This window comes from Oryctolagus cuniculus, chromosome 19, assembly GCF_964237555.1.
Source record: "Oryctolagus cuniculus chromosome 19, mOryCun1.1, whole genome shotgun sequence".
NCBI lineage: Eukaryota > Metazoa > Chordata > Mammalia > Lagomorpha > Leporidae > Oryctolagus > Oryctolagus cuniculus.
In genome coordinates, this window is record NC_091450.1 from 4,040,333 (window position 1) to 4,112,421 (window position 72,089).

At 45.7% G+C, this 72,089-nt stretch overlaps 1 protein-coding gene and 2 pseudogenes across 1 annotated transcript; 2 read left to right on the forward strand and 1 right to left on the reverse strand.

Annotated features, from left to right (window-relative positions):
* The first annotated feature begins 28,860 nt into the window (after positions 1-28,860).
* On the forward strand, positions 28,861-33,789 carry LOC100344374 (Krueppel-like factor 4 pseudogene; annotated as a pseudogene).
* LOC100344627 (proline-rich nuclear receptor coactivator 1-like) lies at positions 33,471-40,321 on the reverse strand (annotated as a pseudogene).
* Positions 40,322-63,934: 23,613 nt separating this feature from the next.
* On the forward strand, positions 63,935-64,861 carry ORYCUNV1R1555 (vomeronasal 1 receptor oryCunV1R1555). The gene has a single exon (NM_001167242.1). The coding sequence runs from the start codon at positions 63,935-63,937 to the stop codon at positions 64,859-64,861; it is 927 nt and encodes a 308-aa protein (NP_001160714.1).
* Positions 64,862-72,089: the final 7,228 nt, after the last annotated feature.

Genomic DNA, 72,089 nt, shown 5'->3' on the forward strand with positions numbered 1-72,089 from the left:
GCATGTAGAAGTACTTTTACTCTCATAAGTTTTGTCAGTGAGTCCCTAAACTCCAGAATAAAGTCTATAACTCCTCTGACCTAGTGTTCTAAGTGTAAGCTAAGTTCTGCATATCACTGTACTTTATGAGTACTGGCTTAGGGACATTTGGATACTTTGCATGGAAACAGTATAGAGTTGACACCATTAGAAAAATGTGCTGCTGCCCTACCACTCTGGAGACTCAGCCACTGCCTCTTGAACCACAAACCAAGCCCTGCATGACAGCCTGTAGCCACAACTCCTGTGCAAGGCTGCTCAGGCTTGCTCTTTGCTTTCTGATTGGTTGGCACCTGTGGGCGGTTATCCAGTCAGAGTTGATGTACTCTGTTGGCTACCGAGTTTATATAAAGGCTGCTCAGGGGCGTTGTTGCTCTTTTGCCTACTTAAAGTCCTATGTCACACATTACTTTCTTCAGGTGGGTGCTGAGTGCTGCTGTGGATCCTTGGAACAAAGAGGTGAACTGTGAAGAAGCACACCTGCAGGAAGAGCAGTCCCGCTGGTGGAGGAGGCGTGGCAGTAGGCGTGGCAGTAGGTTCACCAGAGTCCACAGGGTCATCCTTCCTGGCCAGGTAAGTCCTGTGGAAATCTGTGCATGTTCCCTATGTGGGCACTGGCCACAGGCCCAAGAACTTGTGCCTTCAGGAGCGGGAGGCAGGAAGAATAAATTGGGTACTAGATTGTATGCTATAAATGGTAGGTTTTATTGTATATTAGGAATTGTATATTCTATTGTATATGATAAAGTATAGATTATGTTGGTGGGATCCTATACAGTTGCAGGAGGGATTTAGCCTACCTGTTTGCCTTCTGATGCCAGGTTGGGGAACTGCCAGGTGGGTAGTCTTCTGTTGAGTGAGGTATTAGATGCCCTGACACTATGTTAATTTCTACCACTTTTCATAGTTTTTTGAGTTATTGATGCCATCCCTCCAACTGAACTCTGATTCTGCTGCTGTGATGTGCAGTGTTTCCCTAATGATGTGAAAAATTCCTGAGGAACATATCTTGCTATAATTGCCTGTTTTCTATTCACTTTATGAACATGGTAATATGAAGAGAAATATCATCTAAAAGTCTATGTCTTCTTGCATATTTTTACATTTAAAGGGAATATGAGAACTCTGTTTATCATCAGAGGCAATTCTGTTAGAGAGCTCCTCCGTAATTTTAGGAAGTAATGGCTGCTGGCTGAGTACTCATTTTAGGACATTTTACTAGGTAATGGTTACTTGCTGAGTATGTTTGTTGCAGAAAGCTGTAAAATTGTAGACTCTGAATAACTCAAAATAGATTATTTTTTTCTTGTAAGCTACATTTTGGAATATTGAGTTAGTATCAATTATGGTATTTTTAGACCTGAGAGAAAAAGAGGGCAACCTTAGTGGGTCGGTCTCCCTCATACCATGTACTGGTTCCATTACCACAGATGCTGCGGCTGGAGCTGAGTAGGAATCTGGTAGAAACCGGCAGATGCCAGTTTGGCCTTTACCTGCCTGCTCATGGTCTTTGTTTGTTGCCTCAAGTCTGTCCTTCTGTGCTTTGCTGACCTGTTCTGTCTGGGTTACATGGTCCAGCAGGTGACACTGAGCAGTGTGGCACGCTGGGGTTGTCAGTACCCACATCTCAGCTGAGACAGACTTGGTATGCACATACCAAAAGTTGATGTTGTATTGTTATGTTATCCCATATACAAAAGTGGAGGTGATAGGCTGATGGGGGATAAGAGATCATATCACAGTCATGTGTGAGGAGTGTGGAATTAAGGTGGAGCAAGAGACTACAAAGTGATGGAGTGGACCCAGAGAACTATGGCCTCATTCCCTGGAAGCTGGAGATATTTCAGAATATTTCCAAAAGCTTGTGGAATGACATTTGGCATAGTGAGAAAGACTGCTTGGGATACCAGAGGCAGTAGGTAATGGCTTAAGTAGTTTCATTCACACTACCCAGATTGGAGACTGATATTGAATTTCCAGCTCCCAGTTTCAGTCTGGCCCCGATCAGCTCTGCTTATTGTGGGCATGGAACTGCTGTCTCCCTCTCTTTCCCGCTCTCTCCCTCTCTCTCACACACATGCACATATATTCTCTCTCTGTTTTCTTTGCCTTTCAAACAAATTCAATTTTTAAAACTATATGGGAAAACATTTTGGATATTTGGTGCCAGTCAGAGTTACATCAAAGGAGTAAGTTCCCCGTGATACAGTATAATTGGGTGACTAGTTCACAGTAATCTATTACATGTTTTATGAGAAAATAGGAGAAAGGAGCTCAAGGACTTCAACCATAGAATAATGTCAAAGAAGAACAAATGTTGATTTAATAACCATACATTATATAAGGATATTGAAATGTCACACTGTAGCCCATAAATGTGTACAACTGTTGTTAATAAAAATTAAGCTAAAAATACCAACATCTTATTTGGTCATAGGGTTAAGGGGTTATAAAAAGTTTAATATCATGCTAATATTAAAGTACTTGGAAATATTTTAATTCATATTGACAGTAATAATAAAGAAATAAGTGAATTGATTTTCATTGTCATGCTGAGTGGAGAGACTGATAGTGAATATTTATTTTTGGTTGTTTCATTAACATAAGAAAAATGGTAGTGTGTTTTTATGTGTATTTGGAACTGAATTGCTTTAGAGCAATATAAAAATGAAATATGGAATTAAAAGAGGCTTATTTTTTTGTTTGAAATTTAGATTTTACTGGTGTTCAGAATCATTAAACAGACATTTCAATTTGTTCATAATTCTTTTTTTAAAAAAAAGGTTTATTTATTTGAACGGCAGAGTTATAGAGGGAGAGACAGAGAGAGAGAGATGTCTTCTATTTGCTGGTTTACTCCCCAAATGACTGCAATGGCTAGCACTGGGCCAGGATGAAACCAGGAGCCAGGAGTTTCTTCTGGGTCTCTCATGTGAGTGCATGACCCAAGCACTTGGGCCATCTTCCACTGCTTTACCAGGTGCATGAGCAGGGAGCTAGTGGAGCCACTGGAACTGGAACAGGTGCCCATATGGGATGCCAGAGCTGTAGGCAGCAGCTTAACCTGTTATGTATTTGTCTCATGGGACACAATACATAATTCTTTTTTTAATAAAGATTTATTATTATTGTGCCGGCGACATGGTAAAGTGGTTTAATCCTCCGCCTGCAGCGCCGGCATCCCATATGGGTGACGGTTCTAGTCCCGGCTGCTCCTCTTCCAATCCACCTCTCTGCTATGACCTGGGAAAGCAGTGGAGGATGGCCCAGGTCCTTGGGCCCCTGCACCCATGTTGGAGACCGGGAAGAGGTACCTGGCTCCTGGCTTCGGATCGGCACAGCTCCGGCCATTGCGGCCATCTGGGGAGTGAACCAGTGGAAGGAAGACCTTTCTCTCTGTGTCTCTCTCTCACTGTCTGCAACTCTACCTCTCAAATAAATAAATAAATAAAAATAAAGAGATTTATTACTTATTTGAGAGGCAGAGTTACAGACAGAGTGAGAGAGAAAGGTCTTGCATCCACTGGTTCACTCCCCAAATGATGGCAAAGACTGCAGCTGAGCAGATCCGAAGCCAGGAACCAGGAGCTTCCTCTGGTTCTCCTGCATGGATGCAAGGGCCCAAGCACCTGGGCCATCCTCTGTTACTTCCACAGAACTTAGCAGAGAGCTGTATTGAAAGAGGAACAAAGCCGGCGCCGTGGCTCAATAGGCTAATCCTCCACCTTGCGGCGCCGGCACACCGGGTTCTAGTCCCGGTTGGGGCGCCGGATTCTGTCCCGGTTGCCCCTCTTCCAGGCCAGCTCTCTGCTATGGCCAGGGAGTGCAGTGGAGGATGGCCCAGGTGCTTGGGCCCTGCACCCCATGGGAGACCAGGAAAAGCACCTGGCTCCTGGCTCCTGCCAGGATCAGCGCGGTGCGCCGGCTGCAGCGGCGGCCATTGGAGGGTGAACCAACGGCAAAGGAAGACCTTTCTCTCTGTCTCTCTCTCACTATCCACTCTGCCTGTCAAAAAAAAAAAAAAAAAAAAAAAAAAAAGAAAGAGGAACAGTTGGGAGATGAACTGGCATCCATATGTGATCCTGGGGCCACAGGTGTAGGCCTAGTGCACTACACCATAGTGCTGGCCCGCCTATTTACATATTTCTTAACATACATACCAAAAATCTAAAAAAGCCACAAATGTCATTCTTTTTATATTTTTTATTTACTTTATTTTTGAGATAACATTTTAAATTTATGTTTAATTTAAAAGATTAATGCTGCACTAAAAATAGTTCAACAAGAAGTAAAAAGACCATAGTTCAGCAGGAATAAAAGCAGGGGCTATAACTATAAACAATAATCTAATGAAATCAATTGAATTTCACCTATGTGCTGTACATTTTAAAGTAATCACAGATCATTTAAATTATATTAGTATATAAATCTTGTTTTGACAATTTATGTAAAGGGGACAATGTTCATGTAGTTCATATATAAAATTATATATGAATATATTATTCATTTATAAAATTTATTTTTCCTTTAAATTCTGAAAAAGATTTTATTTACTCATTTGAAATGCAGAACTAGAGAGGTAGAGAGATAGAGAGGCTTTCCGTGCATTAGTTCACTCCCCAAAAGGTTGCAACAGCTGGAGTTGGGCTGATTTGAAGGCAAAAGCCAGGAGCTTCTTCTGGGTCTCCCATGTGGGGTGCAGGGGCCTAGGCACTTGGGCCATATTCCACTGCTTTCCCAGGCCATTAGCAGAGAGCTGGATCAGAAGAGGAGCAGCCAGGTGACAAACTGGTGCCCATATGGGATGCTGCTGCTACAGGCAGAGTCTTAGCCTACTACGCCACAAAGTCAGCAGAGTCAGTGCATCCTTATTTTTACACCACTGACATACTTGTAGTTTTTTTTTTTTTGTATTTTTCAGTTTTGTTTAAGGAACAGAACCTCATTCATTTGCTATATACAGGTTTAGGAACATGATGATTCTTTCCCCCTCCTCCTTCCCACCCATATTCCTGCCTTTCTTACCCCCCCTTTTCCTGTCCAATTCCTATTTTTTACAGAGGTCAATTTTTGGCTAATTTTTATACTCATAAGATTAACCCAATACTAAGTAGGGAGTTCACCTATTAGAAGAAAAATGAAAAAATAAACAAACAAGAAAAACATTGTTCTTCGACAGTCAAAGCAAGGGCTGTTCAAAATCATCACATCTTCAAGTGTCAATGTTATTTGTATAGATTACATTTTTAAGTACTCCATTAGCTACCACAGATCCCAGAGACCATATAGTATTTGTCTTTGTGTGACTGGCTTATTTCACTAAATATAATGGTTTCCAGTTGTATCCATTTTGTTGCAGATGACAGGATTTCATTTTTAGCACTGTGTAGTATTCCATGGTGTATCTATACCATAATTTCTTTATCCACTCTTCAGTTGATGGACATTTGGGTTGATTCCATATCTTAGATGTTGTGAATTGAGCTGAAATGAACACAGCGGTAAAGATCCTGATTTCCTATGATGATTTCATTTTATTTGGGTAAATTCCCAGGTATGGGATCACTGGGTCATATCGTTGGTCTGTATTCAAATTTTTGAGATATATCATACTGTCCTCCACAGTGACTGTACCAGTTTACATTCCCACCAACAGTGGATTAAGGTACCCTTCTCCCCACATCCTCACCAGCATTTATTATTTGTTGATTTCTATATGAGATTCATTCTAACATGGGTGAAGTGAAACCTCATTGTGGTTTTGATTTGCATTTCCCTAAAAGATAGCAATCCTGAGCATTTTTGTCATACTATTGTCCATTCGAATTTCCTTTCTTGGAAAATGTGCGTTCAAGACCTTTGCCCATTTCTTGACTAGGTTGTTTGTTTAGTAGTTGTTGAGTTTTTTTAGTTCTTTATAGATTCTGGAAGTTAATTGTCGGTTGCATAGTTTGCAAATATTTTCTCCCATTCTGTCAGTTGCCTCTTCACTTTGCTGAGTGTTTGGCAGTGCAGTAGCTTCTCAGTTTGATGTAATCCCTCTTGTTAATTTTGGCTTTGATTGCCTATGCTTCTGGGGTCTCCAAGAACTCTGCCTATGCCATTGTCTTGTAGGATTTCTCCAAAGTTATCTAGTAATTTGATGGTATCGTGGTGTAGATTTAGATCTGTGATCAATTTTGAAGATTTTTGTGTATGATGTAAAGTAGGGGTCTTGTTTCATACTTGTGTATGCAGAGAACCAGTTTTCTCAGCAGCATTTGCTGAAGAGACTGACTGCCCCAGGGGTTGATTTTTGCACCTTTGTCAAAGATACATGGCTGTAGATGCATAGATCAATTTCCGGAGTTTTTATTCTGCTGCATTGGTCTACACGTCTGTTTTTTGCCAGTACCAGGCTGTTTTGCTTGTAACTGCCATGTAGTATGTTTTGAGGTCTGAATTTTAGCATCATTTTTTCTAGATCTGAGAAGAATGTTGTTGATATTTGGATTGGTATCACATTGAATCTATAAATTACTTTAGGTAGTATGGACATTTGGAAGATGTTGATTCTTCGAATCCGTGAACATGGAAGGTGTTTCCACCTTTTAATGTCTTCTTCTATTTCTTCTTTTAATACAATTTTCATTGTAGAGATCTTTGATACCCTTGGTTAGATGTATTTCAAGATATTTAAAATTTTTTGTAGCAGGCAGACCTCAGGCAGGACGCAGAGTTCCTTGTCCCCACTCTGTTTTGAGGGGCCCAGCTACTGCTTCTCAGCCACCCCAGGTGGTGGGGGTCTCCAGGGCTTGAACATCGCAGGCCTAGGACAGCAGGAACTGGGAGCAAACAACGCTTCCTGACCCCCTACTCAGTAAGCTCACCCCCAAACAGGAACACTGCCGGGAGCCATGTGGGACAGGGCCCATGAGCCCCAAGACAGAGTCCCGAGACTTCTCCTGCAGCCCCTGCCAACTCAAAACACAGTGCCTGTGCCCCTGGCTGTCTGCTGACTTGGGGCTGAGGACATAGTGGTACTGGGCCGCGGGGGACCTGTGTCTTTATAGTAGGCTTCGCCTCTCAGGTTAGGGTCCCTTAGCACCACTGGTAGCTGAATCACTGCAGTGTCCCTGTGCTGGTCCCAGCTTCCCCCAAACTCTGGGGTCTGCCAGGATCCTGAAATGCACCCCCAATACCCCCATGGTGGTTTTGTGCAAAACAGCCCCGTCCTCATCCCTGTAGCCCCTGTCTGTGTCCCTGTGGCCTCTGTCCAGCTCAGCCTTCCGGTCACTGCAAACCACAAAGGCTTCCTGAGCCCTGAGCTCTGGGCTGGGCCTCAAACCACACACGGGCTTCTTCACTGCCTGGGGGAGGCATGGCCTTGGCAACTGGTGTGCAGGGGCAGGGGGGTGGCTCTCAGCCCTGGATGACCAAGCAGAGCAGTCTGAGACCAGGTAGTACCTCCTGGTTCCACTGTTCATGGTGGCGGCACCTGCAGGGTCAACGCTGGGGCAGCAGCCCTGCTGGGGGCTTCCCTCACGTGACCCAGACCTGCTGCTCCTTCCTCTCCTTTCTCCTGCCCCTGTGGGATGAAGAGAAGGAGGCCAAGACAGGCACAAGGCTGAGCCCCAACCGGGGACCTTGGACACTGTAGCATTTCTTGTTGTGGAGGGAGCGAAGGTTATCTATACCCTAAGGCCAAGCCCCCTGACCTGACCTTGCCTGGCGTGGCCCAGCCCAGCCCAGCCCCAGCCTAGATCAGCCTGCCCCAGCCCCAGCCCCAGCCCCAGCCCCAGCCCCAGCTCAGACCGCCCAGACCAGCCCAGACCAGCCCTGCCCCAGCCCCAACCCCAACCCAGCCCAGCCCCACCCCAGCCCCAACCTCAGCCCAGCTCCAGCCCCAGCCCCTGCTTAGCTCAGTCCAGCCCAACCCTAGCCCCAGTCCTGCCCCAGCCCCAGCACAGCTCAGCCCTACCTCAACCCAGTCCAGCCCAGGCCCACCCCAGCTCAGCCCAGCCCAGCCTAGGCCTGCCCCAGCCCCAGCCCCAGCCCGGTTCTCATGGCAGCAAGTTTGGGTTCTGATTAACTAGATTCATGAAGTTGATGAAAAAAAAAACGGGATATAAATAAATATTCCTAGTACACTCCCTGCAGTCGTGAACTTTGAATAATTGGACAGAATTATGTGGTGGACTAATCAGGATTTTTTTTTTCTTTTTGCTATTTACTTCTGGGTTTCATCGATGTCAGAACCTAATCAACTCCCAACGTCTTAATTGACTCTTAGGAAATGCCAGTCATGGGAGAGCTTGGGACTCCTGTCAAGAGTTGCTGGGAGTCCCTTGGGGGGTGCTGGTGCTGGGTGGGTGTCCCAGGTGCCCCTGGGGTGTGCTGGCACTGGGTGGGGTCCCAGGTGCTCTTGGGGGGTGCTGGAGTTGGGTGGGGGTCCTGGGAGCCTCTGGGGCATGCTGGCACTGGGTGAGGTCCTGGGTGCCCCTGGGGAAGGGCTGCCTTGGCGGGGGGAGGTGCTGGAACTGGCTCCAGGCATCCTCTGATGGAGACCCAGGCACCCTTCCCTGGCTGGCCATCCTGGGCTCCAGTCTCTTGTCCATTTCTCTAGCTGACCCATTAGGTGAGGGGCCTCAGGATGGGGTATGTGTAGGGGGGGCTTGGGATCCCAGGAGACAGGGGGATTTTTTTGGCATCTGAGGAGGAAGCTCTTCTGCCTGGGATGAGAGAAGCTACACCTCTGAGAGGGTGTAGTATCCCCACCCCTTGAATAGTACTTCCACATTGCAAACGTATAGGAAGCAGGAAGACATGTTGCACTGAGGGTCTTCCCTGGGCTCCTCCTGAAAGGAAGTCTGCTGTCCCTCTCTGCCTCTCCATTCTCTCATCTGGGAGATGGGCCCAAGCCCCCTGCAGAGATGGAATCATCCCCACCCCTACTGTGGAGCCAGGGCTCCGCCTCCTGAGGGGGGAGCTTTCTCAGTCAGGCGGCTGCTGAGGGTCAGTCTTTGGCAGCATCGCCAGGAGGGGAGCTGGGGCAGTAGCTCCTCCCCCAGCTTCTGCAGGAGCCCGTTTGGGGGGCCCCGGGTCCTGCCCCTAGAAGACAAGGCCATGGTCACGGCCCTCTCTGGCCTCGGTTTACCTTTCTGCACCTTGAGGCTGGCATCCACGCACCCCTTAGGGACCCTCTTGTCCTTGCCTGGCCCATTTCCACCAGTCCTGCACCTCTGCTCCTCCAGGGGACACACACCTGCCCACCTTTCCTGGCTGCAGTACATGGGAGGGGCCGGTCACAGAACAGTGGGCCACTGGTTTGGCATGGCCCCACCTGCTATGAGCCAGTAGTGCTGGGGGGGGGTCAATACCAGGAGGTTTTCAGACCCCAGCAGGACCTGTGACCACACCACACCTTCATCCTCAGCTTGAATTAGAAGCAAACTCAAGCTGTCACTCCTCCTGCAGACAGGCTGGAAACAAACAGCCCCACACCAGTCCTACCACAGGCCCTGGCTAAGAGGGGACCCCCACCCCCACACACCGGCCCACGTGTACTAGCAGGAGCCTGGAGACCGGCCCCCAGGGAGGCTGCCCCTGGTGCAGCCTCTCTTCCCAGGGGAAGTCAAGCCTGACTGCAGCCTGCCGTGGCCAGCTGTCATGAGCACTCCAGGTTCTGGAACCCACGTCCTTGCCTGGTTTCTGGTGGTCCTGGGAGAGGGCCCTTGCTGGGTATGCTTGGTGGAAAGATGCTAATTCCATAGGCCTGGCCTGGAGGGATGCTGTGCACTCCTGGCCACACTGCTGCTGGCAGAGGTAGATGTTCCATGAATATTCATGCATGAATATTCATGAGGGTCATGATGCCACCCTTATTCTCCTGTCCTTGAGTGCCTGTGAGGTTTGCCAGCCCCTCCCCCACACCTGCACATATATGTTGACCCCTGCCTGTGAGCCAGCAGCAGCTGGCTGTCCTGCCATCCCTTGGCCAAGCTCTTGGGGATACGGGCCCCGCTTCCTGGGTTATAGCTGACCCCTCCCCATGCTTCTGTCTCCCTACTGACCTGCACAGGCCCTCCCACCCGAGAGGTGTACTGGGCTGAAGGTGCCAGAACCAATGCCAGTTCTCTGCTGCTGCTTTCCGGGGGCTGCCAGGGACCCCTCTGGGAAGCTGCACAGGTGGTGTCTGTCTAGAGACAGCAAGAGTCAGGTTCTCATGAAGACCCCACCCCAGGGCCAGGCACATGCAAAGTCCCTTGGGACATCTCTGCTCAGATCCCAGCTGTACCACTGGGAGGAAGTACAAGTGGCCTGGGGAGCTGTGGGTGGAGAGGAGCCCTCAACGGACCCTCACTGGGAGGGGGGTGTCAGGCCCATCCTCCGCAGGACCTGGTCTAAGTGACAGCAGATCTGCTGGCCACTGTTGTGGTGACTCATTGCTGGGCAGCTGCCTTGTGGCATATGGGTGCCTGTGGGGTGCCTGTGGGTGACTATGGGTGCCTGTGGGGTGCCTGTGGGTGACTGTGGGTGATTGTGGGTGGCCATACCCATCAGGAAGCATTGTTTGCTCCTAGTTCCTGCTGCCCAGGGTGCCTGTGGGTGACCATGGGTGACTGTGGTTGCCCATGGGTGATTGTGGGTGCCCAAGGGTGCATGTAGGTGACCACAGGTGACCATCAGTGACTGTGGGTGATTGTGGGTTCCTGTGGGTGACTATGGGTGCCCATGGGTGACTGTGTGCCTGTGGGTGCCCGTGAGTAACTGTGGGTGATTGTGGGTGACTGTGGGTCCCCCTGGGTTCCCATGACTGGGTGCCCATGGGTGACTGGGTGATTGTGGGTGCCCTTGGGTTCCAGTGAGTGGGTGGTATCTCCAGCCAGTGAGTGTCTGCAGCAGGCAGCATTCCGACATCACCTTGCTCACTCCTCTCTGGACAGGCCACCCCAACTCCATGACCAGGCCCCAGCTGCCGGTGAGAGCCACTTTTCAGGATGCCACACATATGCATGCACCCCACGGGCTGGCAGACATGTGCGTGGACTGATTTGCCCGGCTGCCAGCATATCATTTGGTTCATACCCTCTAGCATCGGTGATGCTTGAGTAGGGTGTTTTCCACCCCGGCTGCCAGTGGGGGTAGGCAGTGGAGAGCTGATGATTCTGGAAGCTTCTAAGGACTTCTGCCCTCTGTCAGGAGCTGGGAACCAGCCCTGTGGTTTGATATCAATGTCGTGTTCTGTCTCTCTGAGGTGGCAGGCACAGTGGCACCTGGGCCCCAGTGTCTGGGGGGCTGTGCCCGCACCTGTAGGGTGCGCCCTGTGCTACCTGCTCTGGTCTGTGCAGGAAGGCGGGAGGAGCCCCAGGTCCCTGTCCAGACCCCCCTGAGGCCCCGCACCCAGCCCAGGAAAAGCTGGGACTGAGCAGGACTGTGCCCGACGAAAAAATCCCACAGCATGGAGGTCCCCACACTGTCTGCACAGATGTCAACCCCAACAATGATGCGGATAGACCTGTGGCCTCCCCATGCCCCTGAGTCCCTGCTCCACCCTGGACGGTCCCCATCCTCAGCACACAACCTGCACAGGGAGGCCCATAACCTCCATAGAAAGCAGCTGGCTGCGGGGTGCAGGGCAGCCACTCTTGCACCTGCTGCCGGCCGCCTTTTGCCTGGCCACTGGTGTCACCTGAGCTGCCCCTGGGCTTGCCCGATCCTTGGAGGACGGGGTCCCTGTGCTGCTGGAGGGGTTCCTCTCCCCCAGATTACCCACAGCGACACTCCCATTGACTGCAGCTCTGGGTGGTCCCTGCACTGCCCTCACCCAGGCGGGACTGTGCCCCCTGCCATCCCACTCCCCTGTTATGTGGGATGAAGCAGCCCCCCTCCCTGTCTGCATCCTCCCCAAAGCTCCTCTGCCTCAGAAGCCTTGCTCTTACAGAGACATCCCTGAGTCGCTCAGCATGCTGCTTCTGCCGCAGTTTATGAAGATCTGCTGGAAAGTCTCAGAAAGGCCACTGAGTTCTCCCTCCTGGCCTCTGCACGCCTCCCCCGCAGCAGCTTGGGCTCCGGATTGACCAGCAGGCCACAGAGAAAAGATAAAAGCCTCTGTCCCAGCTCCACGCTGCACCTGCCACAAACCAACACTGGCCACTCTCTGGGGTGTCAGCCCCACCTGCCAGGCATGTTTAGGCCTGGCCAGGGGTACAGGTGAGGCTGGGTGTGCATGGGTTAGGGTGGTGTGCACAGGTGGGGGGGTGCACAGGTGGGGGTGTGCACAGGTGAGGGGGTTGTGCACAGGTGAGGGGAGTGTGCACAGGTGGGGGGTGCACAGGTGGGGGGTGCACAGGTGAGGGGGTTGTGCACAGCTGAGGGGAGTGTGCACAGGTGGGGTGCACAGGTGAGGGGAGTGTGCACAGGTGAGGGGGGTGTGCCCAGGTAAGGGGGTGTGCACAGATGAGGGGAGTGTGCAGATGAGGGGGGTGTGAACAGATGAGGAGTGTGAAGTTGGGTGCACAAGTGAGGGAGTGTGCACAGGTGAGGGGGGTGAGTGCAGGCTAGGGGATTGTGCACAGGTGAGGCAGCATATGTGCAGGAGAGGGGGATTGAGCGCAGGTGAGAGGAGTGTGCACAAGTGAGGGGGTGTGCACAGGTGAGGGGGGATGCACAGGTGAGGAGGGATGCACAGGTGAGGTGGGGTGTGTGCAGGTGGAGGGTACACAGTTGAGCCACGAAGCCCTCAAAGGCTGCAGTGCCTGGTCAGGCCCAGTGCCTCCCCATCTGTGCCCCCCTGGCCTCCAGCCCAGCAGCTGGACCTGGGGCGGCTGTTTTCCTGGCGAGACCCGGGCATCCATTACCACCCTCACCCCCAGCTCTGCCAGGCCCAAAGCTGCCCGGCTCTGGGTCCAGTTGCAGCCAAGGGCAGAGCAGGCGGGAGCCCCATGCCCTGGGCAGATACAGGCCTGACCCCTGGCCCAGGGCCCGCCGAGGGTCACTTGGTGAAGATGGTGACTTCCAGCAGCTTCCTCTGGCCTGGGTGGGGGGACCAGTCTTGGTGACTCAGCACTAAGGGAAGCCATGGACCATGCCTGAGAGGGGCCTGAAGCCCTTCTGGGTTTCCCAGGGCCACAGGGCAGCAGCCCCAGCAGCTAGGCACCCCCTCTGCACCTGCCCATCTCTGCCCCTAAGTATGCAGGGGCAGGGCTGTGTTCTGCCTGCCTCCCACCACCGGTGCCTCCACTTAGAGTCCCCACCCCAGTCACACACACACCCCAGGCTGGTCCCCTCAGTCCCTCCCATTTCTCCTCCTATTCCCCTGCCCAGGGCCCAGGTGCATCCTGGGAAATTCCGAGTGGACGCCCAGCCACGGGAGGCGGCTGCGTTCGGAGATGGGTCTGAGGTGCTGAGAAGGAGCACATCCAAAGGGTGGGCCTTGTCCAGACTGGCTGAAGGGTACATACCCCACAGCTCCTGCAGAGGCCACAGGAGGAGCTGACCCTGCAGGGCCTGTGCACCTGCACACGGGACCCTAAGGGACAAATGTAGGGCCGTGGGGGCCCCTTTGCCCCTCCTGTCCTGTCCCAAGGCTCTGGGATCTGTGGCCTGCTGGGCACAGTCCCTGCTGCTCATTTGGCCCTTGGCCTGACTCAGAGCCAGGCCAGCAGCCCCATGCACCTGTCCCTCCACGATCAGGACCCCAAACCAGTGGCAGAGCCAGGAGTGAGACTGCCCCTTAGCTCTCTCCGCTGAGGCCTTCAGCGAGCCTGGCTCCTCTGCACAGCCCTCGCCTCCCAGGAGTGAGCTCACAAGGGCAGCTGAGGCCACACAGGTGGAAGCGGCAGGGACTCAAGGGAAGTTTGAGGCCGCCAGGGGACCTGGTGGCCTCACAGAGCAGGTTCAGGAATGTGAATGCCGCCTTCTCTAACCGATTTCAACAGCTGCCAGGTGTCCCAGTGCACCTGCTCTGGGGCCCTCGCACCTCTGCTGGGGTGTAGCAAGGCCGAGCCCCCGGTGCGCGAATAGGTACAGGAACCCGCACCCCAGTCCTCCAGCGTATTACTCACAGGTCCGAGTCCTCGTTGTACCTGTGGCCCAGACGCTCTGCCTGGCCATGCACACGTGGCAGCCCCTGCCCTGGAGCCCTGAGGCCAGGGTCCTTGCAGCACCGCTGGGCAGGGCGGTACACAGGAAGAACTTCCCCCTGCGAGTTGGCAAGGAGGCCTCCCTGTGTGCACGTGGGGTCTGCAAGTGGGTTCGGGGGTGGGGGGCTGCAGCGTGAGGGGCTTGGAGAAGCAGCAGAGTCACACCTGGGGGAGAGATGAGTTGCCAGATGTAAAGGTGAGCTGGAGCCCATTTGCACCACGTTTGAAATCCACGCAGGGTGGGAGACCCTCACAGGTTGTCAATCCCGAAAGATCTGGTGAGCCAGGAAGATCCGAAGGCAGCCAATCAGAGTGCCTGGGCGGCAGAGGGGATAAGAAGAGTCCCCCTGCTCTTGTGGGTCCCGTGTTTGCCACTGACCCTGAGTCTTTCGTCATCCCCCGCCCCCATCGCGGTACCATAGTCATCTCCCCGCAGACCCTGCCCTGTGGGCTGGGAGGCGTCCTGAAGCCGCTGGGCCTGGACTCCCCCGGAGCTTCAGGAGAAAAAGTGGATCCCGCTTGGGGCAGGTGCCAGTGGCTCAAGCCCCCATCCCAGGTGGAAGTGTGGGGGTGGGGGTGGGGGGTCCTGTGGCTGGGCCGTCTGTATCTGCAGAGCCCCAGAATCCTGCCTTCTAGAAGTCTCTTTCTGGCCTCGGGTCTGGGTCCGTGATTCAAAGCCCCTACCCTGGAAAGCTCTGTCCCCTGACTGGGGAGTGAGTGCGTAGACCAGGAGGTCCCTGGGGGCCAGGGTGACAAAATGGGATGTCTGGGGCCGTCTCCCTGTGGCAGAGAGAACACCGGCTGAGGACCCGGGCCCTCGGCTCTGCTGTGCAGGGGAGGACGTGGGCAGAACTGCAGCAGCTGTTCAAAGGTGTCTCTAATTGGATTCCTGGCATCTGCAAGCAAATGAGAGGCTCAGCTCAGCTTTAATTGGCTCGCAGCAGCCCTAGAAGGAAGCATGGGTGTGGCTATCATTGCCGTGGCCTCTCTGCCAGGGGAGCCCCCCCCGCCACTCCTCTTGGCTTTGGGGTTTTCGAAGGCTGCCGCCGTGGCCCCACCAGGCAGATGCTGGCTGGGAAGCCAATCAAACTCAGTCCCTGGGGGCTTCGGCCTCATTATTGGGTATGCCGGCCTGGGGGTCTCAGCCAAGCTGGAGGGGCTCACCTAGAGTGGGCTGTGGCAGCGGTCACTGCCAGCCAGGCCCTGGAAGACGAGATGGGTGTGGGGGCAAGGGCGGCGCCTGCGCACTGGGCATCTTGGGTTCACCAGGACTGCAAGGCATGCTGGGAGTCCAGGGACAGTGCATTTAGCAGCCCCAGGCCTGGGGGTCCACCTGAGCCAGCAGGGCCTCCCGCCAGGGACCTGCTGTCGTCTGCTTCAACCCCAGTTCCTGGGGACTCCCTGAGGAGGGGGAACCCGTGGGCATGGTGTCCTCAGCCCGGTAGCCTCTCCTCCCAGACCCCTGTTCCCCAGCATCCATTTCATAGCCCCCTCACCTCCCATGAGGTCTCAGCTTTGACATCATCTAGATTCCCGTGATGGTCCCCAGTGTCCCTGTTAGACTTCTCTCTGGATGCTGACCCCAGATGTCGCCCCATATTCCTTCTGGAAATGACGCCTCCATCCAGTCACTCTGACAGGTGTCCCGGGCCCTTACGATAACGTTGCTCATCACCCTGTCACTGCCTTGGCCTGGCCCAGGCCTCCCCCACGCTGGACATGGCCATCTCCAGGGTCACTTTGGTGGGAGCTGGCTTGGTGACCGGCTCAGGGACATGGCATGGCCCAGTGGCTTCCAGGGTTATGTCTCTCTGGCTTTCCGGCGGGACACGGGGAGGACACTGTCCCTAGCTGCTTGGGGTAGCTGTCTTCCAGGCTCTGGGGAGAGGGAGACAGAAGGGACAGGAGGGGAAGGCGGGGCCCTCAGGTCCAGGGGTTCTCACGTTAGGCTGGGTCTCCCTGGAGCTGAGCACACGTGTGGCCAGGGGCGCAGCGGGATTGGAGAACGGATGGCCCGGGCCACTCTTGTTCGAAGCCTTGATGGCGCTGCTGCAGCGTGGGCACATCGATCCTGGTTCAAAAACCCCCAGGCCCCACCTTGGCAGTCCCACCCCTGCAGGTGGCACCTTGGCCAGCAAGCACAGCAGGCATAGCCGGCACAGGCAGGGGTAGCCCGGCGGGCATCTGGGACTGCAGCACCTGGGGACTTCCATCGCAGGAGGGGGCAGATCCTGAGAACACTGGAGAGTGTGGGTGCCAGGAGGGCTAGAGTCCACTGAAGGGTCTCCCTGTTTCTGTACCCTGCCCACCACCCACTGAGTCTGCTCCACGCTTGGGCCTCCCTGGCCCTGCCCCATTCTCTATCAGTCAAACCAGTGCTACCTGAAACTTTCCACGGCCACTCAGAGGTGCCAGCCCTCTGCGCCCACTCCCCACAGCTAAGGAGGAGGGTCTGCCTGCTCCAGTTGTGGCCACGCGGCCGGCCTTGGTCCACCCATGCAGGATCCACCACAGGCTGGGGCTTCATCCCGCCAGTTTTAGCTCCATGCAGGTTCGGCTGGGTATGTCCCCCCACGGAGAGGTCGTGGCGGCTCTGTGGCCAGCACGAGGCAGCTGGCAGGGTGCCCTGGGAGCCCGCAGAAACGTGACCATGGCCAGCGTGTGGGGGTGCAGTGTCAGGAGGCTGGGGTCAGAGATAGGAGGTCCCAGTGCCCCATTTCCTGGTGCCTCACTGGGGAACAGCACAGCTTCCTGGGCAGCTGCTGGGGCACAAGGGCTCACAAGTGGTCCGCAGAGAGGTGGATGGGGACAGGGCAGGGGCAGGGGCAAGGATAGCGGCTGCTCTGTGTATCATCAGGCAAAAATGGATCCAACCTTGGAAATTCTCGCCCTGAGTCCTGGCTGTTCCCGTGGCTGGTGAGCGTCGCATCCCAGGAGGCATTGGGTCAGGGATCCTGGAGCCAGCGTCCCTCTAGTCCCCACCTCTCATCACTGCTGTGTTGTTCAGATGATAGGAAATCACATTTCTGGAGCAAATTAACTTCCTGTGATCAGAAATGTAAAAGGTCGTTTCTTCCACAAATTAAAGCCGGGGGAGCATCTTCCCAGGAGAGCAGCAGACACCCCATAGGTGCAGGACGGGGTCCTTGCAGCAGCCTTGGCTGAGATGGAGGCAGACTTGGTGGCCAGAGAGACCAGGGGCTGGGGCAGGGGTTGCTCTACCCCCTCCTCTGTCACGTAACTCAGGCAGAGCCCAGGAGGGGCCTGGGGCCCAGTCCAGAGTCCTGGGGTGAGGGCAGGACTGCAGGCCTGCCTTGGTGGACATCACCCTGCTAGCTGGTGCGGCCGGGAAGCTGGAGGATGTCAGAAAAGAGAGCACCTGGGATCCTGCTGCTGACCCAGAACAGGGAGGGGCCGCAGCCTCCGGCCCTGGGCTGGGATACGGAGGCCACACGGAGCCCCAGCAACATGTGGAAGACACAGCGGCACCAAGCAGGTACAGAGATGGGGAAAGAGAGTGACCGCTGCCAGGAACCAGCACCTGGTGTGGTTGCTAGGGGAGGGACGGACGCCCCCTGCCCTGACCCTGGAGGCAGAGGCCACTGCTGGCTGGGCGGGAAACCCAGGGAAACCCAGACCCCGTGGTTCAGACGGGCAGCTGTCATGCCCAAGTGATGACCCAGGTCTGGCTGCTCAGCTCAGGCACTGCCAGGGCCAGGCCCACACCCGCACACGCTACAGGAATCTGCACAGAAGTGGGGAGGAACAAGCCATGGGGGCGGGGCGGGGATGGGTGGGTAAGCACCGGCACCGACCACAGAGAGGGGCCGAGGGAAGGGATGGTGATGGGAGTTGGGTGAGACTGGAACAGCAGCTCCCATGGAAATCTCGGCTTTGTAAGGTTCCCGCGGAAAACCAGCAGGTGCATCCGAACCCTGCCCCCGTGGCCTCCTCTCCCCGGGTCCTGAACTTTGGGCCTACGCCCAGGGAAACCCCAGTGCCTTCCTGGCTGGAGCTTCCTTTCCTCCAGGAATCTCAGATCTCCATCTAAGGCAGAAGTAGAGGCCCTGGGGGAGGGGGGCAGGGCTTGGGGGCCACGCTGTGACGTAGGGGGCTATGACTTCGGGGGCACACGCAGCGTGGTCTCTAGGCCCCGGCTGTCCCCAACCTCTCAGGGCCGCCGCGTCAGAGCACCCCTGTCATCATCATGGCATGACTGCCGAGCGGGGAGTGACGCGGATGAGTGAGTCCAACAGGCCTGGCTGACTGCAACCGGGAGAGACCCGCTCCAGGGGGAGGAGCCAGTCTGACGGACGGGGGAGGCACCGCCCACTCGCTGTCCTAGCTGGTGAGCGCATTATGCGGCCTCTGCTGCCCCCTCGCGGTCTTAGCTGGTAGCACAGGCGCCCCTGGCCTTCAGCTCAGTTCAGCAGCTCCCAGGGTCCGCGGGTCCTGGCAGGCCCCTCAGCCACCATGGCACCGGGGTTTCGGGGTTAAAAAAAAAAGGCTGAAGTAGGAGCCCGTGTGGTGGGTTAGCACGCTGTGCCTGGTTCACTCTGGGTGCTCCACTTCCCACCTGGCTCCCTGCTGCTGTGCCTGGGATGCACCCACGTGGGAGACCCCCACGGAGCTCCCAGAAGGCAGGCAGCACCTCTCCCATGGCTGTTTCCTACCGGGGATTTTCCTTCTCCAAAACTCCGGAAATCCCTGCTGGCCCCCTTTGTGGTTGCTGTGAGGGGGGTGGGGTTTCTGTTTTCAGCAGCTCTGCCTCCACCTGCAGCTACCTGCTCCGTGTCTGAGCCAGCTCTGCAGTGAGCTGCTGGGCACCTGCAGGACCCTTGGAGCAGCTCCCAGCACGAGATGAGCGAGAAGACATTTGTCTCCCGCACAGGTGGGCATCTGGGCGAGTGAGATGGATGGATGATTGATGATGGATGATGGACTGATGGATGAAAGGATGAATGATGGATTGATTGGTTGATGGATGGGTGGATAGATGGATGGGTGGTGCATGGATGGTGAGCACAAGAGCCCAGGCTGAGCAGGGCTGAAGCCAGAACCTCTAGATCTGGGTCTCCCATGAGGGTGGCAGGGACCCGAGTACTTGAGCCATCACCACCGACTCCCAGGGGGACCATCAGCACCTGGATCAGAAGCAGTGGAGCCAGGACAGGCATCCAGGCACTTGGACGCGAGATGTGGGTGTCTGTAGATGCAGGCAAATGGAAACAGCCTGGAACCATGACCACTGCCAGGACACGAGGCCCCAGCACCCCACAGGCTGGCTGTCGGCTTCCTGCAGCCATGGTCTTGCCGCCTCCAGGAGGTCGGTGGCCGGGTGCCTCTTCCTCAGCACACGGTGCCTGGCACTGCTCTCGGCGGTGGTGGCAGCTGTTCTCAGACCGTGGAGACTGTGAGCTGTGTCTACTCTGGGCCTGTGTGGACATTCGTGTGCGGGTCTTCCTGGGAGCACAAGCCTCCCTTTCCTGGGATACTGCCTGGATGTGTGGCAGGTGCATGTTGGACTCAGAAGCTACACGCTTCTCTCCAGGTTCCTTTCCTTTCTGTTGGGTATCTGAGCAGGAGCAGGTGGGGGATGCCTGTAGCCATCAGCTCTGCCCTCTTGCTACTGCCCAAGTCCCCACCTTGGTGTGGGAGTCTGTGGGGCCAGAGACCAGGCATGGGAAAACACCATCAGGGCAGCGGGCTATGGGCCCCAGGCAGGGCCTGACTTGGAGAGGCCACCGTGCATCCATGTGGGCGCCCAGCCAGGGATGAGCCCAGGCTGCTCCCTGCGAGGCGTAGCAACCCCCTCCAGTCCTGGACCTGGATAAAGGGAATTCTTCCCAGGGTTCATTCAGCTCCCCAGGGAGAAATCTGACTTTGACACACGCAGGCCTGGGTCTGGCCTGGCTTCCTAATTCGAGTGGCTTCTAATCCTCTTTGCCTGGAAAACCTTGGTGGCCAAAGGCTTCCTGCTCCCTCCTGCCTGCCACCCCCACTAGTTCGGAGCCTCGCAGTCAGAAAGCTAATTGCTGGTTCTGTTCATCCGCAAAGCCGGTCCTGACAAAGGCGCTTCCTGTCCCGCCTGTCACCCTAAGTGGAGCCGCGTGGCCCTGGGATGTGAAAACACTAGCACACGGCGACCTCACAGGTGCCCAGCATGCCAGAGACAGTCACTCCCCCCACACACCAGACCAGGGCAATGGCAGAGACCAGGGCCCCGCCTGGATCCACTGCCCCTGGAGTGCAGGAAAACCCCAGAATTATGGCTGGGGCCAGCCCTCGGCCAGACCCTGGCCCCACCCCTCAGCCCGACCCCGCCCTCGGTCATCCCTGGTCCCGCCCTTCAATACACCCCTGGCCCCCCCCCTCTGGCACACACCTGACCCGTCCCCACACAGGTAGCCCCTGGCCCTAACCTCGGTCGCAGCCCTGGCCCCGCCCCCTCAGCTACACGACTGGTCCCGCCTCTGACACACCATGGCCCCACCCCGTGGCACTCCTGTGGCCCCACCTTGGGCTACTCAAAAGCTGACCTCCCAACAAGGGACTGCTCAGCCCAGCTGACAGCTGTGGCATCAGGGTGGTGTGGACATTTGTGGGGCTGGGCAGTGGGCAGTGCTTCTTGCACAAGCCTGGGGGCACAGAGCTTCGCGGCTGTGGGCCACCACAAGTGTCCACCTGTTTGTGGTCCCCAGTGGACTCCAGGGACTGAGGAAGCTCCTGTCAGGTGCCCAGTGAGGCCGCCTGCAAACGTGACGTCGCTTAACCCTCTAGGCCACTCAGCCGTGAGAACTGATTCTGCAGGAGTGCGCACCACGATAAGGATCTGGGGGGCAAGGGGCGGCGGTGGGGGTGGAGGAGCGGGTCATGCCTGGAAGGCGTGGGGCTCCGTGCCTAGGGGATGAGCAGTGACGGGTCCGTGGCACACGGGGACTGAGAGAGAGAGACCTGAGTCCAGCTCCGTCATCACCTCCTCCCTGACCCTAGCGCAAGGGAAGCTGCTTTCACACTCACTGGTGTTTTCAGCGGTGCCTGACTCGGGCAGTCGCCCCACCACGGGGACTTCCCAGCCATGGGCAGGGGTCCCTGCGCTTGGAGCCCCTCTGGGTTCCAGCCTCTGCCTCCAGAGGACTGTGCATGGATGCATCCTGCCTCATCCGCGTCTGTAACGTAAGCACGGGAGAGTGCCAGAGAGAGATTATCACTATTATCATGCCACAAGCCACCATGGAGCCACACCACAATCACCACACAGCACACGGAGCCACAGCACACAGCCACACCACAACCGTGGCTCCACGGTGGCATATGGTAGTTTGCTACAAAAGGTCTAGCAAACCAAGTGGCTTCAAAAACAGAAGGATATCATTTCACAATTCTGGAGGCTGGAAGTCTGATGTTGATGACAGAACTGTGAACCATTTCTGAACTTTGAGAACAAATCCCCTCCATGCCTCTCCCCTAGCTTCTAGTAGTTTCCTAGCAATCTTCAGCACTCATTGGCATTAAGATGCATAATTCTGATCTCTGCCTTTATGATATTCTCTCTAGATGCGTATTTGTCTCCAAAAGTCTTCTTTTTTCATAAGCACAGTAGTCATATGCATTGGAGACCATCCAAACCACCTCATTTTAAATTGATTTGCTCTATAACTATTCCATATTCAAGTAAGATATCATTCTAATATACCGGATGTTAGTACTTCAGCATATATATCGTAGACAGACATAATTCAACCCATACAGGAGAAAATATTTATTGTGAGTCTGCAGGCCAGATCTATTTATAGTTACAGTACACTCAGCTGGTCTTTGCAGCACTTTCTGAGATAGTCAATGTTTCATTATTGCTATTTTCCAGTTTGTTTTATGCCTTCTCTAAATGAATATATTTTGAGCTTTTATTGTGTGCCAGAAACACTGTGGATGACAGATTTTGGTCTTTATAGTTTTGCAATAGATTTTCATTTTTGTGCCACATTCCTCAATGTACACACTTATTAGGTAAGATAAAAAGAAAAAAGGTCAGATGCAACTTGAAAAACAATGCACAATTTTTTCAAAATAAAAAAAACATCAAATATAAAAGCTGCAATATCAGATCAGATACTTCAGCAGTGCCTTTAAAGCCCTTTCCTGCTAAAATACTCAGTGTTACAAGAAAAGATCTAACAATGATTAACCCAGTTTGACTTTTCATTTATTAGAAATAATGACTACCCATACTGAAAATGTGCTAATTGAGGAAGAATGCTTGCTAAAAGCCATTTTAGAAATAAAACATAAAAGTTATCTGTAGTATATTTGAACTTTTGTAGCATGAAAATAATTTAAAATATCAGTTGATAAAACAATTTGAGTATTTTTTATTGTTGCAACATATAGCTCTACTTCAACAGACATTTTAACATATAAGGGTAACTAAAAAGCTTCATGGAAAAATGCAATTAAAAGACAAGTTTGGGGGCTTGTGTTGTGTTGTGATGGGTTAAGGCACAGCCTGGAGCACAGGCATCCCATATGGGCGCTGGTTTGAGCCCTCGCTGCTCCACTTCTGATACAGCTCCCTGATGATGCTTCTGGGAAAGCAGCAGAAGATAGCCCAAGTGTTGGGTCCCTGCAACCTCCTGGCTTTGACCTAGCCCAACCCTGGCTGTTGTGGCTGTTTGGGGAGTGAATCAGTGGATGGAAGACCTCTTCCCACGCTCTGTTCACACCCCATAACTCTGCCCCTCAAATAAATCTTAAATAAATAAAAGACAAGTCTATTGGAGCTAACATTGTGGCATAATGGGTAAAGCTGCCACCTGGGACACCTGCATTCCATTTGAGTTCTGGTTAGTGTCTTGGTTGCTTCACTTCTAATCCCCGCTCCCTGCTAATGGCCTGGGAAAAGGAGCAGATGACTCCTCACCCATGTGGGTGACCAGGATGATTCTCCTGGCTTCAGCCTGGCCCAGGCCTGGCTATTGGGGCCATCTGGAAAGTGAACCAGCACATGAAAGATTTCTTTGTCTTACTCTCTCTTTATGTTAACTCTGACTTTCAAATAAGTAAATAAATCATTTTAAGTTTATTTTTGGCACAAAAGAATGCAATTTTTTATGATACAGAATTTTCAAGTGCTCTTTGAATATACCTCATATGCATGGGTTATAAAAATTTTTTCACCAAAATGAACTTATCTTTTAATTCCATTTTCCATACACTGAAGTACCCTCACACATTACTCTCCAACACTAAATAAGATGAATGTAATTTCATAACAAATGGTCAATGAATGTGTCCAAAAATGACTGTACATATTATTTGGCTAAATATTGAAATTTATTTATTTTAGTATAAAACAGATAGTATATAAAGCTAATTTATAATTTGATAATTTTGTATTCTCTAAAGGTTGCTGAAGACTGAGTCAAAATAAATATTTTACTTAAAATTACTCCATCACAAATCATCCAAAATTATGGGAAAATAAACAGTGGCTTGGGACAGGGGTTCAAGAGTGTTTATGTTACTTTGAAATGTGTTAGTGACTCATAAATAATTGTACTATGAAAATTAATGGTAAAACTAATCTTCAAACAGTACTTTATACTTTGTGTGTCTGTGTGTATACACACTGTTTAAGTATAGAGTTGATATTCTGTATATAAAGGTAATTAAAAGTGAGCCTTAATTAAGAATGGGATTGGGGAGGGAGCAGGAGATGGGATGGTTTGTGGGTGGTAGGGTGGTTATGGGGTAAAGAACCATTGTAATCCAAAAAGTGTACTTTTGAAATTTATATTTATTATATAACAGTTTTATATTAAAAATAGTGTGGAAATATAAGGTAATGAAAAGTTGTTTTCTAAATGTTAATCTAGTACAGCCACCTCCATAAAAAAGTCTTCCCAAACTCTAGGTGCCCTGCAGATGAAGTCTAACCTTCCGGGTATGAAACAGGTACATATCTTACCATTGTTGGTGGAAGCCTAGTAAGAAAAGTGATTTTTGATCCAGAAATGGAAATATGGATTAACTTATGGAAGAAAATGAATGGACATTCCATGTAGAGAAAGAATAGAGAAAAGCTATACTCTGAATGAGATTGGTGTGTTTGGCAGGTCCAAAGAAGGAGATAATTTACATAGGTACTACAGGATGGTTGAGATGAATATGTACATAACTTCAGACTCTGGAGAAATATAAATGACAAGCTAATTTTATTAGTTCTTTATTATGCAACTTTCCATAAAAATGAGCACATTAATTACATGATTAATCTGCATGACGATGAGCAATACTTCAATATTTTTGAGCCTTCATGTTTATTATGGACATATTGAAATATTGGCTTATGGCCCTTTAATATCTGTAACTTCCACAAAAATCCATGAGCCCCAAATTCAAAGAGCCTTATCACATGATAGTCAAAAGTGTTGAACCAAATTTAATGTATATACTCATATGTCTAAGTGATCTTGGAAACTCCATTGCAGCATGAGAAAAGCCTGGAGCTATGGAGGTAATTCACACACATTATCCTCGGTCCATGACTCTACAGCTCTATCTCACTGCCTATCAAACACCCTGATTTGTATACTATGAACCATTTGAGCTCCTGGATGTAAAGCCAACGCTGTGCTAATTTTAGATTTAAGAAAACTGATGCTCAGAGACAGGAACACCAAAGTCATAAAACTAGTGAGGTGGTCAATGAGACAGATCAAGCCAATTGTATTTAAAAACCTATATGCTTTAAGCTTTTCTCATATTTATTTTTTAAACCTAGAAATATTCCCATATCATTCATGATCAATTTATTTTCCCTACTTCTTCACCAATTTGTTGAGTTTACCAGTCTCAGTACGTGACTTTTTTCTCTTAGAACGCCAAAGTATGCTTTTTTTTTTTTTTAAGATTTATTTATTTGAAAGAGTTACACACAGAAGGAGAGGCAGAGAGAGAGAGAGAGAGAGAATTGTCTTCCATCCGATGGTTCACTCCCCAATAGGCCCCCTTCAATGGGCATGCCTGCTGCCACAGGGTCGTTGCCCCCACTCCCCGTGAGGTCCCCAGCAGCCGCCCTGTCTTTCATCGGCCACCCCCCCCACCTCCCCCGCCCCGGCGGCACATCATTGGACACCCGGAGCAGAGCCCAGCAGCCGCTACGTCAATGCTGCCACCCCTGGACGTTTCCTCCTGCGCCTTCCTGGGGCACCCGTGCTGCCACCGCGTTTTGGGGCCTCCAGTGATGTCCCCAGCGCTGCCACCTCCTTCCTCGGGCACCCCAGCTTCTACCGCGATTTCGGCTCCCCTGCGCGGCCCAGAAGCACCGCAGACTACTTACTCGACAACCCCGTGGCCAAGTCTCCGAGCACCCCACGTGTCTCCCAGCAGGCGCGCATTATTGGGCCCCCGCGTGACCCTCACCCCCCGCTGCCGGTGTGGTCTGTGGGACCCCACGTGGCCCACAGCAGCCGCTGCTTCCTTCATTGACACCTCCGCAGCCACCATGTCTTTGCCCCCTGCCCCCCGCCCCCCCGCCCCAGAGGGTCCCCAGCAGCCGCATTGTCATAGCCTCCAGCCCAGGTGCCGCCTCCTTCTCCTTCCTAGGGCAACCTCTCAGCCACAGCATCATTGGGCCCCAGCACAGTCACCAGCCACTGCTGCCTGGTAACTCGGCACTCCTGCTGCCACCGCATCATCGGGCGCACCGAGGGTTCACCAGCAGCCGCCGCCGCGTCATTGCCCTCCCCCACCACACGTCGCGCCGCCGCCACCGCCACTGCCGCCACCACCACTGCCACCGCCGTTTTCTCCTTCCGCAAGGCCCACAGCAGGCACCGCCTCCTCCTTTGGGCACACAGGAAGCTGACTTCTCTTTGGCTCCCCTTCGCGGCCCACAGCAGCCAAGGCATCCTTCCTCTGGCCCCCACGCTACTGCCACGTTTTTGGGCCGCACCCCGCACAAGGCTGCTGTCTCTGAGTCTTTGGGCCCCCCGCGCGTTCCCCAGCAGCCAATGCCTCCTTCCTCTGGCACCCCACTGCCGCCGCATTATTGGGCCCCTGCAAAGGCCTCAGCCGCCGCTGCCTTGTTCCTCAGGCACCCCCGTGGCCACCGCATCTCTGGGCCCGCTGTGCAGCCCAGAGCAGCCCTTTCCCTCTTCCTCAGGCACACCCGAAGTCGCGGCATCTTCGGCTCCCAAGCGGCCCACAGCAGCCACCGGTCCTCCTTTGTGCACCTCCGTGGCACAAGTCTATGAGATCCCCTGTGCGGCCCACAGCAGCTGCGTCATTGCCCCCCCCCCCCAACTCCATGTCCAGCCTCTGCCTCCTTCTCCTCCCTTGGGCCCCCCGCTGCTTCCGCATCTTTGGGCCCCAGTGTCCGACACAGCAGCTGCGGCCTCCTTCATAGGGCACCCCTGCTCTCGCAGCTTCTTTGGGGCCCCTGTGCTGCCCACAGCAGCAGCTGCCGCCTCCTAATTCGGGCACCTCTGTGGACACCACGTCTTTGGGCCCGCCGCAAGGCCCCATCAGCCACCATGCCCTTGGGCCCCTGTGCAGCCCACAGCAGCTGCTGTCTCACTCCCTCCTCAGGCACCTCCTCTGTCACTGCGCCTTTGGGCACACTGCGCGGCCCACAGCCGCCACTTCCTTACTCGGGCACACCCGTTGGCACTGCGTCATTGTGCGGGAACCCCGACCCCAGCCTCCGCCACCTCCTTCCTTGGGTACTCTCGCTGCTACCATCTTTGGGCCCCTTCGCGGCCCACAGCAGCAGCCACCGCCCTCCTCGGGCACTGCTGCTGCCACCAAGTCTTTGGGCCTCCCACATGGTCCTTCATCGGCCACCACCGCTGAGGCCACATCATTGGGCATCCCAAGCAGGGCCCAGCAGCCGCCTTGTCATTGCTGCCACTGGTGGCGGCTGCTTTTTTCTCCTTTCTGGGGCGCCCATGCTGACACCGAGTCTTTGGGTCCCTCGTGCTGTCCCCAGCACCACCACCTCCTTCCTTGGACACACCCATAGCCTCCACGTCTTGGGCTCCCCTGCGCAGCCCAAGCAGCCGGTGATTCCTTCCTCCGGGATCTGTACTCTTGCTGCATCTCTGGGCGCCCTGCGGGGGTCCACAACCACAGCCGCTGCCTCCTTATGCAGGGCCCCAGCTGCCCTTCACATCGTCGGGACATCGCGTGGCCCCCAGCAGCCGCTGCCTCCTTCCTCGGGCACCTCTGCTGCCGCCACGTCTGTGGGACACCGCGAGGCCCACAACAGCAGCACATCCTTCCTTGGGCACCGCCGCTGCCACCGAATCTTCGGGGCCCCCGCGTGTCTCGAAAAGCCGCTCCGTGGCCACCTCTGTGTCCCTGTGGGGCCCACAGCAGCCGCCGGGTCCTTCATCAGCCACCCCCATTGGCGCCGCGTCATTGGGCACTCGGGCGCAGGCCCCAGAAGTCTCCAGTCATTGCTCCCACCCCTGGCCGCTTCCTCCTTCCCGGGGAACCCATGCTGCCACCCCGTCTTTCGGCCTCTCCTGCCGTCCCCACCCGCGCCACCTCCTTCCTCGGGAACCCCAGTAGCCGCACGTCATTGGGCCTCCGCATAGTCCCCAGCAGCAGTCGACTCTGGCACCCCTGCTGCCTCCGCATTATTGGTCCCCTGAGCAGCGCACAGTAGCCACCGCTCTTTGCGTCCCCTGCGCAGCCCCCAGCCGCTGCCGCCTCTTTCCTGGGGCACCCCCGCTTCCGACGTGTCATTGCCCCCGCCCCCCCGCTGACCCCTTCTCCTTCCTCGGGCATCCCCTCTGCTGCCCCCTCTTCCGGTCACCTGCGCGGTCCCCAGCAGCCGCCAGCCACTTTCTCGGGCACGCCCGCTGCCCTGCATCATTGGGCGTCCCACAGGGTCCCCAGCCGCTGTAGCATCATTGCCGCCCCACCCCATGAGGTCGCCGCTGCCGCCTTGTATTCTTCCCGCACCCCAGCTGTGGCTCCGGTTTTGGGCCCCCACGCAGACCCCAGCATTCCCCGCCTCCTTCCTAGGGCTCCGCCGCGTGGCTCCCAGCAGCCGCTTTCTCCTTACCGCCTCCCGTCCCCGCTGCCGCCGCGTCATTGGACCCTGCATGGCCCCCAGCAGCCGCAGCTTCATTGCGCCCGCCCCGCCGCCTCCTCCTCAGGCACCTCCACTGCCCCGCGGCCTCCCACAGCTGCAGCGTTTTTGGGCCTGCCACCTCCTTCCTCTGGCGCCCCCCTGCTGCCGCTTCGTTGGGACCCCTTCCTGACCCCCAGCAGCCGCGGCTTCATTGCCCGCCGCCGCCGCCACCTCCTTCTTACTCGGGCACTCTCGCTGCCACCGCGTTTTTGGGCCCCCGCGCAGCCCCCAGCCGCCGCCGCCTCCTTCCACGGGCACCTCCGCGGCCGCAGCGTCCTTGGTCCCCCGCGCGGGCCCCCTCAGTTGCCGCATCTTTGGGTCCCCTGCCTGGCCCACAGCAGCGGCCGCTTCCTTCCTTGGGCGCCCTAGCAGCCGCCGTGTCTTTGGGCAGTTTTCACACTTTTCAGTGTTCCTGTGATTTTCCACACCATGTCTCACTATGTATTGTCAGTTTTCAATGAATTCTGACTGCAATATTTTGGGATACGTCCTTCTGTGACCGTCATACATCTTGCACAAGATCAGATACTTGCATCCTACATCTTAAAGCGACTGATGCCCCTCTTTCCATTTAACTCAAAACTTATCACAAGCAAATTATTGTACTCATTGCTTCCGTGTCTGACCATCATCCTTTGCACAGAAACGTTTCTCCGAACGTGCTGTATGAACTTTGTCAATGAACAAGAATGAATTTGCATAAAAGTTAAGCTGCTTCTGACTTTCCATCCAAAGCAGAATTTTTCAATCTTCTGAACCCTGGCAGCAGCAGCATCTTCTATTAAGCAAAATCTCTTTGGAAAATTTGAAGACTCACAAATAAATATATCAGGATTATAATCCAATTGTAGATAAAATCCTTCAACTGTTGCTCTACCCCATCCCTTACAATTAATTGAATAATTAATTACATTAAAAGAATTCCAATCAGACACAGAAGCTTGGACCTCAATTTTTGGTGAACACTAATTTTTGATCTTATTAGAAAGCATTTAAACGGAACTAATATAAAAATGAAAAAAAAATTAAAGATTTTATTTATTTATTTAACAGGTAGAGTTACAGAAAGTGAGAGAGAGAAAGAGAGAGATCTTGCTTCTGTTGGTTCACTCCCCAAATGGCCGCTACAGCCGGCACTGCACTGATCCGAAGCCAGGAGCCAGGTGCCTCTCCCTGGTCTCCCACGCGGGTGCAGGCACCCAAGCACTTGGGCCATCCTCCACTGGAGGGCCACAGCAGAGAGCTGGGCTGGAAGAGGAGCAACCGGGACTAGAACCCGGTGCCTATATGGGATGCCAGCGCCGCAACCGGAGGATTAACCAAGTGAGCCATAGCGTCGGCCCTGAAATATTCTTATTGTACAAAAAAGAAATTTATTACAGGTCAATTGTTGGTTCATTTTCCCCTTCATATTCTCATAAATTGTGGTTGCAAGATTAGCTCCATTTGCTATTGGAAAGGATTTTAAAATAAATTCACTTATTTGTCCAGATCATGTACAAAAGCTTATCTAAAACCCAGAAAAAAATGGTGACCATTTTGATGATGTCAAATGTCCACGAACAAGCTGTAAACCATAATTCTACTAATTTTTATTTGAATTCAATAGCAATGATTACATTACTCTTTTCACAAAAGTGAGTTTAGATTGCACACTAGAAGTTCTTCAGGCTGGATATTGTTTTAATTTCAGACTTAGCACAGGTTGTTATTTGTCAAATTATATAGCTTCTCTAAAATCATGCCTATCTTATCACAATAGACAATTTATAGGTACATGAAATTTGATTTCTGCTTTTAAAAATTGTTTTCCCCAATTTGGCACAGAAATTGTTCAAACTAAATTCAGATAGGATCAAATTTTCAGCTTTGAAAGTATTTTTAAATAACCAATAAAATCATAATTCTGCTGTTGAGTAAATGCTGTTGAGTGGAATAAAAATAATCAGAATTACTTTGTTAGCTATCCAATGGTAAAGCATTTTTCAATCTTTTTATTTTTATTTTTTGACAGGAAGAGTGGACAGTGAGAGAGAGAGAGAGAGAGAGAGAGAGACAGAGAGAAAGGTCTTCCTTTTGCCATTGGTTCACCCTCCAATGGCCGCTGCGGCCGGTGCACCACGCTGATCCGATGGTAGGAGCCAGGTACTTATCCTGGTCTCCCATGGGGTGCAGGGCCCAAGTACTTTGGGTCATCCTCCACTGTACTCCCTGGCTACAGCAGAGAGCTGGCCTGGAAGAGGGGCAACGGGACAGAATTCGGCATGCCCGGACCGGGACTAGAACCCTGTGTCAGCGCTGCAAGGCGGAGGATTAGCCTAGTAAGCCACGGCGCCAACCAGCATTTTTCAATTTTTAACATCGTTTGTAGTTTTATTAAGCTTCTTCCATACCACTGCTTTGTTTTTCATAGCTATCAAAATGAATGTGATACCCTTGTCACAAAAAGAAGTTACTATTAAAAAAACTAATTCTCATTATCATGAAGAATTTATCCCAGCAACACAGATTGATTAAATATGATATATATTCACAGAGTTCATTTAAATATATGCTAGAAGAAAAATGCATAGTCATATTCATTAATGCTGAAAGGCACTTAACAAATTAATGTCCACTATTTTGTATAATATAGATACATGATTTATTATATCATATTAAATTGATGAATATTTCCAGCCTCATGAAATTGTTCAACTCAGTCAACCAAAAATTGGCCCCATGTTTAAAGGAGAAATAAGAAGCATAATTCTAAAATATAAGAGAATTTCATAAAAAGTGTTCTACCACAATTGCTATTATTATTATTATCATTTGATATTGTTCTGGCATTACCAACAAATGCAAAATAGGCAAGAAATTAGAGGTGTACTCATTGGGGTAGGCTAAGAAAAGCGTTATAGATAGTGCTTGCATCCTGGAAAACACAGAAATAAACATAAACAGTAAAAATGTGAAATGATGGCTGCGTACAAATTAGACAGCAGGAGAGTTAACAGATAAATGACAAGGTAGAAAACATAACGGGCTGCAGTTCCCTGGCCAGGGAGAAGGAGCGCGGCTGGGGGCCCGTGGGGACAGAGTCGGTGGCACCTGGAGCCAGAGTTGCCCCACCTCGCCCCTCTGCCCCGCTCTGGGACCTATCCCCCGATCCCCCAGTGGCCTGGGCCTAAGGCAGCAGGGGCCCGCCCAGCCCCCAGTACTCCCCGCCCTGTGCCACCACGGAGTCTGCAGCTCCGCGCCAGCGCGGCCTTGCTCACCTGGCAGCGCCCCCGCCCCTCCCCCCGCAGCCCTGGCCACCGCCACAGTGACTGCGACAGGGGCGGGAAGGTGCTGAATGGAAAAGAGACAGCCTGGCCACCGGACCTACTACTCACCTTGTTGATTCTCTGTTTTTATAAGAGTTTACAACTTTTCCAAGAACTTTTGTACACTAAGAAACATTTTTAAAACAAGACACCTTCAATTTATATTTAATCGAAAGCAACAGCATCTCGGGCAATTCCGGGGTTTTGGATTTGTCTTTGTTTCTAAGGGCCCCCCTTCCCTGGCTTTGCGGTTCGGGTAGCCTCACTGCTTCGGGCTCCCGGGTACTGTCTGGGCCCCCACGTTACTGAGGCAGCCACCCAGGCGCCCGGCGGGCCTGACGTGGCTGTCAGCGAGGCACTGCTCTGCTCCTTCTCCACGTTCGCGTCTGGCCCGGCAGGAAGGGAGGAGACACTGCGGCCAGCAAGTGTCCCGAATAACCGCTGGCGGCAGAAGGTCTCTCACATGAAGGGACTTCCTCTAGTGCTTCCAGGCCGCCCCTATGACCTGCCGGCGGCGACTGTGGCCACAGACCTGGAGAGCAGCAGAGCCATTGTGGCTTGTGGCAGCCTGGCGCTCTTACCGCGGAGGGAGACCGAGTAGTTCAGCGACCTCCTGGATCTAGACTTTATTTTGTCCACCTCGCTGTCCCATCAGGAGTCGGTGCCCACCACCATCGCTTCATCCTCGTCCTCCCGTCTAGCACCGGGCCCGCCAGCGCGCCCTCCACCTGCAGTTTCAGCTACTGGATCCGCGCCGGGGACGACCCGGGCATGGTGCCGGTCGGCATGGGCGATGGCCTGCCCTGTGGCCAGGAGTCTGCATCCCCTCCCACGGCTCCCTTCAACCTGGCGGACATCAACCACCTGAGGCCTCAGGTGGTTTCCTGGCGGAGCTCCTGCAGCCTGAATTGGATCCCGTGCACATCCTGCCCCAGCCGCCAGGTGGCGGGCTGATGGACAAGTTTGTGTTGAAGGCTCCCAGAGCATGCCTGGCTAGTAATGCAGCCTGTTGGCTATCAGTGTTAGCAAAGGCACCCATGACAGCAGCCACCCAGTGGTGGTTGTGCCCTACAGCAGTGGGCCATGGAGCCTGTGCCCCAAGATTAAACAGGAGGCCTCTTCTTGTGCACCCTAGGATGGTCCCTGGAGGCCACTTGGCTACTGGACCCTTCCTCTCAGCAAAGGCCACCTGCCTACTGCAGACGACTTTCTCTTGGGGCAGCAGCTCCCCAGCAGGACTACCTGGGCCCTAGGTGCTAAGGAAGCGCAGAGCTGCTGGGACTGTCACCCTGCCCTGTCACTCCCCAGGGGCCTCCATCCTGTCCTACTGGACCAGATGCAGCCATCGGTGCTGCCTCTCCAATACCAAGAGCTCACACCACCTGGTTCCTGCTTGCCAGAAGAGCCCAAGCCAAACGGGGAGAAGGTGGTGGCCCCGAAATAGGACAGCCACCTACACTTGGTGATTACTTGGACTGTGGCAAAACCTACACAAAGAGTTCTCATCCCAAGGCACACCTGGGAACCCACACAGGTGAGAAGCCCTGTCACTGAGAATGGGATGGCTGTGGGTGGAAGTCTGCCGGCTCTGAGGAACTGACTAGGCACTACCGCAAACACACCAGGCACCACCCATTCTAATGCAAGAAGTGAAACCAGGCATTCTCCAGGTCAGACCACTTCACCTTACACATGAAGAGGCACTTTTAAACCCCCGACAGTGGACAGGACCCACACTGCCAGAAGAGGATTCAGTATTTTTTGCTTTCACGCTGTCTTCCTAAGGAGGGGGTAGCGTAAGCAGAAAGCCCTACAATCATGATCAAGTTCCCAATGAGCCAACTTGTGAATGGATAATCAGGAGACAGGAGGAATCCTGTCGGCAAAAATCCAAGAGCATTTGGGGTCTGTGACTGGATCTTCTACCATTCCAATTCCAAATCCAACTTGAATATTCCTGGATTTAACAAGGGACGCCCACGGTGGTAACTGGAAGTTGTGGATATCAGGGAATCAATTAGATCCATGAGTTGGGGGTGAGACCAGAATTCCCTTGACTTATGATTTGATGCAATATAAGTGTAAAAATCATCTTGTATTCTATTTGCCTTCTAAAAGCCTAATGGCTTTAACATGTTACAAGAAGAAAGACATTCAGGTTCAGAAAATATGCATTTATAGCCTAAATGATGCTGCTTGGTGAGTGTTATTATTGTAAAGGTAACAAATGAGGAAGCCAAAGTTCTCAAACTGCCGCATACATTGACAAGGAAAATCTATTTTTGTCTTTTGATCTATATGTATGACTTAAGTCGGGTAAATAGACCTGGTTTAAGTTCCTTAACATTTTGATGTAGTCTGCTATGCACTGTGGTTTCAGATGTGCAATAATTTGTACAATGGGGTTATTCCCAAAAATGTCTTAAGCAGAACAAATGTTTTTTTATATAGTTCCTTGTCTTAAAGCGAACTTCTATTTTGTATATTTGTAAATACAAAGTAAAAAAATAACATTTTGTGGAATTTGTACTTTGCATACTTAAGGTGAGAAAGGTTTTAAAAAAAACCTGTTTCCTTTGAAAAAAAAAAACAGAATGGAAGAAAATATCCCATTAGCAAATACAAAGAAAAATGTAATTGAAACACAGAAAGACAATAAAAAGCATCTGTTTATATGTAGCTTTTTAAACTGATCTTTTGTACTCTTACAATGCATCAAGGCAGCTTTCCAGATCTGTAGCAACATCCAAGGGTCCAGGGAGTTGGGAAAAAATATGTTTTACATATGTATTGAAATCTGAAATCTTAAGTTTGAATTTCAGCAGTGTTTTCAAGTGCACTGCCATTAGCTCCCCGTTTTGGTTGCAATTTTCAATATGGCTTCCAATCCAGTGACTAGGAGGCTCTGTAAGAACAGTAGGAGAAGGTAGATCACTACATTTCACACCAGCATAATTTTCCTTTTGTCCCACTTCAGTTAGAAATGCTGATTTCTTCAAATGCATAATTTTACTGTCCTTTGTATTTTTAAAAGGCCTTTTATTTCCTGCTTTTGAATTCTATAAAGATGAAACATACTCTTGCCAAAAGTTACCTTTGTTTCTTTTTGTAGGAGTGATCTTGGTTACTGGAACTTATATTTGCTTTTCTGTCTTTATTTTTCGTTGTTCACGCAAGTGTATACCATTAACAAGCTGGCTGGTGGAAAGGGTAACTTTCTCTGATTTTCCTATCTTTGATTTTAAAACCTCTTTTCTGAGCGGGTGTAGTCCAGGTGCTGGGAGTTGCAGTTGGCTTGTGGTTCCAGGAGCTGGGCCCTAGAAGGTGGCCTGGCCTGGGACCTCCTGAGCCCTGCTCTGGCCTGCCACCGGTCTCCAGTAACCCTCCAGACTCGTCCAGTGTGGCTGACGCTAGTGGAAGCAGTTGGGCAGCTGATCCACCAGACTGGCCCATACCTTCTTTCTCCGCTTCTTCGGCGCTGCCCTATGGGTGCCTCCAGCCATCCAGAGGCTGCAATTGGGCAGAGCTGCTGGAGCTCGAGGCTGGGGGATCACACAGGAGCCTTTCCCTCCTAGAAGTAAGGAAGGAAAAGGGTGGGGGCAGCGCCTGAGGGTCTGGGGTCTGAGGTAAAGGTGGTAGAGCTGTAGTCACCATCAGGAGTAGCACGAAGTAAATCTGAGCAGAAAAGCCAAGCGGCACAACCTGGCCGCCCAGTAGGAATGGCTCCTGCTGTGGGACCGAGATAATGGTTATAGCTCTAGGGAGCAAGTGGCTCAGCAAAAAGAGGAGGAGGAAGTGAAGCCAGTGACTGCTGGGCAGTGGAGGCAACTAGATTTGCAGAAGAAAATTTTTCATATAAACAATCTAATAAAGCATCTCAAAATCCTGAAAAAGTATAACACCACAAAACAAAAGTTAGTGAAAGACTAGAAATATCACTGATAGAAAAATAGCGAATGAAATAGAGTCTAAAAATACAAATATTCAATGAAATGAAGACTTGTTTTCTTGAAAGTATCAGAAACTCAACAAACTTGTGGCTGGACTGATCAAGATAAAAAGAGAAGAATGCAAATTAATAATAATAAAGATACAAAGGAATCTTGCAAAACTGATACCAGAGAAATATGAAGGATTATTAGAGACTATCATAAACAACTATATACCAAGAATGTGGAAAACCTAAGATAAATGAATACATTTCTTCAAACATATAATATATCAAAATTGTACCATGAACAAATGGAAAACTTGAGTGCACCAATGACTAATAGTGAAGTTGAATCAGTTAATGAAATTCCCCAATGAATAAAAACCTAGGACTTGATGGTTTTGCTGCTGAATTCCACTAAAATTTTAGGGAATAATCTTTTCAAGCTTTTCCAGAAAGCAGGAATCCCTCTAAATCCATCTGAAGAGGTAACTTTCCCTGATACCAAAACCAGATAGGAACATAACAACCAAAAAAGAAACTGTAAACATGCAGAAATTCTGAACAAGATATTAGCAAATAGAATACAACAGCACATTAAATTATCATTCACCATGAACATGGGAAATTTTTCCAAGGATTATTCAACATATAAAAATCAGTACATGTAATGCATCACAAAAGAATGAAAGATTCAAATCTTTTACAATCATCTCAATGGATGCAGCAAAAAGCATCTGATGGTATTCTACTTCCAAAATCTCAAAGAAATTAAGTATGATAGTTTCATAGATCAATATAATAAATGCTAAACAAGTATTGACATACCAGAGTAGATATGTTAAATTGGGAAACACTGAAGATTTTTCTTTTACTATCTAGCACAAAAAAAGAATATCTACTCTTATTTCTCTCATAAATGTAGCATAAATCTTAGCCAAAGGAATAAGGAAAAAATAAAAAAAGAATTAAAAGATCATATAAGTAGGAAAGAAAGAAATCAAAATTTCCCTGTTTGCAGATTATATGTTTCTGTATATAGAAACACCTACAGATTCTACCAAGAGGCTATAAGACTTGATAAAGAAATACAGTAAAGTTACAGGACACAAATTCAACACACAAAAATTAGTAGCAGTTTTATATGTCAATAACAAACACATTGATAAAGAAATCAGAGAAGTAGTATCTTACATGATAGCTACTACAAAACAAAATATCTAGTAGTCAATTTATTTTTAAGATTTAATTATTTATTTGAAAGTCATAGTTACACACAGAGAGAAGGAGAGACAGAAAGAGAGATGTCTTGCATCTGCTGGTTCACACCCCAATTGGCCACAATAGCCAGAGCTGCGCTGATCTGAAGCCAGAAACTTCTTCCGGGTCTCCCAAATGAGTGTAGGGGCCCAAGATCTTGAGCCATCTTCTACTGATTTCCCAGGCCACAGCAGAGAGCTGGATAGGAAGTGGAGCAGCTGGTACTGGCCAGCGCCCATGTGGGATCTTGGCACTGCAGGTGGAAGTTTTACCTGCTATGCCACAGCACAAACCCCTAGTAGTCAACTTAACCAAGGTTATGAATGACCTCTACAGGGAAAATTTCAAAATGTTGATGAAAAATTAAAGAAAAAAAAGAAATGCCTTTAATGTTCAAGAACTGGAGAGTTTATATTATTAAAAGTTAACATGGCTGGCGCCACAGCTCACTTGGCTAACCCTCTGCCTGCGACGCCTGCACTCTGGGTTCTGGTCCTGGTTGGGGCACCAGATTCTGTCCCAATTGCTCCTCTTCCATTCCAACTCTCTGCTGTGGCCCAGGAAGTCAGTGGAGAATGGCCCAAGTGCTTGGGCCTTGCACCCACATGGGAGACCAGGAGGAGGCACCTGGCTCCTGGCTTCAGATTGGCGCAGAGCGCTGGCTGCAGCGCACCAGCTGTAGCGGCCATTTGGGGGATGAACCAACTGAAGGAAGACCTCTCTCTCTCTCTCTCTCTCTCACTGTCTAACTCTGCCTGTCAAAAAAAATAAAAAAGTGAACACTACCCATAACTGACTTACATATTCAATCCTATCTCTTTCAAAATAACAATAGAATTTTTTACATAGTTATAAAAAGAATTCCTAAAATTCATATAAACACACAGGACCCTGAATAGACAAAGCAATCTTGAGCAAAAAGAAAAAATCTCGCTGCATTCCTAATTTCCTAATGGCTAATTTCAAAAAATACACAAAAATCTTGCATATGATCCTGCTGAACTATGTTTTTTTTTTTACATGTAGTCATTATTTAGTGGAACATTAAGCCTTTGATTATTGTGTAAATTTAAAATGTTAACTCAAAAAATGCACATAGCTATTATGACCAAAACAGCATGTTTCTGGCATAAAAAGCAAACACATATAACAATGGAATGGCATAGAGATTTCAGAAATAAATATTCACATCTATAGCCAAGGAATTCTTGACAAATTTGCCAAAACACATATTGGAAAATGAACAGCCTTTTCAATACGTAGTGATCCAGAAGAGTGATTCTTGAAGCCTACTTCTCACCACATACAAAAACTGAGTCAAATGAATTAAAAGCCTGACTTATTAGATCTGAAACTAGGAAACAACTAGAAGAAAACCTAGAGAAAATATTTCAAGATAAACTATGAAACTTTCCCATAGCAAAAGAAATAACAGATTGAAGAGACAATCTACAAAATGTATAGATATTTTGAACATCATTCATCTAACAAAAGATTAATACCTAGTACATATAAATAACTGAAAGAACTGAATACTGTTTTCCTAGATGCTAGGACACCCATGCCCCTTGTCAGGCTGCCTGGATTCCATTCCAGCTCTGGCTCCTGATTCAACTTTCCAACAATGCTGATCTTGGGAGGCAGTAATTGAGTGATGGCTCAAGTAATTTAGTTGCTGCCTCCAACATGGCAGACTGGTCATTTTCCTAACACCTGGCTCATGCCAGAGGCCAGCCCTGGCTGTTGTGGGCATTTGAGAGTAAAAAAAAAGAGTGGACAGAGTTTCTCTCTCTCTCTCTCGCTTTCCCTCTCTCTCTCTGCCTCTATATGTGTGTGTGTTTGTCTGTGTCTGTGTGTCTGTTTATATATATCTGTCTTCCTCTCTTTCGCAGACTTTGACATAAATATTATATATTTTTAAATGACAGAATAAACAAAAAGACAACACAATTAAAATTAGAAAAGAATGTAAACAGATATTTCTGTAAACAAAAATTCAAATGGCTAACAATTGCATAAAAAATGCTTGATATCATTAGCCAATTTGGAAATGAAAATAAAAATGACAATAAGATGTTATCTCACATTAGTTATATTGGTAATTATCAAAAAGGAAGAAAAGTAACAAATTCCAGTGAGAATATGGAGAAATTCGAACTTATACACTGTTGGTGGGAATGATGCCTACCCATGGATGAATAGATAAGGATAATGTGGAACAGACACTCAAAGCAACAGTATTCTTTTATGGAAAAGAGTGAAATTCTGTCATTAACAGCATAAAGGATTGATCTAGAGGACATTTTGTTAAGTGAAGTAAATTAGACCCAGGAAGAGAAACCCCATATATTCCCTCATATGTGGAATAAAAAAAGTAAGTCTATATGAATATAGGAAGCAATAGGTTAAGACTGGGAAGGGGGTGGAAGGAGGTAAGAGAGGCAGAGCAAAGTTGGATAAAGGGTACCAAAACAAAAATAATAAGCAATAGATTCTAAATTAGCATAACACAGTGGGGTGTGTATTTATTTGTATGATGATGTTCTCAAGAAATATTTGAAATTTAAACATCTTTTTTCTCAATTTAATTCAAGCAATATACTCTTAAAAAGTGAGAAAAATGTCAATATCTCAAATGGAGATGTGTGTGATATCACAATTAATAGAAAAATAAAGAAAAACTAAACTATAGAGATAGAACCAATCACCCTCATGCAGTTGGAATTTTCTTTTTGTTCAATATGTGAAATGACTTCCACTGAGCATCATTAATATGCATTTATGGCATCATTGCTAAAAGCTTCTATCTATTCCCTCTAGAAATTATTGAGCCTTCTGCATCATTGCTGGTTTGATGATCTGCAAATAAAGCTGGATTAAGGCACTTACCTGATTGTACTGCAACAGTTCCTGATGATGCAAGCTGAGAGATGCTTGAAGTAAAGTTTTCTGAAATATCTCCAGTATTGACCCTGGAAAAAAAGGGGGGCCATGAAAGTATGTGAAATTCACCCAAGGAGGTGAGATAGGGTTACATTGATTCCATTTTTCCTCTTCTGCATCAGTAAGAATGAAGGACTCTGTAGTGAGTTATGAATGTAGATTCCTGTCCTCTACTCTGCTGTCACCATCCTGGATGCCTTCCCATTACCATGTGTCTATAACAGCAGTGAAAGCTCATGCCCCTACTAGGACTATGCTCCACCCTCAGGAATGCAGTCCACAGCACCACTGCCCCTAGAGGCTCAGCTGAAATTGCACACAGGTGCTTGGAGGACTTCTGTTGCATCCCAATTGCAGACACTGAATCTGTAGCTGTTCTACCATCTTAGGCTTCTGGACCACTGCATTTTGATGACATTCACCAAAAGACACACAGCAATAAATTTCAGCCCAGCCCAAACTAAGCCAACATCATGGCACAAACCAGTAGTGTACCAACATTATACCGCCCACTATTCATGTGTCTTGACAGCGGCTTCTCCCTTTTTTGCCATTTCCTCTTACATCTGCACATAGTGTGCCGAAGGTCATTTCTCAGGTGTTTGACTATAGGATGAAAGTGTCCATTGGACTATGTCCAGGTCCCTGAACCTAAATACTGGGAGAGAAAAATGCAAAATCAGAACTAAGATCAGTTTTGCCACTTGGAAATAATGGAAAATATTTTCTCCTCATTGCTTTTTTAGAGCATTTAATTGAAAAATTTTTATATGAAAGTTATTTCTCTGCTTGTGTAAGTACTTTCTAATGGTATGTAAGCCTTTTTTTAAACTTTTATTTAATGAATATAAATTTCCAAAGCACAGCTTATGGATTACAATGGTCCCCGCTCCCATAACTTCCCTCCCACCCGCAACCCTCCCCTTTCCTGCTCCCTCTCCCCTTCCATTCACATCAAGATTCATTTTCAATTCTCTTTATATACAGAAGATCAGTTTAGCATATATTAAGTAAATATTTCAACAGTTTGTACCCATATAGAAACACAGAGTGAAAAATACTGTTTGAGTACTAGTTACAGCATTAAATCACAATGTGATAGTGAAGAGAAATCATAATTAAATGAAGAATTCAGTAGATCAAATGACAAACACATTAGAAAGCCTTAAAAACAGAATGGGTGAAGCAGAAGAAAGAATATCGGACTTAGAAGACAGAGCACAGGAAAATATACAATCAAACCAAAGAAGAGAAGAGGAAATTAGAAATCTAAAAAATATTGTCGGGAATCTTCAGGATACTATTAAAAAAACCAACATTCGGGTTCTAGGAGTTCCTGAAGGCATGGAGAGAGAGAAAGGATTAGAAGGCCTTTTTAGTGAGATATTAGCAGAAAGTTCCCCAGGTTTGGAGAAGGACAGAGACACCCTAGTACAGGAAGCTCATAGAACAGCTAATAAACATGACCCAAAGAGATCATCACCTTGACACGTTGTAAGTAAACTTATCACAGTGAAACAGAAAGAAAAGATCCTAAAATGTGCAAGAGAGAAACGTCAGATTACTCTCAGAGGATCTCCAATCAGACTCACAGCTGACTTCTCATCAGAAACCCTACAAGCTAGGAGGGAATGGTGAGATATAGCCCAGGTACTAAGACAGAAAAACTGCCAGCCCAGAATATTATATCCTGCCAAGCTCTCATTTGTGAATGAAGGTGAAATAAAGACCTTTCATAGCAAACAGAAATTGAAAGACTTTGTGGCCACTCGTCCAGCCCTGCAAAAGATGCTTAAAGATGTGTTACACCCAGAAACACAGAAACATGGCCATCAATATGAAAGAAGGTAAATGAATGAAACCTCAAAGCAAAAGATCACAGGGAATTCAAATCATATATTAGAAAATATCTTTGGCAAATGGCAGAGCAAAGTTACTACTTATCAATAGTCACATTGAACGTTAATGGCCTGAACTGTTCAGTTAAAGACACAGATTGGCTGATTGGGTTAAGGAACAAAACCCATCTATTTGCTGCTTACAAGAAACACATCTTTCCAACAAAGATCCATACAGACTGAAAGTGAAAGGCTGGAAAAAGATATACCATACCAACAGAAATGAAAAAAGAGCAGGCGTAGCCATTTTAACATCAGACAACATAAACTTTACCACAAAAACTGTTCGGAGAGACAAAGAGGGGCACTATATAATGATTAAGGGATCATTTCAACAGGAAGATATAACGATTATCAATGTATATGCACCTAATTACAGGGCATCGGTTTATTTAAAAGATTTGTTAAGGGACTTAAAGGGAGACTTAGACCCCAATACAATAGTACTGGGGGACTTCAATACCACTATCTCAGAAATAGACAGATCAACAGGGCAGAAGATCAACAAGGAGACAGTAGATTTAAATGACACTATAGCCCAGATGGATCTAACAGATATCTACAGAACTTTTCATCCTACATATAAAGCAATTACATTCTTCTCAGCAGTACATGGAACCTTCTCTGGGATTGACCACATACTAGGCCATAAAGCAAGTCTCAGCAAATTCAAAAGAATTAGAATCATACGATGCAGCTTCTCAGACCATAAAGGAATGAAGTTGGAAATTAGCAACTCAGGAATCCCTAGAGCATATGCAAACACATGGAGATTGAACAACATGCTCCTGAATGAACAATGGGTCATAGAAGAAATCAAAAGAGAAATTAAAAAATTTTCTGGAAGTAAATGAGGATAACAGCACAACATACCAAAACTTATGGGATATAGCAAAAGCAGTGTTAAGAGGAAAGTTTATATCAATAGGTGCCTACATCAAGAAATTTGAAAGGTACCAAATAGATGAGCTTTCACTGAATCTCAAGGATCTAGAAAATCTGCAGCAAACCAGACCCAAATCTAGTAGAAGAGAAATAATTAAAATCCAAGAAGAAATCAACAGGATTGAATCAAGAAAAACATTACAAAAAATCAGCCAAACGAGGAGCTGGTTTTTTGAAAAAACAAACAAAATCGATACCCCATTGGCCCAACTAACTAAAAAAAGAAGAAAAAAGACCCAAATCAATAAAATCAGAGATGAAAAAGGAAACGTAACAACAGACACCACAGCAATAAAAAGAATCATCAGAAATTACTACAAGGACCTGTATGCCAGCAAACAGAAAAACCTATCAGAAATGGGTAGATTCCTGGACACTTGCAACCTGCCTAAATTGAACGAGGGAGACATAGAAGCCTAAACAGACCCATAACTGAGACAGAAATTGAAACAGTAATAAAGGCCCTCCCAACAAAGAAAAGCCCAGGACCAGATGGATTCACTGCTGAATTCTACCAGACATTTAAAGAAGAACTAACTCCAATTCTTCTCAAACTATTCAGAACAATTGAAAAAGAGGGAATCCTCCCAAATTCTTTTTATGAAGCCAGCATCCTGAATTACTAAGCCGGAAAAAGATGCAGCACTGAAAGAGAATTACAGACCAATATCCCTGATGAACATAGATGCAAAAATCCTCAATAAAATTCTGGCCAATAGAATGCAACAACACATCAAAAAGATCATCCACCCAGACCAAGTGGGATTCATCCCTGGTATGCAGGGATGGTTCAACATTCGCAAATCAAACAACGTGATACACCACATTAACAGACTGCAGAAGAAAAACCATATGATTATCTCAATTGATGCAGAGAAATCATTCGATAAAATTCAACACCCTTTCATGATGAAAACTAAGCAAACTGGGTATGGAAGGAACATTCCTCAATACAATCAAAGCAATCTATGAAAAACCCACAGCCAACATCCTATTGAATGGGGAAAAGCTGGAAGCATTTCTACTGAGATCTGGCACCAGACAGGGATGCCCACTCTCACCACTGCTATTCCATATAGTTCTGGAAGTTCTAGCCAGAGCTATTAGGCATGAAATAGAAATTAAAGGGATACAAATTGGGAAGGAAGAAGTCAAACTATCCCTCTTTGCAGATGATATGATTCTGTACTTAGAGGATCCAAAGAACTCTACAAAGAGACTATTGGAACTCATAGAAGAGTTTGGCAAAGTAGCAGGATATAAAATCAATGCACAAAAATCAATAGCCTTTGCATACACAGGCAATACCACAGCTGAGGAAGAACTTCTAAGATCAATCCCATTCACAATAGCTACAAAAACAATCAAATACCTTGGAATAAACTTAACCAAGGACGTTAAAGGTCTCTACGATGAAAATTACAAAATCTTAAAGAAAGAAATAAAAGAGGATACCAAAAAATGGAAAAATCTTCCATGCTCATGGATTGGAAGAATCAACATCATCAAAATGTCCATTCTCCCAAAAGCAATTTATAGATTCAATGCAATACCAATCAAAATACCAAAGACCTTCTTCTCAGATCTGGAAAAAATGATGCTGAAATTCATGTGGAAACAGAGGAGACTTCGAATAGCTAAAGCAATCTTGTACAACAAAAGTATCACAATACCAGATTTCAGGACATACTACAGGGCAGTGGTAATCAAAACAGCATGGTACTGGTACAGAAACAGATGGATAGACCAATGGAACAGAACTGAAACACCAGAAATCAACCCAAACATCTACAGCCAACTTATATTTGATCAAGGATCTAAAACCAATTCCTGGAGCAAGGACAGTCTATTCAATAAATGGTGCTGGGAAAACTGGATTTCCACGTGCAGAAGCATGAAGCAAGACCCCTACCTTTCACCTTACACAAAAATCCACTCAACATGGATTAAAGACTTAAATCTATGACTGACACCATCAAATTATTAGAGAACATTGGAGAAACCCTGCAAGATATAAGTACTAGCAAAAACTTCTTGGAAAAGACCCCAGAAGCACAAGCAGTCAAAGTCAAAATTAACATTTGGGATTGCATCAAATTGAGAATTTTCTGTACTTCAAAAGATATAGTCGGGGGGCGGAGCCAAGATGGCGGAATAGTGAGGGCATGCACCGATAGTCCGGGAAAATTTAGTTTAATAAAAGGGAAGTTACGGTAGCCTCAGAAAAAGGACTAGGAAAATATTGCAGAGGAAACTCTTCTGGATCTAGTGGCTGTGAATCGGAGGACCTACTCAGAGAACAAGGTCGCCCACCGCGGCGAAGCCGAGCCGTGGGAGCCGCAGGGTCCGCATGCCAGTGCAGGAAGGGGAGTGCATGTCACACAGACACCAGCGGGGAGAGTTGGGACGCCCAGGGCTCTGAGTCCACACATAGGCGCTGGAAGGGGAGGTGAGCTCAATAACCCGAGACATTGGCGGGGAAACGGGGGTCAGAATCTAGAGGGGAGCCAGAAAGTGCACCAGAGAAGGAAAAAAAAAGGTGAGGGGTTTCTCTCTCCAACAACCTTGCAAAGGTTGCAGGGCTGCAAGGCTTACAAGAGTTTCCAAGAATTTGCAAGAGACAAAGAGCAGGCCCCCTCTCTGGATTTACATAACAACAGGGGAGAGCTAAGGAACTGAGACACTACAATTCAGTAGCCTAGGCAACCCAGTGGGAGTCCAGAGGAGAAACAGCGCCTGCACAGACTCTTTGGGTAGAAGCCAGAGACTGGAAGCTAAATACCATCAATTCTTCACAGCCATGCCGTGCGGTATTACTTACCCCCTGAATAAATAAAATAAATAAATAAATAAATAAATAAATAAAGAGAGATTTACCACGCATAGCCTGAGGGTGTCACCTTTGCACACCTGTAACACAGAAGAACCAAGCAGAGCTCTCAGGCCACACCCATCTCAAGCCTCCAAGGCTCCTCCAACCTCAGGCAGTCCACTTAACACAGACAAGTATAAAATAAAAAAAAAATTAAAAAAAAACGCACAGTGACGAAAGAAAAATTAACTATGCCAAGCAACAAACACAGAAATCGAGGGAACAAGATCAATGATGACACTATGATGCCTCCAAATAAACAAAACACCCCAAGCCAAGATTATGAAGATGATGAGATAGAAGAAATGCAAGATACGGATTTCAAAAAATTTATGATAAGATCATTTAGAAGTTTTCAAAAGCAAATCCTTGAACTACAGAAATCCTTATTGGACAGGATTGAAAATCTCTCTCATGAAAATGAAATTTTAAGGAAGAATCAAAATGAAACGCAGAAACTAGTAGAACAGGAAAGTGTGATAGTGAAGAGAAATCAAAATGAAATGAAGAGCTCAATAGATCAAATGACAAACACATTAGAAAGCCTTAAAAACAGAATGGGTGAAGCAGAAGAGAGAATATCGGACTTAGAAGATAGAGCACAGGAAAACATACAGTCAAACCAAAGAAAAGAAGAGGAAATTAGAAATCTAAAAAATATTGTTGGGAATCTACAGGATACTATTAAAAAACCAACATTCGAGTTCTAATAGTTCCTGAAGGCATGGAGAGAGAGAAAGGATTAGAAGGCCTTTTTAGTGAGAAACTAGCAGAGAACTTTCCAGATTTGGAGAAGGACAGAGACATCCTAGTACAGGAAGCTCATAGAACCCCCAATAAACATGACCAAAAGAGATCCTCACCACGACACGTGGTAATTAAACTTACCACAGTGAAACATAAAGAAAAGATCCTAAAATCTGCAAGAGAGAAACGTCAGATTACTCTCAGAGGATCTCCAATCAGACTCACAGCTGACTTCTCATCAGAAACCCTACAAGCTAGGAGGGAATGTCGAGACATAGCACAGGTGTTAAGAGAGAAAAATTGCCAGCCCAAAATATTATATCCTGCCAAGCTCTCATTTGTGAATGAAGGTGAAATAAAGACCTTTCATAGCAAACAGAAATTGAAAGACTTTGTGGCCACTCGTCTGGCCCTGCAAAAGATACTTAAAGATGTGCTACACCCAGAAACACAGATACACGGCCATCAATATGAAAGAAGGTAAAGGAAGAACACCTACCAGTAAAAGAGCATGGGAAGCTCAAAGCATATACTAGAAAATATCTCCGGGAAAATGGCAGGGCAAAGTCACTATGTATCAATAGTCACATTAAACATTAATGGTCTTAACTCTTCAGTTAAAAGACACCGACTGGCTGATTGGCTCAAAGAACAGAACCCAACTATTTGTTGCCTACAAGAAACACATCTCTCTAACAAAGAGGCATGCGGACTGAAAGTGAAAGGTTGGAAAAAGATATTCCATGCCAACAGAAACCAAAAAAAAAAGCAGGTGTAGCCATATTAATATCAGACAAAATAAACTTTAATACAAAAACTGTTAAGAGAGACAAAGAGGGACACTATATAATGATTAAGGGTTCAATTCAACAGGAAGATGTAACTATTATAAATGTATATGCACCTAATTACAGGGCACCGGTCTATTTAAAAGATATGTTAAGGGACTTAAAGGGAGACTTAGATTCCAATACAATAGTACTGGGGGACTTGAAAACTCCACTCTCAGAAATAGACAGATCATCCGGACAGAAGATCAACAAGGAAACAGCAGATTTAATCGACACTATTGCCCAAATGGATCTAACAGATATCTACAGAACTTTCAACCCTACATCTACAGACTTCACATTCTTCTCAGCAGTGCATGGAACCTTCTCTAGGATTGATCACATACTAGGCCATAAAGCAAGTCTCAGCAAATTTAAAAGAATTAGAATCATACCATGCAGCTTCTCAGACCACAGCGGAATGAAGCTGGAAATTAGCAACTCAGGAAACCCCAGAAATTATGCAAACACATGGAGACTGAACAACATGCTCCTGAATGAACACTGGGTCATTCAAGAAATCAAAAGAGAAATCACAAACTTTCTGGAAGTAAATGAAGACAACAACACAACATATCAAAAATTATGGGATACAGCAAAAGCAGTATTGAGAGGCAAATTTATAGCAATAGGTGCCTATATCAAGAATTTGGAAAGGTACCAAATAAATGAGCTTTCAGTGCATCTCAAGGACCTAGAAAATCTGCAGCAAACCAAACCCAAATCTAGTAGGAGAAGAGAAATAATTAAAACCAGAGAAGAAGGCTGGCGCCGCGGCTCACTAGGCTAATCATCCACCTTGCGGCGCTGGCACACCGGGTTCTAGCCCCGGTCGGGGTGCCGGATTCTGTCCCGGTTGCCCCTTTTACAGGCCAGCTCTCTACTGTGGCCAGGGAGTGCAGTGGAGGATGGCCCAAGTGCTTGGCCCTGCACCCCATGGGAGACCAGGAGAAGCACCTGGCTCCTGCCATCGGATCAGTGCGGTGCGCCAGCCGTGGCGGCCATTGGAGGGTGAACCAACGGCAAAAAGGAAGACCTTTCTCTCTGTCTCTCACTGTCCACTCTGCCTGTCAAAAAAAAAAAAAAAAACCAGAGAAGAAATTAACAGGATTGAATCCAAAAAAAAAAAAAAAAAAAAAAAAAAAACTACAAAAAATCAGCCAAGCAAGAAGCTGGTTTTTTGAAAAAATAAACAAAATTGATACCCCATTGGCCCAACTAACTAAAAAAAGAAGAGAAAAGACCCAAATCAATAAAATCAGAGATGAAAAAGGAAACGTAACAACAGACACCACAGCAATAAAAAGAATCATCAGAAATTACTACAAGGACCTGTATGCCAGCAAACAGGAAAACCTATCAGAAATTGATAGATTCCTGGACACATGCAATCTATCAAAATTGAACCAGGAAGACATAGAAAACCTAAACAGACGCATAACTGAAACAGAAATGGAAACAGTAACAAAGGCCCTCCCAACAAAAAAAACCCAGGACCAGATGGATTCACTGCTGAATTCTACGAGACATTTAAAGAAGAACTAACTCCAATTCTTCTCAAACTATTCAGAACAATCGAAACAGAGGGAATCCTCCCAAATTCTACTATGAAGCCAGCATCACCTTAATCCCTAAGCCAGAGAAAGATGCAACACTGAAAGAAAATTACAGACCAATATCCCTGATGAACATAGACGCAAAAATCCTCAATAAAATTCCAGCCAATAGAATACAACAACACGTCAGAAAAATCATCCACCCAGACCAAGTGGGATTCATCCCTGGTATGCAGGGATGGTTCAACATTCACAAATCAATCAACGTGATACACCACATTAACAGACTGCAAAAGAAAAACCATATGATTATCTCAATTGATGCAGAGAAATCATTCAATAAAATTCAACACCCTGCCGGCGCCACGGCTCACTAGGCTAATCCTCCGCCTAGCAGCGCCGGCACACCAGGTTCTAGTCCCGGTCGGGGCGCCGGATTCTGTCCCGGTTGCCCCTCTTCCAGGCCAGCTCTCTGCTGTGGCCAGGGATGCAGTGGAGGATGGCCCAGGTGCTTGGGCCCTGCACCCCATGGGAGACCAGGAGAAGCACCTGGCTCCTGGCTCCTGCCATCGGATCAGCGCGGTGCGCCAGCCGCAGCGCGCCGGCTGCGGCGGCCATTGGAGGGTGAACCAACGGCAAAGGAAGACATTTCTCTCTGTCTCTCTCTCTCACTGTCCACTCTGCCTGTCAAAAAAAAAAAAATTCAACACCCTTTCATGATGAAAATTCTAAGCAAATTAGGTATAGAAGGAACATTCCTCAATATTATCGAAGCAATTTATGAAAAACCCACGGCCAGCATCCTATTGAATGGGGAAAAGTTGGAAGCATTTCCACTGAGATCTGGCACCAGGCAGGGATGCCCACTCTCACCACTGCTATTCCATATAGTTCTGGAAGTTTTAGCCAGAGCCATCAGACAAGAAACAGAAATTAAAGGAATACAAATTGATACGGAAGAAGTCAAACTATCCCTCTTTGCAGACGATATGATTCCTTACTTAGAGGATCCAAAGAACTCTACAAAGAGACTATTGGAACTCATAGAGGAGTTTGGCAAAGTGGCAGGATATAAAATCAATGCACAAAAATCAACAGCCTTTGTACATACAAGCAATGCCACGGCTGAGAAAGAACTGCTAAGATCAATCCCATTCACAATAGCTACAAATCAAATACCTTGGAATAAACTTAACCAAGGACGTTAAAGGTCTCTACGATGAAAATTACAAAATCTGAAAGAAAGATATAGAAGAGGATACCAAGAAATGGAAAAATCTTCCATGCTCATGGATTGGAAGAATCAACATCATCAAAATGTCCATTCTCCCAAAAGCAATTTATAGATTCAATGCAATCCCAATCAAGATACCAAAGACATTCTTCTCAGATCTAGAAAAAATGATGCTGAAATTCATATGGAGGCACAAGAGATCTCGAATAGCTAAAGCAATCTTGTACAACAAAAACAAAACCGGAGGCATCTCAATACCAGATTTCAGGACATACTACAGGGCAGTGGTAATCAAAACAGCATGGTACTGGTACAGAAACAGATGGATAGACCAATGGAACAGAATTGAAACACCAGAAATCAACCCAAACATCTACAGCCAACTTATATTTGATCAAGGATCTAAAACCAATTCCTGGAGCAAGGACAGTCTATTCAATAAATGGTGCTGGGAAAACTGGATTTCCACGTGCAGAAGCATGAAGCAAGACCCCTACCTTACACCTTACACAAAAATCCACTCAACATGGATTAAAGACCTAAATCTACGACCTGACACCATCAAGTTACTAGAGAACATTGGAGAAACCCTTCAAGATATTGGCACAGGCAAAGAGTATCTGGAAAAGACCTGGGAGACACAGGCAGTCAAAGCCAAAATCAACTATTGGGATTGCATCAAATTGAGAAGTTTCTGTACTGCAAAAGAAACAGTCAGGAGAGTGAAGAGACAACCGACAGAATGGGAAAAAATATTTGCAAACTATGCAACAGATAAAGGGTTAATAACCAGAATCTACAAAGAGATCAAGAAACTCCACAAAAACAAAACCAACAAACCACTTAAGAGATGGGCCAAGGACCTCAATAGACATTTTTCAAAAGAGGAAATCCAAATGGCCAACAGGCACATGAAAAAATGTTCAAGATCACTATCAATCAGGGAAATGCAAATCAAAACCACAATGAGGTTTCACCTCACCCCGGTTAGAATGGCTCACATACAGAAATCTACCAACAACAGATGCTGGCAAGGATGTGGGGAAAAAGGGACACGAACCCACTGTTGGTGGGAATGCAAACTGGTCAAGCCACTATGGAAGTCAGTCTGGAGATTCCTCAGAAACCTGAATATAACCCTACCATTCGACCCAGTCATCCCACTCGTTGGAATTTACCGAAAGGAAATGAAATTGACAAACAAAAAAGCGGTCTGCACCCTAATGTTTATCGCAGCACAATTCACAATAGCCAAGACCTAGAACCAACCTAAATGCCCATCAACGGTAGACTGGATAAAGAAATTATGGGATATGTATTCTTTAGAATACTATAGCGCATTAAGAAACAACGAAATCCAGTTATTTGCAACAAAATGGAGGAATCTGGAACACATCATGCTGAGTGAAGTAAGCCAGTCCCAAAGGGACAAATACCATATGTTCTCCCTGATCGGTGACAACTGACTGAACACCAAAAAGGAAAGCTCCTGAAGTGAAATGGACACTATGAGAAACGGTGACTTGAACAGCATAGCCCTGACTGTTAATGAACAACTTAATACATTATCCCTCTTAGTAGTTTTTTTGTCTGTTCTACTTAATATGACTGGTTTAATTCTGTAATTAATACACAGTTATTCTTAAGTGTTGAAAATTAACTGAAACGTGATCCCTGTTAAACATAAGAGTGGGGATAAGAGAGGGAAGAGATGTATAATTTGGGACATGCTCAAGCTGACTTGCCCCAAATGGTAGAGTTAGAAACATACCAGGGGATTCCAATTCAATCCCATCAAGTTGACATGTAGCAATGCCATCTCACTATTCCAAGTGAACAATTTCAGTTCACAATTGATCATAATGAAAGGACTAAGAGTCAAAGGGAGCACATAAAAAAGTCTAGTACCTGCTAATACTAACCGATAGAATAAATAAAGGGGAGAGTGATCCAACATGGGAAGCGAGATACTCAGCAGACTCATAGAATGGCAGATGTCCTAAACAGCACTCTGACCTCAGAATCAGCCCTAAAGGCATTTGGATCCGGCTGAAAAGCCCATGAGAGTATTTCAGGCATGGAAAGCCAAAGCACTCTGGCAAAAAAAAAAAAAAAAAGACCTAAATGAAAGATCTCTGTGAGTGAGATCCCAGTGGAAAGAACAGGTCTTCAAAGAAGGAGGTACCTTTCTCTGAAAGGAGGAGAGAACCTCCACTTTGACTATGACCTTGTCTAAACAAGATAAGATTCGGAGAACTCAGAGGGCTTCCATAGCCTTGGAAACTCATGACTGGAGCATAGGGAGATTACTGATGCCATAGACAGGAGTGTCAATTTGTTAAGTCAACAACAGGAGTCACTGTGCACTTACTCCTCATGGAGGTTCTCTGTGCTTAATGTGCTGTACATTGAGATTTAATGCTATAACAAGTACTCAAACAGTTTATTTCACTTTGTGTTTCTATTGGGGTATAAACTGTTGAAATCTTTACTTAATGTATACTAAACTGATCTTCTGTAAAAAAAAAAAAAAAGAAATTATCAATTCCCAACTTGACTCTCACTGGGATTAAACATGACAATAGGTCTGATCTGATTGTATCATCATTTAAAAAATCATCTATTATTTTTCACTTTATGTTTCTGTGTGCGAGCAAACTGTTGAAATCTTTACTTAATGTATACTAAGCTGATCTTCTGTATATTAAGAGAATCGAAAATGAATCTTGATGTGAATGGAAGGGGAGAGGGTTTGGGAAATGGGAAGGTTGCGGGTGGGACGGACGGTATGGGGGGGAAGCCATTGTAATCCATAAGTCGTACTTTGGAAATTTATATTCATTAAATAAAAGTTAAAAAAAAGATACAGTCAGGAAAGTGAAGAGGCTACCGACAGAATGGGAAAAAATATTTGCAAACTATGAAACAGATAAAGGGTTGATAACCGGAATCTACAAAGAGATCAAGAAACTCCACAACATCAAAACAAACAACCCACTGAAGAGATGGGCCAAGGACCTCAACAGACATTTTTCAAAAGATGAAATCCAAATGGCCAACAGACTCATGAAAAAAAGTTCAAGATCATTATCAATCAGGGAAATGCAAATCAAAACCACAATGAGGTTTCACCCCGGTGAGAATGGCTCACATTCAGAAATCTACCAACAACAGATGCTGGAGAGGATGTGGGCAAAAAGGGACACGAACCCACTTTTGGTGGGAATGCAAACTGGTGAAGCCATTATGGAAGTCAGTCTGGAGATTCCTCAGAAACCTGAATATAACCCTACCATATAACACAGCCATCCCACTCCTTGGAATTTACCCAAAGGAATTTAAATTGGCAAACAAAAAAAAGTTTTCTGCACATATATGTTTATTGCACCTCAATTGACAGTAGCTAAGACCTGGAACCATCCCAAATGCCCATCAACAGTAGACTGGTTAAAGAAATTATGCGACATGTACTCTATCGAATACTATACAGCAGTGAAAAACAATGAAACCCAGTCATTTGTAACAAGATAGAGGAATCTGGAAAACATCATGCCGAGTGAACTAACCCAGTCCCAAAGGGACAAATATCATCTGTTCTCCCTGATTGGCGACAACTGAGTACCAAAGGGGAAACCCGTTGAAGTGAAATGGACACTATGAGAAACAGTGACTTGATCAGCTCTTGTGCTGACTGTTGATGTACAATGTAATACTTTATCCACTTTAGTATTTTTCTGTTCTAGTACTATTGATTCAAATCTGTAATTAACACACAATTATTCTTAGGTGTTTAAATTTTAACTGAAAAGTGATTCCTGTTAGGAATCTGGAAAACATTATGCTGAATGAGATAAGCCAGTCCCAAATAGAGAAATACCATATGTTCCCCCTGATCAGTGACAACTAACTGCGCACTAAAAAGGATACCTGTTAAAGTGTAATGAACACTATGAGAAACGGTGACTTGATCAGCCCTTGCCCTGACTGTTGATGAACAACTTAATATGTTATCCCTCTTAGTATTTGTTTTGTTTGTTCTACTTAATACTTTTGGTTGAATTCTGTAATCAATACACAAGCGTTGAAACTTAACTGAAAAGTGATCGCTGTTAAATAAAAGAGTGGGAATAAGAGAGGGAAGAGATGTACAATTTGGGACATGCTCAAGCTGACTTGCCCCAAACGATAGAGTTAGAAACATACCAGGGGATTCCAATTCAATCCCATCAAGGTGGCATGCACCAATGCCATCTCACTAGTCCCAGTGATCAATTTCTGTTCACAATTCATCATAATGATAGGACTAAGAGTCAAAGGGATCACATAAACAAGACTAGTGTCTGCAAATACTAACTGATAGGATAAAAAGGGAGAGAACGATCCAACATGGGAAGCGAGATACACAGCAGACCCATAGAATGGCAGATTTCCTAAACAGCACTCTGGCCACAGAATCAGCCCTTAAGACATGCAGATCTGGCTGAAAAGCCCATGAGAGTATTTTAGGCATGGAAAGTCAAGACACTCTGTCAAAAAAAAATGACCTAAATGAAAGATCTCCGCGAGTGAGATCCCAGTGGAAAGAACAGGTCATCAAAGAAGGAGGTACCTTTCTCTGAAGGGAGGAGAGAACTTCCACTTTGACTACGACCTTGTCTAAATATGATCAGAGTCAGTGAACTCAAAAGGCTTCTACAGCCTTGGCAACTCATGACAAGAGCCTAGGGTGATTACTGATGCCATAAACGAGAGTGTCAATTTGTTAAGTCAACAACAGGAGTCACTGTGCACTTACTCCTCATGTAGGATCTCTGTCCTTAATGTGCTGAACATTGTGATTTAATGCTATAACTAGTACTCAAACAGTATTTTTCACTTTATGTTTCTATGAGGGTGCAAACTGTTGAAACCTTTACTTAATATATGATAAACTGATCTTCTGTATATAAAGAGAATTGAAAATGAATCTTGATGTGAATGGAAGGAGAGAGGGAGTGGGAAAGGGAGGGTTGCGGGTGGGAGGGAAGTTATGGGGGGGGAACCATTGTAATTGATAAGCTGTACTTTGCAAATTTACATTCATTAAATAAAAGTTAAAAAAAAGAAACTGGCAAACATTAAAATGAGGAAAATTTGTGCTAATGATGTCATTCCCAAGAAGTGAAAGAAGAAAACTATTAAACCATAGATAAAGACGTAGGAGAATTGGAAATAAAAGATGAGTCAAGTGCACAGATGAGACAATGATAGCAGTGGCCTAATTGTCTTCACTTGAGTTGCAATAGAGCTTCAAGTTATACTCATTGGTTATGGTAAGTAATTGGATACAAGAATTTGCTATTTCATTCTCCTATGAAAATCCTATTTGTAGTTTCACAAATGGCATTTCTTCTATTTCAATGTGAAGGTGGGTTTTCATTTACATTAAGTTGCTAAAATGGAAATGATTTGTAAAAACATTTTAATTGGAGTTGTAGGGAGCAATATAAGGTAAAAATATTTTATTTTTTTTTCTCAAGTGTATTTAGTATTGGTTGATCTCACATTTTGGGGAATGAACAATGAGGTATTTCTTGAAGATTCCTCTGGATATTGAGTTATGACAGCAAAAATGTCTTTCAGTGGTAACATCATATTAATTCTACCCTTAAATCTATATTCTTGCTTTATGAAAGAGGGCAAAGGTGTGGTATGGAATTGATGTATACTGATGGGCTGCATGTTATTATCCATTGTCTTGTGATCCAGAGTGATATGGTAAAATAATAGAGACCCTTGAGTGGCCAGCACTGTGGCCTAAGGTTGGGGCTACCACCTGTGGTGCTGGTTCACGTCCAAGCTGCTCTGCTTTGATCCAGCTCTCTTCTACGTCTTGGGGGGGCAGTGGAGGATGGCCCAAGTCTTTGGGTCTCTGCACGCACATGAAAGGGCACGCACGCCAGAAAGGGCTCCTGGCTCCTGGCTCCTGGCTTTGGATTGGCGCAGCTCCGGATGTTGTGGCCAGTTGGGAAGTGGACCAGTGGATAGAATACCTCTCCCTCCCTCTGAATCTCCTTCTCTCTGTGTGTAACTCTGACTTTCAAATAAATAAATAAATAAATCTTTTAAAAAAACTGTTGATCTCCCAGACTTAACCTGAGGTCCTTTATCCCCTTTGTTGAACGAGACCAGATTATTTCTTTTTGATGGTATAATTTTTTATTTCTCTTTATGAAAAGTGATAGGTTTTATTTGTGGAGACAGAACTACAGATTAGATCACCAATGATTTTAATTGTGTTTTTCTTCCAAGAGATAGGTAAACTTGGTATATAACTCAGTGTTTCAAATATCATGAAAAATAATTGTTGTATAATTTTACGCCATTACAGAACTTGTTACATGCAAGCATCCTTTAGTCTGTATTTGAGCACTTTAAGAGAAAACAATGTTGTGTGTGGTTAACTCAGTATCAACTATGTTGCTTTGAATTTATTTAAAATAACGTTTTTACTTGTGAGTTAAAATAAAATTTATTTTCATAATTTAAAAAAAAATAAAAAGAACCAATAAAGAACTGTGTTTCAAGATGGTGATTTGAGGTTTTTACTGGGAGCCCATGGACATCATGTGGAATACATGGGTGTAAGGGAGCCTGAACTGAGCTTGATTCTCTGGCTCAGTGATAAAAATATTGAGTCTAGGAGGAGGAACAGGGAACTTATTAGAGAAGCCAATTCATGGGGCCCACTTTAAGCCTTCAGAAACTTGCTGTCTTAGAGCATGGAACCAAATCCCAAATGATTTATGTGCACATTGAAGCATTATAGGAAATGCTAAGCTAAGCATTTCTCAGCATAGGCTTCCAGTGATGGTTATGTGGGCAGTTTTTTTTTTTTTTTTTTGACAGGCAGAGTGGACAGTGAGAGAGAGAGACAGAGAGAAAGGTCTTCCTTTGCCGTTGGTTCACCCTCCAATGGCCGCCGCGGCCGGCTCGCTGCGGCCGGCGCACTGCGCTGATCCGATGGCAGGAGCCAGGAGCCAGGTGCTTTTCCTGGTCTCCCATGGGGTGCAGGGCCCAAGCACTTGGGCCATCCTCCACTGCACTCCCTGGCCACAGCAGAGAGCTGGCCTGGAAGAGGGGCAACCGGGACAGAATCCGGCGCCCCGACCGGGACTAGAACCCGGTGTGCCGGCGCCACTAGGCGGAGGATTAGCCCAGTGAGCTGCGGCGCCGGCCTGTGGGCAGTTTTAAGAAATAACATTTTTAACTTGCTCTCAAAGATTTATTTCATTTCAATGTGTTAAGTGGAAGATATGGACAGCCCTTGTCTCAACTGTTGTGTGTGTGCAAATTGTTGAAACCTTTGCTTAGTATAGAGTTAGTCTTCTTTGTATAAGTGAATTGAAAATGAATCTTAGTGGAGAATGGGGCTGGGAATGAGAGAGGGCGGAGGAGGAGTGGGAGTGTGGGTGGGAGGGCAGATGTGGTAGGAATAATTATATTCCTAAAGTTGTACTTATGAACTGCATTAAGTTTGTATTCCTTAAATAAAAGGTTTCTTTGGGGAAAGAAAGAAATACCATCACATATGCCCTCTCTCACAGCCTCTAAATGAATACAAAATAAATCATTTTAAAAAATAATTGAGAGACTGGCACTGTGGTGTAGTGTGTAAAGCAGCCGCCTGCAGTGCTGGCATTCCATATGGGCACCAGTTTGAGTCCCGGCTGCTCTATTTCTAATCCAGCTCTTTGCTGTGGCCTGGGAAAGCAATAGAAGATGGCCCAAGTCCTTGGGTCCTGGCATCCACATGGGAGATCCAGAAGAAGCTCCAGACATGCACTTGGCTTCAGATCAGCTCAGCTCTGGCTGTTCCAGCCACCTGTGGAATAAACCAGTGGAAGGATGACCTCTCTCTCTCTCTCTCTCTCTCTCTCTGCTTCTGTCTCTCTACAACTCTGCCTTTCAAATAAATAAATAAATTTTTAAAAATTGATGCATATATTTTATGCTTTTATCATGTACTACATAATGTTCCATACTTACATTGTGAAATGGTTAAATATATCCTACCATTGAATGCTAGGGTTTTTCAATAGGTTTAAATTTAGTTATACAAAAATTAAATTATAGAAATCTGCAGCACATAGTACCTATGGTTAAACATGTAGTATTCACTTAAATATCTTCAAGAAAAGTTTTCATGGTAAATTTTTCCATTAACAAAAAGGAAAAACACAGTATACCTAATTATAGGATTTAGAAGTAGAAAGCTATTAAATTAAATATAAGGGTATATCTGCATGACCACACATTGGACAGTGAAGTTGCAAGCATGAAGCAAAATTACACAAAACAAGGTAAAACGTATATAAATGAGAGACAAGCATTATTCATGTGACCAAGGTATCAAAGAAATCTGAGAGTCTAGGAGTATGAAAACCCACAAAGTCCAAATCAACATAATGTTCTAAAGAAGGATAAAGTGTATCAAACCTCACAATGCTGCTAGAAATGGGAATTTTCTTTCTCCTATAAAGGCACTAATTATACTAGATATGACTTTTTGAGAGCTGGATGATAGATGAGAAAGTTACTAGAGTCTTCTGAATAAGCCAGAAAACATTGGCAAGTTTGTAGTGGCACTGACTCATTTTGAAGTTGGAGCTATTGCAAGACTCCTGTGTTGCTGAGAAGGGTGGAGACCATACAGTTCTCACAGGCAGATGTGTTCACATGTGAGAAAGGTGAGGCTCAGCTGTTTGTGCCCTGTGGTTTTCCACTTTCCCCTCTAGTGTCTCCTGTATGTGAAAATCTCAAGTCCAGGGCTTGTTCTGTTTTACAGGTGACATGAAAATTGTTGGCCTGATGGGAGATGAGCTCATTGCATCTCTTCTTATAACCACATGGGTGTAGATTCATCTCACCTTTATGGGCTCCCTGCAGAGACTCAGCTGGGTGAGTGTGTGTTTCTCAGCTTTGTCAGTAGCCACTAGTGCCCCAAAGGAAAGAGGGCTGTTAGATGTTGCAGGATGATATTAATGATGAGGAGGAGAACTTTGTTCTCAGAATTTCAGCCTTATAACATAGAGAATCACAAGTGAAATCAGAAGATGTTGCAGATGTAAAACTCAATTTCATTTGTCTTATGAGGCTATAATTCACAGATTGAAGACACAATATTTATAGTCATAGGATATTGCATTGAAATTACAATTGTATCTGACTATTTTTTTAAATAATTTTATCACTTTCACTTACTATATACATAATGTGAAATTTTGTTTTGAAAAACATCAAGACTGTTCTAATTAAGAATGCTTTATTTATTTTTTTTGACAGGCAGAGTGGACAGTGAGAGAGAGAGAGACAGAGAGAAAGGTCTTCCTTTGCTGTTGGTTCACCCTCCAATGGCCACCACAGCCAGCGCGCTGCGGCCTGCGCACTGCGCTGATCCGATGGCAGGAGCCAGGAGCCAGGTGCTTCTCCTGGTCTCCCATGGGATGCAGGGCCCAAGCACTTGGGCCATCCTCCACTGCACTCCCTGGCCACAGCAGAGAGCTGGCCTGGAAGAGGGGCAACCGGGACAGAATCCGGAGCCCTGACCGGGACTAGAACCCGTTGTGCCGGCGCCGCAGGCAGAGGATTAGCCTAGTGAGCCGCGGCGCCGGCCAGAATGCTTTATTTTTACTTTGAGTTAATTCAAATTTATGAGTAAGTTGTTTTAAATATCTTGAAAATTTTAAAATTTTCATAACAAAACATTGCATTTATAATCTTGAAATAATGTAATATCAGCATGTCAATAAAAATATATTTTGTGATTACAGAAAAAAGTTCAAATTTCAAGAACTTAGATCCTTTAAGAATGAAATCCTCTAATTTTCATACTATTTCTGTTTACTTTAAAAGTTTTAATCCTTTTATTTCATATTTAAAATATATTTTAAATGATCAGTTGGTTTGAATGACTAATGAGTCATCATTAGTTTCATCAGAATGCAGAATTCAGCAGGCCATCCGCCTATTTGCCTTTAAAGGCCAAATGGCAAAGTGTACAGAGTGTAAGTTTAAAACAGAAACACACCCCAGTGATCTGCTTTACAACATAATGACTCTTATGATTAATGTACTGTTTATTTCAAAATTCTCACAGAGATTTTAAATGTTCTTATCACAAAGACATAACAACTGTACAGGCTAATGCACAACTGAATTAATGACTGAATCATTATTTGAAGTATATGTATATCTTATCATCTCATTGTAACACAAATAAATATGCTTATGATTTGCTAAAGCAATATGAAATAACATACATAAAGATAGAATCAATAAATTTTATTCTGGATGTAAGTGAAAAAATGAAGCAAAGTAATGATGAGAATTAGCCGTGCCTTGCTGATGAGAATCAAATGCCTCAAGAAACAATCTGTAGAACTCACTATTTTCTTTTCTTTTTTTTTTTTTGACAGGCAGAGTTAGACAGAGAGAGAGAAACAGAGAAAAAGGTCTTCCTTCCATTGGTTCACTCCCCAAATGGCCACCACGGCCGGTGCACTGTGCCAATCCGAAGCCAGGAGCCAGGTACTTCCTCCTGGTCTCCCATGCGGGTATAGACACCCAAGCACTTGGGCCATCCTCCAATGCCTTCCTGGGCCACAGCAGAGAGCTGGACTGGAAAAGGAGCAACTAGGACAGAATCTGGCGCCCCAACTGGACTAGAACCCAGGGTGCCGGCGCCGCAGGCAGAGGTTTAGCTTAGTGAGCCACGGCACCGGCCCGCGTTATGTATTTCTTGTGTTTGGGCATGGGCACTCCGAGATAAAGAGCCTCCCCTGCAACAGAGGGAACAGGTTTTCAATTTCCTTCCAAATTCCCTACCTTAGACTATTGTTGTGACTCTCAACCTCTCATGTTTATGATGTATAGGCACATGATGATAAGATATATGCAAGCCAATCATATCTGTTAGATTTCCAAAAATTTCTGTGTGCAGGTTTTACAATGGTATACAAAATACAGTCAATTAATGAGAAAAACATTTTTGATTTGTGTAATTCAATAATGAAGTAAAAGATACTATTTTGTAGTATAGGTTATATAGCTACATCTGAGCTAGGCAGAGTAAAAAAATCTATGTATAAATAATATCAGCCGGCGCCGCGGCTCAATAGGCTAATCCTCCGCCTAGCGGCGCCGGCACACCAGGTTCTAGTCCCGGTCGGGGCGCCGGATTCTGTCCCAGTTGCCCCTCTTCCAGGCCAGCTCTCTGCTGTGGCCAGGGAGTGCAGTGGAGGATGGCCCAAGTGCTTGGGCCCTGCACCCTCATGGGAGACCAGGAGAAGCACCTGGCTCCTGGCTCCTGCCATCGGATCAGCGTGGTGCGCCGGCCGCAGCGCGCTGGCCACGGCGGCCATTGGAGGGTGAACCAACGGCAAAGGAAGACCTTTCTCTCTCTCTCTCTCTCTCACTGTCCACTCTTCCTGTCAAAAAATATTTTTTAAATCAACATTTCTCTGTATTTCAACATAAAGATGAAAATCTTACAGTTATTTTTATCCAAAATGACATATCATTGTGTATAAAATGGCTCCTGTGTTCTTGTAAAAGGCTTCTTCCTTTCATTGCACTTCTCTTTGCTTCTGATATAAGTCCATATTTTTTTTTGACAGGCAGAGTGGACAGTGAGAGAGAGAGACAGAGAGAAAGGTCTTCCTTTGCTGTTGGTTCACCCAATGGCCGCCGTGCCCGGTGTGCTTTGGCTGGCGCACCGCGCTGATCCGATGGCAGGAGCCAGGTGCTTTTCCTGGTCTCCCATGGGGTGCAGGGCCCAAGCACTTGGGCCATCCTCCACTGCACTCCCTGGCCACAGCAGAGAGCTGGCCTGGAAGAGGGGCAACTGGGACAGAACCCGGCGCCCCGACCGCAACTAGAACCCGGTGTGCCGGCTCCGCTAGGTGGAGGATTAGCCTAGTGAGCTGTGGCACTGGCCATAAGTCCATATATTTTACAGTAATTCATTTGTTCTTAGTATGTTAAATGGTGCTATTTGTCTCACCATAATTCACAATTACATATATATTTTGGAGCTTGCAATATTGACAGTAAAATAAAAATAAGAAAAATGATCATGAAATACATCTTCATTATTTGTCTTCTGATTTCATAAGGTTCACCCTTGGCACCAGCAGAAAATGGTAATTGAGTCTCTTTCTTTCATGGCAAATTCTAAGGTAAGTTTTCACATTTGTATATTTTTTAAATAAATCATTTGGAATCCACTTTCCTTTACACTATGATCAACTTGTATCTGACATGTATGGATTTGATCTCTATGCATACCTTCTATTTTCTTTTTCCTATTGTCTGCACTGTGTTATTCAAAACCCTTTAATTGTTTCCATGTCATGGCTTGCAAATTCAGCAAATTCAAATACAGGGTCCCTAAGTTTAAATTACAGGGAATTAATGGCCTTTAGTAAAAATATGTAATATGTGTCTATTAGCTTGCAATAGCTAAATCCTTTGCCTAAAATATCTTTAATGCAGTTCCTGTTTTTATCTACTAAATTCTCTTCTTTGGAACCATAGTTCTCTAGAGTCCAGCATCAGCACCAAGGTCCTCAGAACCTTTCTGATATAGTGTGTTGTCCTCCTGCAGATGAACACTTGCAGATGGTGATAGGACTGCATCCAAAAGAGTGAGGTAGATATAACTTTGGGTCAGAGAAGAAATACTAAAATTATTTTCTGCAATATTTTATCTGACCATCTCCTTGTTTTATGGCTCAAAATGCATTGCATTAATAAAATGATCTAGGTGTATTCAAGAAAAATAAGTGTTCATTGGTATCTGTGCCCTATTTATTTTCACTATACTTAAGAGGAACTCTTAAAATCTGGGAATGATTATGATTGTGCCTTTAAGTCAATATGATTTTGCTACTTCTCCTGGTCTAACCTGAGAGCAAAACCATGTTTGTTGAGAATCATCAATTTATTCGTAGTAGCAACAGGCTGTCTGGCAGTTCACATACACAAATATTTTAGTAAGTGAAGCTTTTGGTAAAAGGGTATCAAATGTATAAGACTCCATGATTTCCCTATTATAAACACAAGCATTTCAATTGGAATTATACTTTTTTTCCTAATTCAACTATGAATTTCTAAATATGAACCAAGAACAAAACTTCCCAACATACTTGAATACTTACATTGTTGGGCCTACAGTGATACAGGTGGCTTTGAAAACAATCACATTCATTGGCCTTGGGAATGTGATAATTTTCAGTTTTCTTAGCATCATATAAATAAGTATTTTATCAGATCGCTGTGGGTTAAATGTCCCCTCTGAAACTTATGTTGAAATTTAATTGCCAGTTAAGTAGTATTAAGAGGTGAGGTTATTCAGAGGTGATCAGGCCATGAAGGCTGCACCTTCACGGTATAGGCTGTGCCATTTTAAAAGGGCATGTGTACTCTCTTGCTTTATTGCTCTTTAACCTTTTGCTATGGGAAAACACAGCAAGAAAAACAAGCATCAAATTATGTACCCGAGATCATGGAATTTCCAACCTCCAGAACTGTGAGAAAATACATTTATGTTATTTAATCTTTTTGTTATAGCAGCAAGACATGGAAAGAAAACCCCAGATTAAATTAATTAGATAACATTATTTTGTTTATGTTTCATGTAATAGCATGGTAACGTAATAGTGAAATTTTAACATTGTAGCTATGTTTAATAAGGCTTGAAAAGAATGATCTTAATTATTGCAGATCTAAGAGTTTTTTAAAGCATGGGAGACTATTCCACAATTTTGTTAGCAATAAAATATCACCATGTGCTGATGCTGATCAAAATTCATTCAAATTATAGTGTTTATGATTTGTTCTTTTGCTATTTGAAAGCAGAATTTCACATACCCTATTGAATTGAAGACTTCACATAAGGAATATCTGGTATGGAAACTGAAAATAGCAGAAATTTAAGAACATTCTGAAGATGGGAAGCTAACACACAATTTGGTTTTCTGGTATGCAGAGTAATACTTGCTGATGATGTGAGATCTACTGTATTTGCTTTTCAAGAATGCATGTGTATCCTCCCCATTAATAAGATGAGCACATTTTCTGCTCATGTAGCTATTAATAAATATATTCTCTGCCAAGCTGGCATTGGAATCTTATGCAACAATTTCCTCCTCCTGCACATCTTCACATTCTTGCAGTGTCACAAGCCAAAGCTCACTGATCTGATCACCTGTCATCTGGCCCTTGTACACACAGTGATGCTTCTCATTGTGCTATTTTTGAGGTCTCTAGACCTGTTTGAGTCCCTGAATTTTTTCAATGACTTCAAGTGTAAGACTTTGTTCTACATAATTAGGGTGATGAGGGGCCTCTCCATCTGCACCACCTGCCTCCTGAGCATCTTCCAGGCCATCACCATTTGTCCCAGCACTTCCTGGTTGGCAAAGTTTAAATATAAATCCATACATTTTATCTTCTACTTACTCTTATCATTGTGGATTCTCTGTTTGTGTTTTAGTACTAGCACGATCTTCCACACTGTGGCGTCTTCCAATGTGACCCAAACCAATCTGATGGTTCTCACTAAATATTGTTCATTTTCCCCCATAAGCCCTAGCATCAGGAGTTTAATGTTCACACTGACAACATCCAGGGACATCTTCCTTGTAGCAATCATGCTGCTCTCAAGTGTCTACATGGTGATCCTCTTGTCCAGGCATCAGAGGAGGTCCCAGTACCTTCAGAGCACCGTCCTCTCCCCAAGATCCTCCCCAGAGAAAAGGGCCACCCAGACCATTCTACTGCTGGTGAGTTTCTTTGTGGTCGTGTACTGGGTGGACTTCATCATCTCATTCTCCTCAATGATATTATGGTCATATGACTCACTTATCTTGGGTGTACAGGGTGTTGTGGTCATTGGCTATGCCACTGTCAGTCCATTGGTGCTAATCAGTTCAAATAAAAAAAGAATTAATATTTTGCAAATTATACCATGGAAAAGCTTTGTATTTTAACAAATTGAGTAAAAAAGTGTGGTCTTTGGGTGACCATGTAGCACAGAGGATGCTGCTTCAGATGCACACATCCCGTATCACAGTCCTGTGTTTGAATACCACCTGTGCTTCTGGTTCTGCTTTGTGTAAATGCATATCCTGGAAGGCAGCAGATGTTGGCTTAAGTATGTAGGCTCCTGCCACCCATATAGGAGAAACATATGAAAATCTAGAATCCTGAGTTTGGCATTCCATACCCTGCTGTTGCCGGCCTTTGAGAGAAAATCAGATGAATGATCAATCTCTCTCGCGCGTGTGTGCTCTCTCTCTTTCTTTCGCTCTCTTTCTCTCTCTCTCTCTCTCTCTCCTTTTTCTCTTATTCTATGCCTTTCAAATAGAGTAACAATTAGTAAATTGTCTTAAAATAGATATTTCACACATGATGGAAAATATTCTAATGGAATATGTTTCTATGGGATTCAACAAATCACTATGGAATTACACCTTTATATCTAAATACTTTGAAATCTATATTGCTGAGTAATACATTTCTTTCAGTTAATATGCACCATGAATTGATATTCCATATGTTTCCCCATTACTTGTTCTTTCATTTTTATTTCATATTTTCACACAGGAAATCTTTTACATCTTTTTAATCACTGTAGAGGTACTTGCTGAAAATCAAACATTTCATTATTCTTATTTTGGAAAAAATCACTGTTATAAAATAAAAATAGATCATCATTTAGTCCTAGTGGACATTATTGTAAGAAATGGTATTTTTTCTCCCTCTTTTGTGTGTTTTTGTAATAAAGGCTGTGGAAATATTGCTTTCATTGCTTTTAAGTTGAAAGTCTTCTCCTCCATGCATTCTAAAGTCATATCTCTACTCAGTTTCACTAAATTTTATTTTGATTTCTCTTTGAGCAATTTTCCTTTTTAATATTTTTATTATAATGCATAGAGGATCATATGTCTGATAAACTATGTTAGGCATTTATAAATTGGTTTTATTAGATTACATATTTCATAGTTTTATAAAATCTCTAATCATATGATCCAAATAAATGTGTTTTATTTCTTATCATTCTTGTTGTCATTTGATTACATTTGGATTCTCTATTACATGGTAATTCTTTAAAGCAATTTGGAAGCTCTGGTTTCAGTTCATTAACACTCTAATCACCTGAGTTTAATTTAATGTTTAACTTGTACATTATATAGCTTATTTGTTACATTTGCAAGTATTTGTTTTATTTTGTTATGTTCCAATTATAGCTAATGGCAGAAAAGGAAGAAGAAGGTCCAGGGTTGAGTCCCTTGTTGATGAGATGATCTCAGAAGCAGTAGGTCTGCCATTGCCCCTGGAGTCCTCATTTATGAGGTCTCTAACCAGACTGGGTCAGGGAAACACACACACATGCAGCTCTGCTCCTCCTTTTGTTAGTCTCCTCTGTGCTCCCCAATACACTGCCCTGGAGATGTTGATTTGTTAGCTTATGGTGCACCTGAGTGTTTGTGTGACAACTTCTGCAAATGTGCCAGCCCATTGTCTCTTGTGAATGCATTTAAACTGCTCCAATCTTCAATGTGTTCAGAAGAAATACAGTCATCACAGATTTGTGAGAAGAAATGATCACAGTGATATTATTTTAGCATCTCAAATGAGTGTAGAACTCATACTTCCTTTGTAGTCTATTTTCCCTCTCCTGCTTATGTTGTTCTTTTAAAAGTTTTCTGTCCCTTCAGAAAGCTCAAGGAAAATGTGCATAATCTTTGAATGTCCCATTCCACAAACTTTTCTGATGCCCTCTGCGTAGATTTAGAATCACACCAGAGAGCACTGTGATGATTGCTTCCATCATCAAATCTAATTTAGAAAACTCAAGAAATGCTGCTATTTTTACCCCTATCTTTGCTTACGAAATTCTTTATTCCTCCCTGATAGTCTAAGAGCCTTTCTTTTAATATTCCCTTTATTTGGGACTTCATATAGCCACTCTTCTAGAGTAGTTCTGTTAGTAATCCATTATCTTAGAATTCTTTCATCCGAGAATATTTTGATTATCCTCCATTCTTTTCTTTAAGATTTATTTATTTGAAAGGTAGAGTTACACAGAGAGAGATTTCTTCCATTCACTGGTTCATTCCCTAAATGACCATATGGCTGGGACTGGGCTGATCTGAAGCCAGGGGCCAAGAGCTTCTTCTGAGTCTCCTACATGGGTGGCCCAAGCACTTGGGCAACCTTCCCCTGCTTTCCCAGACCATTAGTAGGGAGCTGGATTGGAAGTGGAGCAGCTGGGACCGGAACTGACATCCATGTGGGGGTGCTGTTGTAGCAGGTGGAGGCTTTACCCTCTACACTACAATGTTGGCCCAATTCCCCTTCATTCTTGAAAGATATTTCCATTGGAGATAGCATTCTGGGCTGACAGTTCTTATCTCTTAGTGTTTGAAAAGTTTAGTGACTCTTCCATTTGTAAAGTCAACAACAGGAGTCACTGTGCACTTACTCCTCATGTAGGATCTCTGTCCTTAATGTGCTGTACATTGAGACTTAATGCTATAATGAGTACTCAAACAGTATATTTCACTTTGTGTTTCTATGGGGGTCCAAACTGTTGAAATCTTTACTTAATGTATACTAAACTGATCTTCTGTAAAAAAAAAAAAAAAGAGAGAAGAAATTATCAATTCCCAACTTGACTCTCACTGGGATTGAAAATGACAATAGGTCTGATCTGATTTCATCATCATTTAAAAATCATCTATTATTTTTCACTTTATGTTTGTGTGGGAGCAAACTGTTGAAATCTTTACTTAATGTATGCTAAACTGATCTTCTGTATATAAAGAGAATCGAAAATGAATCCTCATGTGAATGGAAGGGGAGATGGAGTGGGAAGGGGGAGGGATGCGGGTGGGAGAAACGATATGGGGTGGAAGCCATTGTAATCCATAAGCTGTACTTTGGAAATTTATATTCATTAAATAAAAGTAAAAAAAAAAGTTTAGTGACTCTTCCTTTTGGCTTCCATAATTTCTAATGAGAAATCTGCTGTCATTAGAATTGTTTCTTGCTTTAGGTAATGTACTGTTTCTCCTTCACTTCTTTCAAGAATTTTTCATTGTTTTCACAAGTTTGACACTGGTGTCTCTTTTTAAAAAATTATTTATTTATTTGAAAGTCAGAGTTACAGAAAGAGAAGGAAAGGCAGAGAGACAGAGAGAGAGAGAGAGAGGTCATCCATCCACTGGTTCACTCCCCAATTGGCCACAAAGGCTGGAGCTGTGCCAATCTGAAGCCTGGAACTTCCTCCAGGTCTTTTCACATGGATGCAGGGGCCCAAGGCCTTGGGCCATCTTCTACTGCTTTCCCAGACCACAGCAGAGAGCTGGATTGGAAGTGAAGCAGCTGGGACTCAAACCAGCGCCCATAAGGGATGCTGGCACTGCAGGTGGCAGCCCCACCCACCACACCAAAGCTCCGGACTCTGGTGTCTCTTGATGTGGATTTCTTGGAATTAAGGTGTTTTGGACTCTCTCAAATTCTCAAATCTGTAGATTTCTGTCTTTTGGCAAGTAGGGGAAGTTTTTGGCTAAAAGACAATGCAAAATTTCTACCCTTTAATGCAGCAATATTTCTTTTAGAAGTTTCTTTTTTTAAACAAAGATTTATTTATTTGAAAGGCAAGATTATTGGGAGGGTGGGAGGGAGAGAAGAAGGAAGGGAGGGAGGAAGGGAGGGAGAGAGAGAGAGACAGAGACACACAGAGAGAATATGAGAGAATGAGAGAGAATAAGGATATCTTCCATCTTCTGGTTCACTCCCCATATGGCCGCAACGGCCTGAGCTGGTCAGATCTAAAGCCAAGAGCCAGGAGCCAGGAGCTTCATCTGTGTCTCCCATGTGTGTGCAGAGGCCCAAGGATTTGGTCTGTCTTTTGCTGCTTTCCCAGGCACATTAGCAGGGAGCTGAATTCAAAGTGGAGCAGCTGGGACTTGAACCAGAACCCATATGGCATGCTAGTACAGCAGACAGCGGTGTTACTGGCTAAGCCATAGTGCCAGCCCCTTAGCAGTTTCTTAAAAGTAATGCACCACTGATATGTTAAAATTTATTTGTAAACACTTACCATTATTTTTATACTCCTAGGAAACTGGGAAATCACAAATGGTCCAAAATAATTGATTGGATAAATGAACCATTGCTCAATAAACTTCTACCATATAATCATTAACTGGGATGTGGAAGAGTAATGGAATTAAAATGATCAAAATATGCTGCTAAATTTAAAAAGCAGATGAAAATTATGTTTAAATGATTCTATTAAATATATGTGGAAATGATACATATTGCAATTTTAGCATTGCTGGTATATAGCTTTATAAACATTAGCCAGTTGCTTACATTATTGGTACTTAGGTTTCTTGTTTATAAGATGGAGATAATGATTGAGGATTCTTCAGAAGATTCTTCTGTAATATTTTGATGTATATTAAGTGATTATACATGAAGAAATTAGAAAAGTACCTGGCATAGAGTAAATGACTCATACAGGTCAATTATGACTTATTATTGGAAGGAACTGTTGTATATCAAAATGGTGACAGCATTTAGAATTATCTAGATGTAGAATTTCAACTGCATTTCTTTTTGTGCTTATTTTTAGTTCTGCATATAAGTGTAAGTGCATGAATGAGAATACCTCAAAAACTTCATGGAAGATGAAAGTGAAAGACAAGTTTATTAGGTGCGAAAATTTGTTTTGAAACCTGTTTTGTTTTTCCATAACTCATTTTCATGAGCCTTTGGAAGACCTTTGCATGAATTTCAAAAATTATTTTTGCACCAGAATATAGTTTTCTTTAATTATATTTTCAATGAGTTTTTAAAAAAGATTTTATTTATTTATTTGAAAGTCAAAGTTACACAGAGAGAAGAGAAGCATAGACAGAGAAAGAGGTCTTCCATCCGATGGTTCATTCCTCAATTGGCTGCATTGGCCAGAGCTGCGCCAATCTAAAGCCAGGAGCCAGGAGCCTCCTCTGGGTCTCACACTCAGTTGCAAGGGCCCAAGGACTTGGGCCATCTTCCACTGCTTTCCCAGGTCATAGCAGAAAGCTGGATGGGAAGTGGAGCAGCCAGGTCTCGAACCGGTGCACATATGGGATGCCGGCTCTTTAGGCCAGGATGTTAACCCACTGTGCCTCAGCACTGGCCCCTTCAATGAGTTTTTGAAGTACCCTTATAAATTAGTCAAATAAAAGAAGATCCAAGTCACTCATAAACCTCAAAGGTTGACTCATGAAAAGTGAATCCTTATAATACATTTCCAGAAAGAGAGGGAGACCAAGATCTTTGTGTATAGTTATAATCAGAGTGTTTATATATTAACACTACTTTTTGTTTTTCATGTTTGTTTACACATGTTTTAATGTTAGAACATAGACACATGATATATCACATTATAAAGTAGTAATTTATGATATGGACATATCCTATATAGCCAAAACTCAGACATATGCTTCTATTATTCTGATCTTTAGATACTTATACTCACATATTTTAACTTTTTTGTATTTTGCATTATTATGGAAGTAAAAAATGAACTAACTGTAAGACTCTTAAAAAAGTAGCTGCAAAATTTATTGCTACATTTCTTTCTAGAAGTCTCTATCAGTTTCTACTTTCTCTGGAAAAAGTAGAACAGTGCTGATTTTACCACAATCTCTGAGTGTTCAGCATAAAAAATGTAAATTTTTGTTAATTGTTGGCAAAGCTGGCAATATGTTAATACATTATTTTGTTTCTTGTGAGGCTACACTTTTCCTCAACATGTTAGTTTACAGATTGTATTTCTCTTTTGCAAATTTCTACTGATACCCATTTATCTGAATGTTTTCCTAGCTATTGGCATATTCTCCTTGTTAAATAATAGCACCTAACCTTGCTTTATTTCCTGCAGACGTGATTTCAGCCTTTTTTTTTTTGCTTTTATATTTTATTACTTTTTAGGCTCAGAAGTTTTAAATTTTTGTAGTTAAATCCTCCAATGCATTTTAGAAAATGCTTTAAAAATACATCATTCTGTTGCAGTTTGTTCATTGATCAATTTTTTTAAAAGAGAAACTATATTAACTTTAAAAAAAGATTTATTATTTGAGAGGCAGAGTTACAGACACAGAGAGAAACAGAACAGAGTTTTCCATCCGCTGGTTCACTCCCCAAATAGCTGCAAGGGCTGGAGTGGGGCCAATCTGGAGTTAGGAGCTAGGAGCTTCTTCCAGGTCTCCCACACAGGTGCAGAGGTTTAAGCACTTGGGCCATTCCCTACTGCTTTCCCAGGCCCTAAGCAAAGAGCCAGATCAGAAGAGGAGCAGCTGGGACAGGAACCCACGCCCATATGGGATGCCGGTGCCTCAGGTGGAAGCTTAGGCTTAGGCTAAAACACCACAGCGCTGGCCCCTTAACTCTGTATTTGAAGTCTATCTTGAGTTGAGACTGGATGTGAGGAAGTTGGGGAAGTCTCTCTAATTGAGAGGGAGACAGAGTACCCCCACCCACTATTTTACTCCCTAAACACCTGCATTGACTGAGACTGGGAGTCAGGCCTCCCAACTGGATGAGCCATCGCTGCTGCTTCCTAGGGTTTGCATTAGCAGGAAGCTGGAATTGGAAGCCAGAGTCAGAACACGAACCCAGGTATTCTGATGTAGAATTGGGAACCCCAATCTGTGGCTTAACCATTAGGGTAAATGCCTACCCTCGAATTTTCAAAATGAGCAAAAAAGAATACAAGTTCAATGAGATCCTGATATCAACTTTATTTCTTTAAGATTTATTTATTTGAAAGGCAGAGTTACACACAGAGAGGAGAGGCAGAGAGAGAGTGAATGAGAGAGGGAGAGATGTCTCCCATCCGCTAGTCCACTCCCCAGTTGGCTGCAACAGCCAAAGCTGCACTGTTCTGAAGCCAGGAGTTTCCTCTGGGTCTCCCAGGTGGGTGCAGGGGCCTAAGGACTTGGGCCATCTTCTATTGCTTTTTCAGACTGTAGCAGAGCGCTGGATTGGAAGTGGAACAGCTGGGACTTAAACCAGCACCCATATGGGATGCCAGCACTTTAGATGGAGGCTTTACCTGCTACACCACAGCGCTTGCCTCAGAATGACAATTTCTAGTCTGGATCAAGGATGCTTTCCTGAAATTCTGAATTGTTTCAGGGGATAATGCCTCTTTTA

Coding starts and splice junctions, on each gene's coding strand:
- ORYCUNV1R1555 (NM_001167242.1), top strand. CDS start 63,935: ATGAGCACATTTTCTGCTCATGTAGCTATTAATAAATATATTCTCTGC.